General features: G+C 34.2%; 4 protein-coding genes across 4 annotated transcripts; all 4 read right to left on the reverse strand.

The window, feature by feature from the left end:
• Positions 1-9,333: 9,333 nt before the first annotated feature.
• LOC113753452 (cysteine-rich receptor-like protein kinase 10) lies at positions 9,334-11,456 on the reverse strand. Its single transcript, XM_027297606.1, has 7 exons — positions 11,306-11,456; positions 11,010-11,144; positions 10,782-10,903; positions 10,473-10,683; positions 10,114-10,351; positions 9,789-9,936; positions 9,334-9,677 (listed from the first exon to the last, which is right to left on the reverse strand). Exons 1-7 carry the CDS (start codon positions 11,328-11,330, stop codon positions 9,342-9,344), a joined length of 1,215 nt encoding a protein of 404 aa, XP_027153407.1. The 5' UTR covers positions 11,331-11,456; the 3' UTR covers positions 9,334-9,341.
• Positions 11,415-12,400, reverse strand: LOC113751947 (putative cysteine-rich receptor-like protein kinase 9). The gene is made up of 2 exons (XM_027296092.1): positions 11,578-12,400; positions 11,415-11,476 (listed from the first exon to the last, which is right to left on the reverse strand). Exons 1-2 carry the CDS (start codon positions 12,398-12,400, stop codon positions 11,415-11,417), a joined length of 885 nt encoding a protein of 294 aa, XP_027151893.1.
• Positions 12,401-27,683: 15,283 nt separating this feature from the next.
• LOC113751213 (probable dolichyl-diphosphooligosaccharide--protein glycosyltransferase subunit 3B) lies at positions 27,684-28,622 on the reverse strand. Its single transcript, XM_027295140.1, has one exon. It carries the CDS (start codon positions 28,620-28,622, stop codon positions 27,684-27,686), a length of 939 nt encoding a protein of 312 aa, XP_027150941.1.
• Positions 28,623-51,083: 22,461 nt separating this feature from the next.
• LOC113751949 (cysteine-rich repeat secretory protein 58-like) lies at positions 51,084-51,795 on the reverse strand. The gene is made up of 2 exons (XM_027296093.1): positions 51,689-51,795; positions 51,084-51,585 (listed from the first exon to the last, which is right to left on the reverse strand). The coding sequence occupies exons 1-2, from the start codon at positions 51,793-51,795 to the stop codon at positions 51,084-51,086; spliced, it is 609 nt and encodes a 202-aa protein (XP_027151894.1).
• Between the last annotated feature and the right edge of the window lie 10,919 nt (positions 51,796-62,714).

Below are 62,714 nucleotides of genomic sequence, written 5' to 3' on the forward strand. Positions count from 1 at the left end.
AACTTCAATCCTTTGTTTTCGTGATGTACCTAAAAAAAATACACAATAAGCAACTCAAGGTACAAGAAAATATATATGAGGAAAAGAAGAAAAAAGAGAATCAAGGAATCTGCATTTTTTTTTTCCAAAAACGCGACTCATTAAAACGCGCCACCAAGCCGCGTTTTGTGAAGTCGCGTTTCTTCACATATCTTGCAGGATCGAAAACGCGGCTATGCTTAAAAACGCGACTTGGAGTCGCGTATTTGAAGTCGCGTTTTAATTTTTTAATCAGGCTGGAAAACGCGACTTTGTAGAAAACGCGACTTCCTGTCGCGTTTTGAGGCGCGTTTTCTTCAGTATAGGCGCAGAATCGAAAACGCGATTATGGAAAACGCGATTCTAAGGCGCGTTTTCAGCCCAAATGCGTTTTCTTCTGCGAAATTTTTGCAGAAAGCCAACTTTGAAAAATTACCATTTGTACCCCAATCACTCAAAATGCATCATAGATCATTTGTTTGCTAAAATTCTCAATGCATGCACATGTAAAATGATCAAAATATGCATTTTAACCCCTTCTAACAAATCAAAAACAACAATTACTCAAATTGAGGGGTTGAGTTCCTTGATCAAATTTCGCCTTTTTCACCTCATTTGGCCACTTTTGCTTCCATTTCCAATACCTACAAATGAAAAATAACAAAATAACTCAAACATATACTTTAAACATAAAATCACCCCAAAATAACATAAACTTAAACAAACATTGGGTTGCCTCCCAATAAGCGCTTCTTTATAGTCAATAGCTTGACTAGTTCACCTCATTTTTCAAGGAGGCTTAGTTAACGAATAATCCACCATTTTTGGTCGTGGTGGATCATTAAATGGTGGCTTTATCGCAAAAGTCACATGATCTAATGATGTGAGAAATGGAATTGACTTACCTATCCCAAGTGTTTCATAAATATTACCTTGAATATGCACCACTTGAGAATTCACCAAAGAAAATGTCATGAGAGTATCTTGGACAGCAATACCTTTAAAACATATACTTTCACTGCACTCCTCAAGAGGGGTGAAAAATGAGTCATTAAAACTCACCTCTTGAGGCTCAAAGTTAGTTTCAAAGGTATTATCATGTGAAATGGATATTTGCTCATTGAAATATAATTGAGATTCATCATTTTCATCCAAATGCAATCCATTTTCACATACAACATTTCCACCATTCATGCTAGGATCATTTTGCAAATTATTAGAAGAAATAACTTCACACAATACACTCAATTGCTCATTTATTCTGCGAAAGTGAGAAGTTAATTCATCTATTCTTTTTTCAATCCTATCAAAACGGTCGGAAGTCACATTAGCTAATTTTTCTATAGCTAACTCCCAAGATGGTTTTGATTCATATTGGACACATTCAGGTTGGTAATCATAAAAATATGAAGAATTACTATAAGTAAATTGATTATCCCAACCATAAGCAGGAGAATTGCTCCAATTAGTACTATATTGATCAAAACAAGGATTGTAATGCTCTAATTCATAATAATAATCCACATTTTGTACTTGCATACAAGTATTAGTAGCATGATAACCTTCACACAAGTCACAAATCACATGATAAGAATTAAAAGCATTAACATTCCTCCCTTGCTCAATTGCATGCATAATTGTGTCCATTTGAACTTGTAACTTAATTACATCAAATTTTGCCTTTAAGCACCTTAAACCATCTTCAAAAGACATACCTTCAGTAATTTCTTGGTTACCTCTGTTGAAGGAGTTTTGCACTTGGTAACCATCCATTGCCAATCTTTCACTTCTCAAGCATTGTCCTCCAAATTCACCTACCCTCCTCATTATCTAAAATTACTTTTAAACAATCTCAAAAGTAAGATTAGTTAAGAAGGATAGATTCCAAGACACAAACTAAAACAGAAAAAAAAAAATAATAATAAAAGTTGACTAAAAAAAAATGACATAAAACACATAAGATACAGCAAAAACAACAAAAATAAGAAAAATTGTCTAAATTAATAAAGTTGCTATTCACACCGATATTGCCAAATCTTACCCCGGCAACGGCGCAAAAACCTTGAACGGGTATCTTTACATAACGTGCAAGCTAAAAAATACCGAATTACACGTTCACTGCAGTATACAGATAAATGAGTAGTTTAGGGTATATATCGGGTCGATCCCACAGGAAGACGTGAACAATTACCGGTATTACTAAAGGCTTCTCTATTATTTAAGAACTATCAATGAATAAATAAGAAATTTAACACCTAACTGGCACTTATAAAGAAATAACAAATAAAGCTCTCTTAGTTTGTGGTATCCCTAACTACTCATGCAAGTGTTTATTTGGATCATTGAGTCTACATCTAGGCTAATTAATGGTGTAAATTCCTAATGCATTTGAATCCTAACCTTTCGTAGTGAATCAATTATACTTATAACTAATCCATACCCTATTCTCATGGTTACTGAAATTAGCTACAAGTTCATTTCTTAGTGAAATTAATGAAATGAATCACTAAAACCACATAAGGTGCACCTTACTCACTCGTGAGTGTACTCCTATGTTTAGCACTTCTTGAACTAATGTTAAATCTCTCAATTTTCATTGCAGAAATAACACCTTAGAGTATCCATTAATGGTACCAGAATTAATCATGATTTAAAAGAGCTAAAGTGCTAAAATACTTTTGCTCAATCTAGCAGTTAATAGCAAATGATAAACACTAACAATCATAGAAAGTTCAACCAAACCCAAGGCATAAACTTTAGAGACACATAATAGACATAAATTCCAGAACTTGCATATTAACTATAGTTAAGAATCCAATACAAAAGACAAAGAGTTGGAGAAGAGATAACCCATGTCACTTGAGCTTCAACTTCTCTTTCTTCATCTCCATTTTCATCCTAATCTAGTCATTATACAAGAATGGATGAACTACACTTACTACACTATCCTACACTAAGGAAATGGAAGAACTATATTTCTGCACTCTTCAAGCTTCTCCCGTATATTTCCCCCTTCTCAGACCACCCAAAATGTCTCTGCATATAAACTGCTTAAGAGCTCCATTTTTCCAAGTCAAATTCCACATTTTGATTCCCAAATCTCAACTTTGTTAGGATAGTCAATAACAAATGTTTTTGACTTGAAAATAAGCCACCTTGTCTGCCCTTTTGTCTTCTGAAGCATGTGCACCGAATTTTCTTGCAACTTATAGCTGGAAAGTGGTATGAACACAAGAGAATTGACTGAGCAAATTGCAGAATTTCGGCCAGAAAACGCGCCTTTACAAAACGCGTCTACAACTCGCATTTTGTGCACTCGCGTTTTCACTTTGTCCTTACTTCAACTGCCATTTTCTCCATGATGCAGGCCGAACTGGCTTTTGTGCAAAACACCAAAGGTGTAGATCTTTGAGTTAGCTTTCCAATGCTTCAAGAATCATCCAAATCGGAGCTTTGTAGACTGAGATATGATCAAAATACTAAACACTGGTCGGAACTCTGTTTTCCACTTTGGACAGCTGAGTTGAATTTCGGTATTTCAACTTTTGGACTATGAAACGGATGAATTGGACTTTGATGTCTTCATACCAAATGTAGATATATCTCTTAGCTTCAAAATGGTACCAAGATCACCTTGATCCGATCATTGTAGCTCCTGATATAGTCAAAATACGAAAATATGTCTGAGTTGTCAAAGCTGACTTTTTTTTATTTTTGTCCTCAAATTGCATTTCTTCCTTTTACACTTCATATTTTATTTTCCTCACTTTAATCCATCTTCAATCATCCAAATATCTTCTCAATGCACTTCATTTGATGATTGAATCATTAAACCTACAAAATATGAAGTTTTTCCCATAAAAATCAATAGAAATGCAATGTTAGCCACTTTAACATAAAATGTAGATTTTTACCAAAACCTTAGTTATTTTAGTTATTAAACTAAATAATCAAACCAAAATTAACTAATAAAACACACTAAAAAATACGTAAAATATATTCTTGTCACATACCACTTACCGGGCCCGAACGCCAAACAGGAACAAGAAAGGTAATACTAAGTATACCGGAATCAAGAATCTCAATACCCTCCCCCAGGAACAGGCACCCATGGATTGGCAATTATCTCGACCAAGCCCTCGCTGGCTCGATTTAATTAACTCCCCATGAGGTTGAGCTCAGGTTTAACAGGAAGGTCATTGGATACTCTTCCAAACGACATCATAACAAGTGCAAGTAACAAGTTCAAGTACATAACAAGTACAAGTAATCGATTCCAGTTTGTTCAGTACAGGCAAGAGAACGAGTGTGATAAATTACACCCTCGTCTCATACAAGATAAACAGTCAGGAAAGACATTCAACTAGCAATTTGCAAGTACAGGAAACCAGTTTAGCAATAATTCAGGGGAGTGGTACACTCACCTGATCAAACAAGGATAATTTCAAAAGTTTCCTTCCCAAGTGTGGCTTTACTCGCCGGCACCTCCTAGAACAATCAAGGCAAACACTTAAGACTGGACTCCAAAACCTAATAAGTGGAATACGCAAGTAAAACTCGATTACAAGTCAGGTGCCTATCCAAATGAACCATTAATGTAAAGCGAAGAGGTGACTTTGGAGTGAAAAGATAACGATTAGTCCTAAAGGCATGAACAACCTCAAAACCCTACCTACAATGACTGACCAACTCCAAATTTGAAGTAGAAAATGAAAGTAAGATCGATACTAGGAAAACAGGATTTTCCAGTTTCGCACAACCCTATATGAAAAATCATATCTCAAGTTTTGTAAGTCCAAAATTAGTAAAAGTTATACCGTTGGAAAATACATTCAAAGGGCTATAACTTTCCAGAGAACACCCTCATAAGATTCAGAACGCAAGTCAGTCAAATTCAAGCCTCAAGTTGCTGCTTTATCCAGTGAAAGACAGAACAGGTACAATATTTCAGTCAACTTTGAAAAATCACCATAAATGGTACAGACATAAACAGGGTCTGAAATTTACATGGTTTATAGCCCTATGAATCTAGTTTAAAACTCAACAAACGGAATTCAATTCCGACATTCCTACATCATGATATAGCAAATTTCCCAAGCCTGTGCAGAAGCTGCGCGAAAATTTTGACAGCATTTCCCTTGTCTTTCTTTACTTTCCAACCGAACCTCAACACCCACAAACCACAAGCTATCAAACACCTTTAATTAGCGCCACAATAAGGCTCGAATATGAGTCATAAACCGAATCCACATATTACTAGAGTAAAATCGTATGGAACATATAAGTGCAAAATCAAACTAGGACATATGCGGAAACGAAGTTTGGGTTGGAAAACAAAAGGCAGGTTTGCTGTTGCTTAGCGGAATTAACGCAACTGAAGCTATCCTTGTCGGATTGAGGTGTAATTTACACCGTTTCGAAGATAAGGAAAAGGGATACAATGTTAAAGAAGGCCACTCAGTCCAGTTCTTACCCTAACTAGATCAAATTCACCAAAACAACCCCAGATTTTTCAATTCGCAGCTTACTGTGAAATTCAACGAGCAGTCCTGATTCATTCAATCATATCTCAGCACACACAACTCCAAATCAGGTAATCCCAAATCCATTTAAAAGCTAAGATACAAGGCTATAATTCTTAAGAAGACAAAAACAACCAATTCGGTGATATTCCTAGTCAAGCTAACCAATTACCAAAGCTGATTATCAGTTTCGGACAGAAACAGGGCAGCAGGGGTATTTCAATCTTTTCACAGGCTACGTTCTTCCAATTGGGCTGAAATTTTTTAGGAAACTATAAAATATCATTCTCTACAACTTTCATGTTTTAACCTCAAGCTAATTCGGCCTCTAAACTACTCAAATAAATTCGGACAGAACAGGCCTGTTTGAAACCCTAACCTGGAATTTTTGCTTCAAACCAGAAATTTTCCACTAATCATCACAATTATCATACCAAAGCTTCATTCCAACCCATACTAGACCATCATACATGGCCAAACAACATTAAACATATAAAAACAGAAAAATTAAGCATAAAATCAAAAATTCATCAAACACCACCAAAAGTCATGAAAACCTCCACAAAATCACCTAACTAACCTTCACAAGTCATGAATTCATCATTATCAAAGCCAAAGATGGAATTTCTTGACTACTCACCTTGAAATCTCAAGAAAGGAAGCAACTTTACACCACTATCTTTCAAACCACTTCACCTATTACTTCACTACCACCTAGCTAAGGGTTTTTATGGAGTGATTTGAGGTTTTATCGGTTAAATTGTGAGATTGAGCAAGATTGAGTAGAAGAAATTTGATAGCTTTTCTTTCTTTTGCTCTCCAAGAAGCTTGGCCAAGAGAGGAAACAAATAAGAGGATTTTTGGCCAATTTTTGGTATTTATTTGGTAAAGGTGGTAAGATGGTCTTATGGTCAACTTCCAAGTCCAATAGCAAAGTGACATTTGTCCCTCTCTTTAATGCTAGGTTATCCTTTTGTCTCTCCACTCTCATCCATTTAACAACCTCTAATTATCTCTTAGCACCTAGTAAATTAATTTCAGTATCCCAAACTTAACCTAATTGGCCGAATTTTACCGAACTTTTCGCACTAGCGGGTCCCACGTCCGGTATACACTCTTAATTTTTCAAAACCTAACCGATACTAGAAAAATAATCTAAAACCTATATTTACTCATAAAACGAGTTAGAAAATTTCCTAATAAAGAAATTACAGAAAAACGTGCGACTAAATAAAATAAAACCCTAGAAAATACGAAAATTTACGGGTTCTCACAACGTGGCTTATTATATTTTATCAAACGTGTGCAATCAAGTTTTATCCACCATCGTATCCATTGATATGTGCATGACTTTCAACAAATGAATACATAATAAATATTAAATCAATATTGTTAACAGTGTTGTACAAAAACAATTTTCTTTTTTTTTGCACTAAAAATTTGATGTTATGATTCCATATGCCCAAGCACTTCTATGGGACATCCTGTTGAATTAATTTTTTGCATCAAGTATGTCACTAGTTAGAAGTTTTTCTTCTCATTTTGTAGTAATAGTTCTGTTTCATCTTTTCAACTGCAATTTTTGGACTCTTGTGTTTTACATCAAATCAGTTTAGTGGTAGTTTAGACCAAGTTCTTTATTATACCTTTTTGTCATTTCTTAGTTTCATAAAAAGGCCACTTATAGGTGATACTTACCTATCAAATGATTTATAGGCACTCAAACGGATTCTATCAATTATGGCATTTACATTTTTATAGTAACCATATTTGTCATTTTGCACAAATAACTTGAAAGCAAAGTATCATACAATATCTTATTTATCACAATAATTGTTTATGTCTTTCTAAAAGTTTATGCATCAACACATTATAGCTAACAAATAAAGACAAATGATTATAAAAGAAATGAAAATATTAGAGATCATTTGAAGAAAAAACAGTAATAAGGAAAAAAAAATGAACACACAATTAGTCAACATGGCTTCATAGAAAAGGTAACTTCTAAAATAATTGTTTCTATTTATTTTTTTGTTAATTCTTTGCCTAGAGTATATATAACATAGAAGTATGATAAGTTTGAGTGCAACAAAACACGTGCAATGTACGTGCACTTTCCTAGTATATATATATATATATTGCTAGCTCCTATGATTCGAATTTGTTACATTTAAATAGGTTTGCGGTTGAATCATATCATTTTGAAATATATTCTTTCAATGCAAGGGACAAAGCAAAAAAAGGAAATATTCTTTGTCTAAAATAAAAAAATATTGCAATTTTCCAAGGCTCATTTCTATTGGTTCTACTTTATTTATCCCTCATATCGAAATAATGAATTGAGTCCGTATAAGCATTTTGGATGCTGCTATTAAAATAGCCCTTATATATATATAATGCAAGTCACTGTAGCAAAGCATTCCGAATCTAAACGTTATAAACCAAAAGCATAATGAAGTAAGTAGTATGTTTTGAGAATAAAAGCCTAATTTCTGATGACCACAAGCATGTATTTTTCTTAAATCAGGATAAGACAGAAAGCCTTGCCCAATCATTTGAAGATCAATCTATCCCGCTGTCATACAATTATTATACTTGTTTGTGCTATTCTTTTCTTATCATATATCCCATCGTCAAACCATCTATATTTTCTTTTCCAATTGAAATTATCATTACACTCTGGCGGCTTTGCAGTTGACCAAAGTCTCTAAATTCTCCAAAGCAACTGCGACCGGAGACAACATAGTCTGGATGGCTGGTCATATCAAAACCTCTCCTATCAATGAGCGTAAGCAGAGAAAAGCAATCGGCTCTTGCCCATGGTAAAAAATTAGCTCACGGCTTAGCATCAATTTAGTAATAATCAATAAGGAGACAAATGCAACAATAATGCTGTCTTCCAATCTTTCAATACCATTTTGTCTCTATGTTTTCAGAATCGAACCGGGTATCGACTCGGTCAAGCTTAGGGGTCAGGGGACAATGGGTTCAACCGGCCTCGATAGGGGTTGGACTGGATGACGTCATAAATAAAAATTATTTAAAAATTAAAATATTATATGTAAAATACCTAATAACATATAAATATAAATAAATGTATATTCATATATATTTGATGTTTTAAATATATTTAACAAGAAAATAGAAAGAAATTAGAACAATCAAGTAACAATTTATATTATTTAATGAGCATTAACAAGTTTAGAATTAAAATTATGGACTTAATTGAAAAATAATACCAAACTTTAAGAAAATATTGATAAAGTATGAAATATTTGAGGTATATTAATAATTTTTAAAATCTAGGGATCAAAACATAATATTGAAAAAGTTTGAGCTTTTTTTTTTAAAAATGCTGTTTGAGCCGAACAAATCCAATTTTTTTCTGGTCAAACCCGATTTTTGACCGAATTTGACCGAATTTTTACTTACTCGATTTTTAAGCATGACTCGGATCGAACACTTGGCCGGTTCCCTGTTCGATCGATCGGATTGCAATTAGAGATCAAGTGCTCTAGACAATGCTGTGTTTTAAAATCCTGCCCGAGTTTTAAAACACAGCATTGTCTAGAGCACTTGATCTCTAATTGCAAGTAAATGCTCAAAGTACCGAAAGTGAAGAATGCCACAAACCTATTAGACCTCTTAGATACAAAATTCATGACCTTTATGTACTAGAATTCAGATAAAAACCTGCCGAGTACAAAACTATAAATTAAAAAATGAACTTACAAAATCTTGATAAATTTTGCCAATGCAACTAGTTGACATGATTAGAAATGTCTATAATTCTGCTGTTGTTTATCTGGGATATAATTCAGTGATTGAAACTTCGTTGATAGACGGGTTTAATGGAGACTTGGTGTCGGTAGATGTATCAGATACTGGTAAATCGTTAGGTGAGCTTTGTGTTCTACTACGACCAAAATATGCGGATGGATTAGGTGCAGGCAACGTTATAGAATTACTATTGAGCATGAGAACTGTTGAAGCCATGGTTGGCCTTTGTTCAATTTCGTCTTGAACGCATAGCAAGCCAACATGGATGCTTTGAATAACTTCATTTCTTGAATATGTATCTCCGATTGTTGGATCTACCAATGCTAATGGTGTTCCATCCCTCCATTGTCTCCAAGCCTGCAACACATATTGCAAGTGATGACAGTGGAATAAATTGTCTCATTCAAATGTATACAACAGCTCTCCAATGAGAATTCCAAGAAAATGAGATGTTTATTTTGTACTTACATAGCTTAGAAGGTCATCTCCTCCATGAGCTTGGTTGAACTGACTGTTCTTCTTGCCACTTAGAATTTCTAAAATTAGAACACCAAAACTGAACACGTCTGATTTTACAGAGAACAAGCCGTGCAAGTATTCAGGAGCCATGTAACCACTACAAATTAGAACCATTTGTAATACACTTCAGGATTCAGCAATTTGAAAATTTAAAACTGATGATGACAAAATGTAGAGAATGTAATTAAATATTAGAGTTTTAAAGATAGTGGGATAATTGTGTTATTACAATCATATAACCAAGTAGATAACAAGATGTGGGTATAGAACTTACTATGTTCCTGCGATTTTACTTGTATTTCCTTCAGATTGATCAACTCCAAAGAGCCTTGCCATGCCAAAATCAGCTATCCTTGGATTCATATTTCTGTCTAATAATACGTTACTGGCTTTAAGATCACGATGTATAATCCTAAGTCGAGAATCTTCATGAAGATAAAGAAGTCCTTTTGCTATTCCTCCTATGATCTTGTATCGTCTTGACCAGTCCAACAATGGTTGCTTTTCTGGGTCTATACAATCATCAAACATGGCACGTCTTTGTTAGTTTCTTTAACTACAAAAGTTTAATTTCCAAAAAAGACTCGACAATCAATTCCAAAATAAATCAAGGGTGTTTGACTGGAACCTAACCAAAGAGAAAGTAGTCAAGACTTTTGTTGGTCACAAATTCATAGATGAGTATTCTTTCTTCTCCTTCCAAGCAGAAACCAAGTAGTCGGACCAAGTTTCTGTGTTGAAGCCTAGCAACCAGGGCAATTTCGTTTTTAAATTCTTCTGTGCCTTGAGCTGAGCTTCTTGATAGCCTTTTCACAGCTATCTCTTGTCCATTATGAAGTGTACCCTGATTGCAAATTAACAAAGTATAAGCAAAATTTTGATTTACAACGATCATATTCATAAATTTTCAGCATACTTGAAAATGGCTTAAACTTAACGCGCCTTGTATACAGGTCCAAATCCACCTTCTCCAATTCTGTTTCCAACGGCAAAGTTGTTCGTGGCGGCTTGAATATCACTGAGGTTATATTGTAATGATTCTGCGGTTGAGATTTCACTTGCACCTGCAGCAAAAATGGTACAATTGCTTAGTGAAAATTAAATGAATCGACCCTTTAAGAATGGTAAATGTGTTTACTGCAACTGCACTTCTTAGTCCTTATAATTTACCGCTTGTTTCCATAATGGCAAAATATGGCTTCCTGGGTCTCCTTGCTATGCTAAAGCCCACGACCAATAGCACAATGGCAAGAGATATTGGGACAACAATTGCAACAATTGTTTGTGTTGAGATTCCGCCCCCCTCTGAATAAATCAATAAAAGCTCTTTAGCTCAAAAATCTGTTTTTAAAGTAAAGTAGGCAAGGATTTGAAAAGTGAAATGTTCAGATCCATTTATTCTTTTAAAATCTTTAACAAATAAGACAGTTTAAATTCCCATACTGGATTCTGTCAAAATAACTGACCAATGGAGATTTTTGTGGTTTTCATAGTTATATATAGAGAAAAAGATTCGGGATTTCTTCTTCCGCTGCTTCATTAAGCGAGCAATTGGCTGCAAAAAAGTAATGAATTCTATACAATCCACGTGAGAACTTGATGAATATAGCTGTTGACTACCAGGTGTGGCTCAATAGCTACAAGTGTGAAAGACTTGAATTACTAACTAATCCTAAAACAAAATTACAATTAAGAGTTCAGATAAATTCATATCATTTTGTTAAGAACTGGAACTTACCTTCACTACTAGTAGAATTGGAAGGAGGAAGTGGAGGAGGAGGAGTAGGAGGATGACTCAATGCAGGCTCGGGTGCTGGGCTTATAGAATTGTAAAACTTGTAAAGTTCATACCTAATATTGCAGCTAAAAAGCGCAACTCTACAGCCCTGACGGTTATTACAGTATGTGGGTATTTGAGAAATGGCGCTTCTAAGGCAATTCTCGCAGTCAAGACTGGAAAGATCTGGAGTACACTGTCCAAGGGCGTATAATCTCCTCTGAAATGGGGAATAATCCTCTTCTTTGATAGCAAATTTCTTCCCTGACCGAACATTTGCAGCCTGACTTGCTATGTCATTCATCATATGACTTAAGACCTGGTTGAACTTGTCTGGATCAGTGGCATTCTGTGCATTCACCCTATAGAAGATGATCCCCTGATCGGTCCAGGGGAACATGGACTCATTTGAATAACGCAACAAGCACTCGTCGTATAACATAAAAACCGTCGTTTGATTCCAGCATGTCTTTAGAGTATCCTCACGGGCGTTTGCTACACATCGTCCACAACCATCGGGATTCACATCACCTCGACAATTAAATAGGCCGTAGACCATGTTAGAGGGTTCATGGCCAGCAGTGAAATTGTAGAAGCCATTCCTGCTTGCCAAAGAAGCATTTGAGGATAGAGTGGAAAGGAGGAAATTCAAGTTGTCTGTATACCTTCTGCCAGCAGTGGTGTTAGGATTTACGCACCAATAATCGGCATAAATCAGTCCCGTGTTGAAGCTAATCAAACAAATTAGCGGGAAACACGAGAACAATACGCTTCTGTAGATCATTTTGATCAGAATCAAGCAGATGACCAAAAGTAAACAGTAGAAAATTTTTGTATTCAGGCCTGCTTGATCATTGAGGTAGAAGTGTGAAATGCACTATATATGCAGAAGGTTATACACTTTCATATGCGAATACAGGAATCAGGAAAATAACAACAGTCTTTGTCGTTGATATTGACGGGAGTGAAAAAGTGAGGACGACGCCACAATTCCATGCTTTTATCTTTTATTGCACGATTTTCTGCAGATTAAAACGGGACACTGGGATGGAGGTCAAGTCAACTGCCGTGTCCCTTCAAGCAAGCCAGTACTTGTGTCATATGGCAGTTTACGCCAATGTTTTAAAAACCGGACCATTAATTGAACCGGTGAAGTGAAAGGGTCGAGATTCAACCGGTCGGATTGGTTCAACTCCGGTTTAATGAATTTTTAAAAAAATAATTTATATAAATATATATGTACAAAATAAGACATGTAATGGACTAATTTAATACTTTATATGATGAAAAGTTTACTATTTTTTAATAACTTGGATTTTTAAAAATAAATTTTTTAAATTATAGGTTAAAACAAATAAATTTCATCTCAATTTCAATTATATCTAAATCCAACCCAAAAATATCACAATATTTTGAAATTATATAAAATTCACGTCTATGAGAATTTAGATATTGTGAACTTAAATTTTAATTTACGTTTTGGGATTTAGAGATTGCAATTTAAAAAAGGAAGTTTGGAGTTCGAAGGAAGTCAAGAAAATCGAAAATAGAAATGTAAACTTGATAAGAAACAAAAAATGAGATAAAAGTGAGTGGTTGTGGCATTAAATAATTTGGGTTAAAAAAATAATTCTTTTTTAACTTTTTTCAATTTAATGGACAAAAACAAAATTAAAAGATGGAAGAAAACATCAATAAATTAAAAATAAAGAGGTTTGATTAAAAAGGGAGTGACAAAAGAAAAGAGGATAGAGAGTTGAAAATTAAAAAGAAATAGCCATGAGAAAATGAGATTTTGTAAGAAAAATGGAAAAAAGAAATATGAGTGTTTGCTTTATATAAATAAGTTATCAAAAAAACTAATACGATGTGATGGTGCAACGGTTAATACATTGGTCTTCTATTACAAAGGTCTTGAGTTTGAATCTTGATAGCTACATTTTGCAAAAAAAAAAGAGGAAGGTTGAAAACCGGTTCAACAGCGATTTTTACGGTTCGACCGGTTCTTGACCGATTTTCTGAAAAAGTCAACTATGGCATTGAACCGAACCGGTGCCATGGCCGGTTTGCGGTTCAACCGATCGAACCGGTCGGTCCGGTTCGGTTTTCAAAACATTGGTTTACACGCACCATCATAAATATATTTTTTATTTTTAATTATTTTTTTATGTTACGCATATTACATCATAAAAAATACTATAATAATTATTTTAAATAAACTCCTATCCAAACACACTGTTTTTCTTTTTTTCTTTTTTAAGAATAATCCTCATATGGAGGTGCATTGATGAAGATAAAATTTGAACCTTGACTTTCCACTCCACAATTAGTATGATGACCAACTCCTCTCCTCCAGAGAGGGAGTTGATTTTGAGGACCCATTAATCAATATGCCATTTTGCTTCCTCCTCTGTGTGTGTCGACGTGGATGCAGGAGGACCTCTTGATGAGACCATGAAACAAGTGTTCGGGGATTGTCCCTCTGTCCCGAATCTGTTAGGTAATGTCAATTGTTTGGGTTTGGATCGGAATTAAAAATTTCGAATCCAGATCTATTATAATATACCAATTTCATACCCAACCCATATACTCGATGGATTTTGTGCTTAGGGTTCAACGGATCCCGAATCAAGTTCAAATATACCCGAAAAAATAAAGCCCAACAAAAATGATGTATTTAGAAATATTATTGTATTTAGAAATAAGGCCCCAACAAGATTAGGGTTTCTTAATTTGGTAAAAGAATTATTATTGTATTTAAAAATATTTATGTTTTATAATTATTAATGCATTGTTCGGTCCGGGTCAGATACTAATTAAAATCATAAACGGGTCGAATCTAGATAACGAAATTATTTCTCAATTCATACTAGGAAAAAACTATTGAGTTGGAACCGAGTTCATGTCCAAACCTGGTCCATTGACAGTCCTAATCAAGAAAGTAACGGAAAGTCTTTGATACGGGCGAGAGTGAAAAAGTGAGGATGGGCAAAAATTCCATGCTTTGTCATTACTGATCAAGGACCTATTGTTGGAGAGTGGTCAGTACATTAATTAGTGGGTAGTGTAAGGAACGTTTGAACTAAGTTTTATCAGTTGAATTGAAACTTTTTTTTTGCACGATATTTAGATTAAAACGGGATACTGTCACACCAAGTCAATCACTCAATTGTCGTGTCTTTTAAGCCGGCACAAGTCTTCCTTAGAGAAATTTCCAAAACTACCTAACTTCAGGGGAAAGATCTACCTCTAGAAATTCTAGCATTGAAGTGGTCGCGCGGTTTAATTTTTAGGTTTGCCCACAAATGTGTAATTATTCAAATTGGTATATTAAATATAAAAAATTACGTAAAGTTGCACCAAAATCTTTGTGATTATTTTTTATAATTTTATTAAGCAATGAAGAGAAGCCATAATTTTAACTTAGTTGCTAAATGACAAAGAGTCATGTTTTGTTTTGCTGACTAACTGGACAGCAATGGTAATGTCATTGGTTTGAAAATGATATATCACCATATAATGTTGTCTTACATTTTTTATGTACACCAAAAATGCATTGCTCATGAACAACTTCAACAGGAATTTATGAACAACACTAAAATATGTTGGGCCAGAAACCTATATAATTGTAAAATATAGGAATGGCTGCAGAATAGAAGAGATATAGGACTCAAAACAATAAGGATTGAACAATTATATTTGCTTTCTTGTCTATGATAAGATAAACAAGCCATTATCTCATACTTAGAATCTTCTTAACACAACATATGCCATTTAATTTTTGCACCTGCAACTCTTAGCATCACAGAAAATAAACATAAAATCTTATAGACTGAAAAAAGAGAGGGAAGAGCACCCAAAAAAAAAAAAGCTAACTGAGATTAATTAAATAACAAAAAGTTAATTGACATGAAGAGTCTCTAAGTGCAATAGCATGGTAGTTTCATTTTTTTATTATTTCCAATCCAACCAAATCAAACTAACTTTCACTAAATATGATAATTGAAGCCAATCCCCTTGGAACAAAATCAACAAAAATTTAATGAAAGAACCATACTCTAGCAAAAGAAAAAGGACAAGCAAGATTTATGTAAAGACATGAGCAAAAGGACATCAATTATACCTGTTTTATTTTGTGACAAAATGGTGTCTTCAAAGTTCAACTATTGTTTTATCAAATGGAAAAAAAAAAAAAGTAAAGTTCACTACATGGACAAAATATACATCCAGTCTAACATGAAAACTTGAAGAAGAAATGTCATTGAAGTTGGCAATATCAAACTACATGCCCTAATAAACAACCAAAAAGTTGTGAATTTGCTTGATTGAGGTTCTTTAAGCATCATCATCATCACAAAGATAAGCATAAAAAATAGTTTCATTACCAGTTGTAAAAAAAGGAAAAAAGAAATATGAGTGTTTGTTTTATATAAATAAGTTATCAAAAAAAACAATAAGATGTGATGGTGCAACGGTTACTACATTGGTTTTCTATTACAAAGGTCTTGAGTTCGAATCTTGATAGCTGAAAAAAAAAAAAAAAAAAAAGTAAGGTTGAAAACCGGTTCAATAGCAGTTTTTATGGTTCAACCAGTTCTTAACCGGTTTTCTGACAAAGTCAACTATGGCATTGAACCGAACCGGTGCCATGGCCGGTTTGCGGTTCAACCGATCGAACCGGTCGGTCCGGTTCGGTTTTCAAAACATTGGTTTACACGCACCATCATAAATATATTTTTTATTTTTAATTATTTTTTTATGTTACGCATATTACATCATAAAAAATACTATAATAATTATTTTAAATAAACTCCTATCCAAACACACTGTTTTTCTTTTTTTCTTTTTTAAGAATAATCCTCATATGGAGGTGCATTGATGAAGATAAAATTTGAACCTTGACTTTCCACTCCACAATTAGTATGATGACCAACTCCTCTCCTCCAGAGAGGGAGTTGATTTTGAGGACCCATTAATCAATATGCCATTTTGCTTCCTCCTCTGTGTGTGTCGACGTGGATGCAGGAGGACCTCTTGATGAGACCATGAAACAAGTGTTCGGGGATTGTCCCTCTGTCCCGAATCTGTTAGGTAATGTCAATTGTTTGGGTTTGGATCGGAATTAAAAATTTCGAATCCAGATCTATTATAATATACCAATTTCATACCCAACCCATATACTCGATGGATTTTGTGCTTAGGGTTCAACGGATCCCGAATCAAGTTCAAATATACCCGAAAAAATAAAGCCCAACAAAAATGATGTATTTAGAAATATTATTGTATTTAGAAATAAGGCCCCAACAAGATTAGGGTTTCTTAATTTGGTAAAAGAATTATTATTGTATTTAAAAATATTTATGTTTTATAATTATTAATGCATTGTTCGGTCCGGGTCAGATACTAATTAAAATCATAAACGGGTCGAATCTAGATAACGAAATTATTTCTCAATTCATACTAGGAAAAAACTATTGAGTTGGAACCGAGTTCATGTCCAAACCTGGTCCATTGACAGTCCTAATCAAGAAAGTAACGGAAAGTCTTTGATACGGGCGAGAGTGAAAAAGTGAGGATGGGCAAAAATTCCATGCTTTGTCATTACTGATCAAGGACCTATTGTTGGAGAGTGGTCAGTACATTAATTAGTGGGTAGTGTAAGGAACGTTTGAACTAAGTTTTATCAGTTGAATTGAAACTTTTTTTTTGCACGATATTTAGATTAAAACGGGATACTGTCACACCAAGTCAATCACTCAATTGTCGTGTCTTTTAAGCCGGCACAAGTCTTCCTTAGAGAAATTTCCAAAACTACCTAACTTCAGGGGAAAGATCTACCTCTAGAAATTCTAGCATTGAAGTGGTCGCGCGGTTTAATTTTTAGGTTTGCCCACAAATGTGTAATTATTCAAATTGGTATATTAAATATAAAAAATTACGTAAAGTTGCACCAAAATCTTTGTGATTATTTTTTATAATTTTATTAAGCAATGAAGAGAAGCCATAATTTTAACTTAGTTGCTAAATGACAAAGAGTCATGTTTTGTTTTGCTGACTAACTGGACAGCAATGGTAATGTCATTGGTTTGAAAATGATATATCACCATATAATGTTGTCTTACATTTTTTATGTACACCAAAAATGCATTGCTCATGAACAACTTCAACAGGAATTTATGAACAACACTAAAATATGTTGGGCCAGAAACCTATATAATTGTAAAATATAGGAATGGCTGCAGAATAGAAGAGATATAGGACTCAAAACAATAAGGATTGAACAATTATATTTGCTTTCTTGTCTATGATAAGATAAACAAGCCATTATCTCATACTTAGAATCTTCTTAACACAACATATGCCATTTAATTTTTGCACCTGCAACTCTTAGCATCACAGAAAATAAACATAAAATCTTATAGACTGAAAAAAGAGAGGGAAGAGCACCCAAAAAAAAAAAAGCTAACTGAGATTAATTAAATAACAAAAAGTTAATTGACATGAAGAGTCTCTAAGTGCAATAGCATGGTAGTTTCATTTTTTTATTATTTCCAATCCAACCAAATCAAACTAACTTTCACTAAATATGATAATTGAAGCCAATCCCCTTGGAACAAAATCAACAAAAATTTAATGAAAGAACCATACTCTAGCAAAAGAAAAAGGACAAGCAAGATTTATGTAAAGACATGAGCAAAAGGACATCAATTATACCTGTTTTATTTTGTGACAAAATGGTGTCTTCAAAGTTCAACTATTGTTTTATCAAATGGAAAAAAAAAAAAAGTAAAGTTCACTACATGGACAAAATATACATCCAGTCTAACATGAAAACTTGAAGAAGAAATGTCATTGAAGTTGGCAATATCAAACTACATGCCCTAATAAACAACCAAAAAGTTGTGAATTTGCTTGATTGAGGTTCTTTAAGCATCATCATCATCACAAAGATAAGCATAAAAAATAATGGTCCAACAACGATACCAGTCCCCCGGCAAAAATTTCGGTTCACTGAACACAGGAGTTATTACCAACCGAAATAAATTTCAACAAATGGCAAACTACAAATGGCCTAAGAAAACTAATTAGTTTATTTTCCTTGCCAATATTGAGTGATAAACAAAAGAAAAGCAAATCTTGCACCCCATCAATAAGATTGAAAAATAACCAAAAACTAAAAAACAAAAACAAGGCTAACATCTCTAGACAAAAGGAATGAGCAAAACTACAAGTTGAACAGCAAATGTACAACGAATAATATGGCCGAGTTGAATTCTGAAAAGAAGAAATTGGCTTAGGTCCTGGCAGTGTATGATTCCCAAAAGAAAAACTTGAAATAGTAAAAATAGAATAAGTAAAGCAAGAAAATAAAAGAAAATAAATTTGGATTTAAAGGAATAGGATGCCATCAAAAATTTTCATCTTCACTTATCTAAAGACTAATAACAGGGTAAAAAGAGTAGCAAGTTACAGTAATTGTAGGGAAAGAAGTTTGTTCACACAAAAAAAAGGCATTAAAACATACCGTCAAGGCTTAATGAAGAAAGTAACCTAAAACTACAAGTTGAACATCAAATGTACAACGAATAATATGGCCGAGTTGGATTCTGCAAAGAAGAAATTGAACTTGAGGTCCTGGCAGTGTATGATTCCCAAAAGTAAAACTCGAAATAGGAAAAATAGAATAAGTAAAGCAAGAAAGTAAACGAAAATAAATTTGGATCTAAAGGAAATAGGATGCCGTCACAAATTTTCATGACTAATAACAGGGTAAAGAGAGCAGAAAGTTACAGTAGCAGCAGGGAGAGAAATTTATTCACACAAAAACAAAGGGCATTAAAACATACCTTCAAGGCTTAATGAAGAAAAGTAACCTCTTTTATTTTTTCTTCCTTCATCTAACAAAGACTTAGAATAAACAACACTAGCAAGAGCAAATTTATTAGGAAAAAAAGGAAGACAAAACCTTGGATATGCACTAAACAAATTAACATTTTTTTTCAGAAAAAAGCCCCTCAATAAAAGTCACCTTGAGAAAACAATTTCCACAATCCTTTTCTACTATGGTGGAAATCTTAATATCTCAACCTGTAACAAACATTTGGAATTTAGTAGCAAATAAAGATAGTTATAATTCTTATGTCACACCATGAAATCTAGCATAGCATATGTGAGATCGCAAAAGGAAGTAAAACAATAGGAATTAAGGACTAAACACCTGAATGTTTTTTCAAAATTTTCACATCCAGATCACACTCAATGTAATTAGTCATCTCTACAAAAGGAAATTGAACCTAAGTAAAAGCCTTTAACACTTACTAATTCATTCAAGCCAAGTGTGTTTCTCATTTAGATTTTAACTTCCTAAGCATATCCTGCATGATAGTACCATGTGCTTTGAATGAAAGTCTTATGTGCTTTATTCAGTAATGGACAAATTCAAAAGGAACATGTTGGGCTTCTAGTGGGTCCAAAGAAAGAAATTGAGGTAATTAGGTATGAGCGTCTTGATTACTAACTCATCCTACTACTCAGATAGCATTTTGAATATCCTATGTTCTTTTTTGACGAATCTATTTACTGGAAAATGTTTTCCTTATTAATGTTTAGGGTAAAATGTCTCAATGACTCTCAAACTATTTCAAAATTTAACTTTTGATCCTCTAACTATTAATTGATAAGTTTTAACCATCCAATTAATTAAAACATAAAATTTTGGCTCTAATGTCAATTTGAACCGTTATGTTTAACAAAATAGCAGGACATGCGTAACAGTGACACTTAAACTATTATAAAGTACAACTTTTGACCCTCCAACTATTAATTGATAAATTTTACTCTTCCAATTGATTAAAATATATAATTCAAACCCTTCCGTCAATTTGAATCGTTATGTCTAACAGAAACATCGCCACGTGCGTGTAGGCCTGTCAATCGGGCTTGGACCAAACCCGTCAAATTTTTTTTAGGTACGGGTAGGGATATAGTTCTGTTACCTAGACTCGGACTCGAACTCATTTACTCTAACAAAAAAACAGGTCGAATACATAATATAGCATACCAAACCAAACCCATCTAAATAGATTAATAATTAAAAAATATATGCTTATCAAAACAATAATAATTCTATAGTTCTATTCCCAAATTTTCCAAACTCTAATACCCCAATTTAACCGCACATCTCTCTCACTCTGTCTTCTCTTTTGATCTGCCAGTCCGCCATCCGGTTTCCAGGCTTCCAAGAGGAGCAAAATGAAATCCCTCACACTCTCTCTTTCTCGTCGGCCCGCCATTTCTGAGCTTCCACCAAATTGTCTGCCATTTTCATTGATTATCAAAGACTCCAAACTTCAGATTGTCCGCCATTTTCGTTGATTGTCGAAGCTACAACAGCGACTAGTGAGGCCCGCCGCCGAGACACTCTTTCTATCTCACACGGTTGCAGCTCCAAAGAAGCATATTTTCTGGTGACAGTCCCTCTCTCTCACGAGTATTTTTTTTAATAAATTTGTCAATACCCAAAAGTTTCTGAAAATCATGGTGAAAGCCTCCATTCATGGTGAAACTACTATTCTATCTTTCTCTCGCTATCTATCTTGCCCTTGGGAGAGAGTCCTTGTTTATCCGATTTCAGTTCTTTCCTTTTCATTGTTTAACAAGTGCGCCTCAAATTTATCCCACAGTAGGGAGAGGGTTCTTGTTGAGTCGAACACCCAATTTTAGTTGTCAGTCGCCACGCTACCTCTTAAGTTGATTCGAATTCACTTCTTCATATTTATCCATATTATCAACAACCCTTATCCCCATCTTGTAAAAAAAAAAAAATGGCTGCAGCTTTTCATTTTCCCTACAGTTTTTACGCCGAAAGGCATGAGTTTTTTTTTTGGGTGACTTGGTAAAGAAACTCAACATCTTGTGGTTGATATTTGTGTATGCTAGCTTCTTGAGTCCACCAGCTTGAAATCTAACATGCTTGCCCAGGAAAATTTTTTTTTTTTCCTATTTGAAATCTAACATGCTTGCCCACCTATTTTCTTTCACAACTTCGCCAAACCTATACAAGCCAGACCTGTTTTCTTTCCAGTTTGAAATATATGTAATTTGTGATTCGCTTTGAATGACTTTGTAATTTGCTGCAAAACATGCTTCATTTTTAATTCTTGGCAAAATAGGTTTCATTTTTAAGTTGCTACGAAACAGGCTTTGACGGATCTCTTTTTCTAGGTAGACCCGATCTAGATCTGAGACCCATTGGTGCCGGTTCCGAGAGATAGAGTAGAAGACCCATCGAATAGATGGGCCGGATCCGGAACGGGAATACTATGATGGGTTTGGGTCCGAAATGATGAATTCAACCCAAACTCTACCCATTGATAGGCCTACGTGCGTAGTAAGGGCATAATCGAGAGGTGTTTTTGTCTTCACAGGATATGTGTTAGGGTAAAATTATTTTACCCCATTTGACTCATAAACTAATTTACCAAATCTCAAATTAGTGAAATTGACCAAAATCAATTGAAACCCTAAAACCCAAAATCTTGAATAGAGAAATTCCAACAAGGATAGGCAACTTGAATTAATTGAGTTGTCTTCATTTGGAATTTAACTCATTTTTTGGTGTTGCTCCAAATTCATTGGGTCCATGTACTTCTCTTAATGAGATAAATCTGGCATACAATTCATTTTTTGGGAATATACCAACAAGTCTTGGTTCACTTCCAAGTTTGAACTTTCTAAATCTCTCAAATAATCAATTCTCTGATGAGATTCCTCCAAACTTTACGTCACTATATCTAAATCCTCTTAATTTGTCAAAAACTCCATTGGGCACATCCCAAATTCTTTATCAATAGATGTTCATGTTAGATATAATAACTCAAGTTAATGGAAAGGGTAGAATTATATGTTTTAATTAGTTGAATGGGTAGAAATCATCAGTTAATAATTGGAGAGTCCAAAGTTAAACTTTGTAATAGTTTGACGGCCACTAGCATCTCATGAATTCTTTACCTCTGTTAAACATAATGACTCAAGTTGATAGAAATGCTAGAATTATATAATTTAATTAGTTAGAGAGTTAAAACTTATCAATTAATAGTTAGAGGGCTAAAAGTTGAATATTCTCATAGTTTGAGGGTCATTGGGGCATTTTGCCCTAACTTTTAAATGGCTGTTATTTTATTTCTTTTAGTGCTTTCATGTTTCTCGAATGGAAATTTGGTTTTTTAATGGGATTGTGTCTGTTTTATTTAAGAATAGATTGGTCAAGTTAGCATACAACATAGTGATGATTGCTTGTTTAGAAATCTTGATGATCATGCACGTGTCAACTAAAAATTGTTTTTTTAAATGGTTTGCTGTTAGTCCTATAGTTTCATATATTGCTTTTTTCTTGTTAAATTAGAACAATGATTCGGTTAAGCAATTTAAGAAGTTGTTTTGCTATAATTTTTATGGACTTTGTTGATATTTTTGGATAGGTTGCAGAAAATGATACCTGACTGTAAATCAGCAATTTTACCCCTTTTTGTGCGTTTTTGTGAAAAACTAAAGTTGAAAATGGATTCTACATGAAAAATTGAGTAGAGAAATATATTTTAGTGATTGAAAAAATCACCTGGTGACGGTTTGACGATGACGTCACTGTCAGCAGACGGCATCTGCCATGGGCGCCGATGGCTGGAGTTTTAGCTGGCCAAAGGTGATGAAGAAGAAGGAGAAAAATAAAAGAAAAGAAAGGAAAAATAAATGGCTTGTGTTTTATTTTTGTTGAGTTTGGTGTTGGGTTTTGTAGATAAAATTCGAAACATTTGTTATTTCTAGCCGACTTGGGTTTTTAGTTAAGCGAATTTATTTTACATGGGACAAATTGCACTTTTCTCTTGGGCCAAAGTACTGTGACCCAATCATTTAAAATGGCCCAAAATTCAATTTTCTTTGTATTTCCTTAAATCGGAAATCCAATTTTGCATTTCAGCCCCTAGGCTTTTGTGTAATTCTTCTGTGGCTCAAAAACTTTAGGTTTCTTTGATTTAGATCCTTATTTTAATTTCATTTTGGCCTATAAATTTTTTATTTAGTGTTGAGCCCTAATTGTTTCTAAAACTATATTTTGACCTAAAAACTTTCTAATTTTTTGCAATTTCATCCCTAGCAGTTTTTTTTTTATTTTTTTATTCTAATTGTTTCATTTTGTTAATCGCTAATTATGCTTTTCTTAAATGCATTTAACTTGCAATCTTGGGTGTTTTTATGTTTAGTTGCATCTTTGGCATGATAAGGTGAATTTAGTACATTTTTATGTTATCTTTTAAGGTGTTTCCAATTAAATAGGTGCCTTGATTTTTTTTGTTAATTCTTGAACATAAATAGGTTAATCTTCCCTTATTTAGTCACTACATCAAAAGGGAGGCACCCATATTAAATTCTAATCATGTGCTCTTACATGCTTTTATGTGTTTATATGTTTTTACGTGTTTTCTTTTATTTATTTATTTTAAGTTTCTATTCATTTTTTAATTTAAATTTTATAACTATATGGAGAATATTTGAATACTCAAGATGTAATGGATAGGTTATGTTTTTCTTTTCGTAAAAAATTATAGTTAGATAGACAACTATAATAGATATGTTAGATAGGTTTATTTTCTTATATCTCCCCATTTTAGCTTTGTAATTAGGTTCCCCAATGTAATAAATAGGATTGTGGTGTGTTTATGTGAATTATATGCTTCGTGCTTTTACTTGCTTTCCTTAGGATTTTATATCTAGACATTATGCTTATATGCTATGTGCTCGTATGTGTTTATTTGTTTTAATTATGCATTATTATCATGAATAATGAATGCATGATGTCACCACACTAGTCTAACACTAGTTGTGATTCACTATAAAAAAAAGATTTCTAGTGACAATAATTTTTGTCAGGAAAAGGTACGTGTTTTGTCAAGAAAAGTTTTCGTGACACCAATGTCGTCAGAGAATATTGGTCACCTATACGCTGTTGGCAAAAGGTTTTCCTGACAACTATTGAAATTTTTGTCAGGAAAAATTTCATTTTCCATGACGCATCATCAGGAAAGGTAATAGTGATGATTTGGTCGTCAAGGAAAGACCTCATATTCTTGACGAGCCTTTGTCGGGAAAGACCCTGAACTTTGTCACTAAATTTTCAATTGTCAATAATAGTCATGCATTGAAACTTGTCGGGAAACTTTAATGACAATACAATGTCATTTTTCTTGACGACAGCTGCATCACTTTTAAGCCCAGCAATTTTAGTCCCAACAAAGTGACCATATCATCTATTTAGACACTCCATCCAATTAAAATATAAAAGTATGCAAACAAAATATCAACCAAAACTTCACAAATTATCATTAGTAGGCAACCATAACATGTCAAACCACAAAAGTTAACCACGTCAAACATTTACATATCATCCTATTCCACGATTTGAAACCAATATAAATATTGCTATTTATCCCTAGATAACTGCCATATACCTAACATATGATAACTGCCATACACCTAACAAATGGCAATCAAGAGTTCCAGCTCAGTGAGTACATGTAAAAGCTACAAATAGTTACTAGTGAATGAGCATACTAGCGGTTCTTGATAGTTCAAGATGAGGACTAACAAAACACTAAGCTTTACGAACAATCAACCACCTTTCTCGTTTATATTCAACTTCATCTCTTTGATGCATGATCAGCAACTTCATCGTTTATATTCCGGATCGTGCAGCATCCATTATGGAATTGTTGAAAAGCCGAAGAGCTTCCGAGACATGGTTCTCATTTGCAAGATAGGACCTGAAAGTATAGAGCAAACCCCACATTAGATGCAAAAGTATTAACAATAATAACAAGGCAAAAACCCCATTAAAAGCAACTATTTTCAAAAACAGAAAAAATTCTGCCAAGGTAGCTAAAACTTGGGCCAAGAATCTCTGCAGAGAATCCTTCGAGAGATGCACCTGATCTCTAACTGGCTAGTGCCACAAAAAAGAAAAGTTCCAGAATACTTGGACATGTTGCAACTAAAGGAGAAGTTCCTTATTACACATTGGACCAGCACAAAGGCATGTTGGATCTAAAACCTTTTAAACTACAGAGACTCTTGTTGTGTGTGCACATGCAGATTGCAACCTAATGTTTCATTTGAAAAACCATCAATGACAAAACAAAGTAGACAGTAAGAATACTTCACATATTACTGAGAATTGGTGCATGGGACATGCAAACAGCTTTCAAAAGTAATTGCTTCTGATTGCACACACAATAAGAAACACAGAATTGCCTCTTACACATAATCCCCTCTCATCCTCCATGAGGAACTTTCAACAATTTGTTGGTGGAAATACTGTACAGGCAAATACGGTCCCTCAACATATTTGATGTCCCAGAATTTGTATGATGAGTTGTGTCCACAAAATAAGCATTGACACTTTGATTTATGCATTCATCAAGAAAAGAAACCATTACAGATAGGATATTCGTTTCCTTGAACTTACAGCCTCATTCTTGCAAGTGCTTCACTCAACATCACTACAGCTTCCAGCTGCCTCACAGTGATAGGATTTGTTTGCCAATCACATTTCAATGAATGTTCTCTCAGCAGCCCTTTCAGTGAGAGTACCTGAGTCTAATTTTACTATGCTCTCTTATTTTTCTTATTCATACTTTATCAGAAAATGACTCATGTCTCAATATTATGAAAGAACAACTTTACTCGTAGAGTGACACAAGGAACTTGTTACACTGACTTAAACTGATAGAGTATTTCTATGTGCTCAGTTTCAAACTAAACAACGGAACCCGTGTCTTGAACTACATTGCCTGAGTTTCTAGAATCAGAAAAATGTCTTCTATAGTATTTGTTTTCACAAGTTGGATCCAAGCTACTACCACCACTATAGAAGTTCCAATCTCACCATAACAAGGCAATCGAAGTACCTGTCGAATTTTAACATAGTTCTCCTGCAATATAGAAGCTGCAGACTCTGATAGTCATGGGTGGCAATGAGTCTGACAGTAGTGTATGTACCTGCATGCACCATTTCATATACTTCAGCAATCAAACTATATAACCATGACGTTAGTCTTTCAAACATAAATTTGTAAGCATAACCAAGTGACCACCTCTTTCAAACTATATAACTGCCATTTAGATAACTGCCATTTCACTTGCTGCAAAGTCCAAAGGGCATGACTCATAACTTCATATACAGGAATAAATGACCAGAAACAAATTTAGAGGAAATAAAAAGAGGAAACCAAAACCAGTTACATGTCAAACAATATCAGTATATTAGCCATAGATATACGCATGGGAATCAGGAGAAAACTTAAATTCCAGGAAAGCAAGCAAAACAGATTTTACAAAGTACTTATTCTTACTCGAACTAGAAAACTAGCACAAAGATCACCGTTGTGTAAGTTGATTGAGAATTACTTATATCACAAATAATATAGTAGTATCCTCCTGCACTAAGCTCTAGCACTCAAGCATCATCTTCTCTAGTCTAATTACTGAGCACGTAGCATAGCCTTTTAAAATGTTATGGAATTGTGAATCAAATTCTCCCAACTCCTGAAGAAACACCCACTACCAATTGCAAATGCCAACTTATAGCTCAAGTTCATAATTTGGCATGTGATTTGCAATTTGGCCGCAGGTTTACCATTCAAAATTGCACCTTTCCTCATTTAGTCGGAAACTTATCTCAAAGCCATATCTACATGTGAAAGAAGATCTAGAACAGATACCATAGAAAACGAGAAAACAAGTGATTGCTATGCTTATTACAAGCATTTCACCAAGACAACACCAAAAAGATACATAAATCACTGCCAATTACATGAATCAATTTTTTTAGCAACAGTTGCAAATACAGGATATGAGCACAAAAGCAAAACAAAAGGTACATTGTTAATTTACAACAAAAATAAAACATCAATTTTCCTTATCTGAAACACTAACAAAAACCAACACGGTAGAACAAACTAAAATCAAGAAACTAGAAATGCGACAAGAATGGAAACAAAAATCATCTGAATAGCCTAGAAGGAAATAAACATCACCAACCTCTGAGCATTCCTATTCTTCACATAGACAAGAACATGAGTAACAAAAGCCAGCAACAATCCCACCACAGTGTACAAGAACCCAACCGCGAACCCTTTAGCTCCCAACTGCATCCCAGACCCCTGATAAAAGAAAACCAACTTCCCAGGGTCATTCCTATCAACCAAAAACATGGGCATTTTCCTAATTATGTTATGCATTGAACCGGAGACACTGTAAAAGTAGACGAAAATCTCTCCGATCATCCAAATACTCTTATTGTGCAAAAGGGTGTTCCCATAAATCACTTTTTTCACCAAGAATGGAGCCGAAATCAGAATAACAGCAATGAGAAACATCAATTGCTTCTTAGAAATCAAAGAAGGGCGACCAATTGGCCCAATGCTCAGCTTCGTTTTGGCCTCGACAAATTCAGCCATGGATTCGGCGAGCCTCGAGAAATCTGACGCATTTATCCGGACGGAGTCTTTCTTGACATCGGTGGCTTCAGCGCGGATAAGTTTGATGTGGGGCAGAGAATTTACTCCGAAAAGGGCGAAAAAGGACTGGGATTCTTGAAATTCGATGTCGAAGAAGAAGAGTTTTGAGTTAGAAGCTGGAAGGTTGTTGGCTAAAAAGGATTTAGAGACGAGGGAGAACTCGGATTTGAGAGAAGGGAGGGAGAGTTCGGGTTTGGAGTGGAGTTGTTGGGCGTCGAAGAAGACGAGGAAAGTACAGGGACGATGAGTTGGAATGGATAGAATCCGTTTGAGGAGGGAATCAATGAGATGGATAACGCCGCCATTGGGGGACTGGGATTGGAGGGATTCGAGCTGCGAGAGCAAATCCGAACTAGGGTCTTGAGAATTGGTGGAGATCGGGAGGAGGGTGATGAGGAAGAGGACGACGAAGATTGGGGCTTTTGTGAAGGCCATTTTGCGACCTGCTATAAGTTAATGTCCTTCTAATTCTTTTTTGGTCGAAAAGGAAAAAAACTGGTAGGAAAAAATGGTGGGAGAACGAAAACTTTTCCTGACAAATTGACGTGGGCAAAAGTAGAAAAATATGTTTAAAGTAGGAGTGCCTTTTGAAGGATATTTGCCTGATGAATTGTCATAAAAGGTATGATTTTTCTGACAAATAAGTTGGTTGTCATGAAAAATTTGTCACGAAAGAAATAATTTTTTGTAGTGATTTTTCTCTCTATTTTTTTACTACTCAATACTAGCGGAGGCTTGTAAAAATGGACTAATGCAATACTAGATCTGTAGGTCCCGTCATGCGATAGATCCATGTATTGTGTGCTCTCATTCCATTTCATGCATATTTTTCTATTTTTAGGATCTTTTTCATTTGCATGTTATTTTTCCCTATTTTATTCCCTTACCCTATATGTGTTTCATCTATTACATTTAGAATTACATCTCACTTAGGAATTAGGAAATTAGAGAACCCATTTGCTTGTTTAGACTAGAAGAGTTACCCTTTGAACACGAAAAATGGGTGAGTATGATTTTTTAGCTTTAACACGTTATTACCTCTTTATAAGAAGAAAAATTGTGTCACGAGTTTTCGTCTACCATACCCATTATGTCGCATTGCCCTTTTTCGGTTCATGTATACTTACATATATATTATAAATTTTATTTTTTAGTCTCATTTTTACATGCTCGTGACTCTTTCAAGAGATTATTCTTGGATCTCGCAATTAATACAATTGGTACAAATTAGATTTTGAATGGACATTTTGCCTCTTCCAATGTCTCCCTTTAGATTTAGATTTGCATCCATATAGAAAATCCAAATGTGATAAACTTAAGAGTTAGATTAGGAAATTTTGCCTAAATCTTGCAACTAATCTAAGTTAGGTTGAAAGGGTGCCTTAAGTTTGAGTTGAACCGATTGAACCTTTGCCTTCCTTCCTTTTTAACTGTGACTCCCGAGCCTTTTTTTCTCATTTTCAAAGATCTAGAGTCATCTAAAAAGGGGATTTTACTTTTCTAAAATTTTTTTGATGATTTGATGCACCCAAATTTAACACCAAGTGATGACTCCTTTTTCTTTAAAACCCTTTTTTTAGACTATCTTTTGGACCGAAACTATCACATTTTCAAAAGTCTCATTTTAGGTCATTTTCTTCATTTTAAAAATAAAAAACACGTTTTTTTCATTGAACATCCTTTTATTCCGAAAAATGAGGTGCGACATCACATAAAAACTTACAAGTAATATTAAAATTAAGACATACTAACACATTTAGTTGTTCCAATTAAGGTTCATAACTTAAACTTGGAGAAATAACATTCTTGATAACAATATTTAAAATAAATAGCTAAATGATTTTTCTTTTGTTGAGGAAATTGCCTTAATGTTCAAGTGAGATCAACTAGAGTCATAACATCTCAATATCATTATCAAAAAATTACTTTTTTTTGAATAGTGAGGGAAAATGAAACAACCATTGGCTATACCAAATAAATTAAAAATAAGTTGACAGGCGTCGAGCTTGTACAATAATAAATATCTACTCAAATAAAATACAAATTTTTTATATAGCGGTGAGTAGGATCGAATTCACAGGAACTAGGGATAATTCGTTTCTTCTAAAGTACATAGTAAGGGGGATTTTTTTTATAAAATTAGGAACAATTAAATAACTCAGATTAAAAACTAAATGACAATTTATTAAAATTGAAGTAATAACAACCAACTCTAGCTAAGAAATAACTTCGGAGATGATTCACTCAATTGATCATTGATGCAATAATAATTTCATTTATTCATTGATAAACAAGTTATAATTGCGAAACACACGATGACAATCAACTTCTCCTTTCTATATCGGTGATCAATGTATGACCATTAATCACTACCCTAATTAAGAAATAACCCTAGGTATGACCTTAGAGTTCAATTTTTCAATTGTTTTAAGAATTAGAGAAACCCTATTCTAATCAAATGACACGTTACAAGGGTTATTTTAAGTTAGCCCATATGTCCTCCTGACACAAATCCAATCATGCCAATTACCACTAATTTAAAGCAATTAAACAATTAAGGATTTGACTGTTCTAACTGGTTTTAGGTTATTATATTGAATTAAATATCGGGTGTCCATGATATTCAAATAAAATAATAACCATAAGAAATTAAATTAGAGAACATAGGAATACTAGTAAAATAAAGGAAATAAATATAATCAATTCGATCTCACAATTTTAGATGAACCAAATCCTCCATTGTTTCTTGACTAGAATGACACTTTTAGTTCACTTCCAAGGAAAGAGTCACATGCAAAATAATTGGATCAATTGCTGAGACCATTCACTATAAAAAACAAATGAAATAAAATTATCAAAGGAAAAAGGAGAGCAAGACGTTTCTGTTGTTTCTTGATAAGAAGAAAAGGACAACGTACTACTGGTCTCTTAGCTGCAGAAAGGAATAATAAAAGAAACGACAAATGCTTCTCTGTTTTTTTTTTTTTGGATAACCCAAAACATGCCCCGACTCGAACCCTTTGGACCCAAGCCGGCATACCAAATCGGAGGAAAACGTTGCAGCCCCACACAACATTTTTTTCGGGTAAGTCACAGGGTGATTTTCGAGTGAGTCATAAGGTGTTCTAGAGAGTTTCGATCCTAGAATCTTTTGTGTTCCAAAGAACCACTGCTATCATTGGATCAACCCCTTGGGGGTACTTCTCTATTTTCTTTCCTACTACTAGTCAACTACTACTACTTAGCGAAATCAAATTGTAACTGTAGACAATGGAATTTTAATTAATCCGTAAAATTACCATTGGTCTATAAGTTATTTTTATGACTCATTTTTATCTAATTGGAAATTGCCATATGTCATGTACACTTGAAAAATTGGTTATTAAATGGCCAATTATATTTCACCACGTGTCAAGTCGAGGTGTTCCAATCAATTGAAATTGCTGGGATGTCTCCACCAACCAAATCATATCATATCACATGTCTATATGACTTGACAAAATTTTGGATAGATATCTAAATATTTATTTCTTATCAAACAGAGAATATTTAGAGTTGTTTAATCCACATAAATTTCTTATATACTGCAATAGTTTGTTCAATCAAATGACACCACGTCACGTGTCCCTACAAGTTTGGCAATCAAAGAATTACTTATTGCCTTATTGGTATTATCTTTTTATTAGTAAATACAAAATGAAGAGGTAATATTTAAGTTGACACAGTTCTAATATGACTGCATGTCTTGTCAGATAGGTAGAGTAGTATACATGTTTTCAACATCTACCTCAAACTACAGCTATGAATAGGGGTTTTTCTACCAAATTAAGGGACATCAAAAAAGGCACCTCATACGCTCAAGTGTTGAAGCTCCAAGCTACAAAAAGTCTGGATCGTCAAACTCTTCAAATCTTCCGTATATCAAGACTTGAGTTTTCAAATATTTTCTAAGTTCTTCAAATCTTACATATCAAGATTTGAAAGAATTAGTGGTGGATCCAAGAACAAACTACGAAGCCCTTGATTTAGCGTTTGAAGGGATGAATCGAAGGAAACTCTCTACAAACTCGAGAAAATTCCGGAGACTGTACTCACATAATTTCCTAAATTTATATATTGCATATTTGTTATTTTGCAGACTTGAAATTTTATCGCATACAGTAACAAATCAAATCTTATCCGAAAAAATGAAACGTCTTAGTAGACAAAATAGACTAGCATCATGGTAGAAATAAAATACTATCCAACGTCCGACTCTTGCAACTTCAACTCACAGTTGGAAATCACGTGCCAATGCTAATTAGCATAAGAGTCCAGTGAAAATGCCGTCTTTAATCCCTTTTTGCTCCAAATCCTTACAACCAACACCAATTATCAAATATAAGTAGAATCCTTCAATTTATACAATATTTGATAAAATAAAAGAGGAAAACAATCATAAAATTAATGACAAAAATGAAACCTATCATAAGTGTTTAGCTGTATCAAAGTTGGAATTATCTTTTTTTCCCGATAAATAGTTGGTTTGCATAAATAAAAATACATATTACGAAAAAGATGATACAACATATCTGAATTACAATATGGTAATATTTCTTTAATCAGTGATTTTACTAGAAAAAAATTCAAATTTTTTATCCGCTCAATTTAGGAAAGAAACCATGAAACCTACAAATTTGGTCACCAAAATTTTGGCTTCCACTAGAACCAATGTTGGGTTTAATAATCGAGGGCCTGTTTGGAACGTAGGTTTTTTAGCAAGTTTGTTTGCTACTAGTTTTTTAACAACTTTTGCTACAGGAACTCCAAAAAACTCTACAAAAATTTTTGGACTTTGTCTGAAACTTTTAATGAAACTGCGTCGTTTTGGCCAAAAAAACTCAAAAACTCAAAAAAAACTTTGCCCGTTCTTCCTCAGCTCAACGCACAGAAGGCAGGCTTCCTGTTGCTAAACCGCAGGTGAACAAGCTAATTCTTCTCGCTGGTAGGCTGATAAACCCAAAGACAAGCTGCTCACGAGGTTTTCTACACTCCTCTACTGGTGTAGCAGTCTCGCTGGTGTCCTCCGAAGGAGTAGCATTTTCATTTTCATCGTCAACACTTGCTGAAGTCCGGCAAGAGCCTACGGTGGCTGATAGTAGTGTCGTCCACCACGGTGAGCTCTGCAACAGCTGCCCTTGTCCGGCCGCTACAAAAGCCCTCTACTTTCAAGTGCATAACTACCAGAACTGAACTCTGAGATTAGCTCGGATGCTTGATTTTTTCTTTTTTTTGAAGCGGCAGCTTGCTAAAATGACTGAGCAGTCGCTTTTCCTAGTACATTCCTTTCCATTTGGGTATTTTTTTTTTAATTGGTCGGATTGTTGCTAATTTTTATAGCCTTTGCGGTACATTTGTAATCTTTCTGATCTGAGTATGCCGGATAGGATGTTGTGGTCAACTACTTGTGAATAATTTCTGTCTCAGGCGCAGAAGCTGCAAAATCTTCTTAGTCCTTGGATGCATAGCATTGATACCTCGAATGCGAACAATGAAAAGCAACTTGGCTTCCGGGTTGAAAAAAATGTAATCCTAATTTTGATATAGTAATATAGACCACAATTTTTGGATACAGGAAAAAAAAATGTAGGGAGGGAATTCTTTTAAGTTATAAAAAAAAATTTGTAAAAAAATTGCTACACTAAAGAGTATTTGTAAAAAAATTTTAAAAAAATTGCTACAGAAATGTTTTTAAAAAACTTATACAGTAAGTTTTTTCTACTACTTCTACAGTGATCTACAGTAAAGTTTTAGACAAATTTCCAAAAAACTCAAGTTCCAAACGGGGCCTCGAGTTTTTCCCCTCGAAAGATACACTTTTAAAAAGAAAAAAGTCACAGAGATACCTACAAGCAGTCCCATCTCTCTCACTGTTTCTTTCTTATCCCTATCACTTTGAATCTATGGTGTCCTTCACCAATAAGTTTAGAATTTTTTACTAATATTGTTGAATATTTCTACTAGTAATTGGAATAGGAGTTTCCTTCAGATCATGCTGATTAATTTTTTCCAAATCTGAATAGTACTGGAATTTAGAGTTTTTTCTTCTACCCACTTCAATCAAAAGACAAAGATTGATACATCATGTAAGTTTTCTTCTTGTGCCCTATCATTTATTTTAATAATCTATTTTTGTGAAACCCAGGGTTTTTGGCTCAATTTTTATTTCTGCCAATTAACTAAATGGATATTTACCATGAGTAAAAGTAAAAATAATTATAGGATAGGTTAAAGGATTAATTGAGGGATAGAAATGAGATAAGATAGAGTAAAAGTTCATAACCGTTAAAACTCTTATCTAACCCATCTACTAGTGGGTGGTTATTAGGGTTTGGCACACTTATAAAAAAAAAAAATATCATTCCTCTCTTTCATTGTCTGCATCCTCTTAGGGTGAGAACCGTTAGAGAGTAGAGAACGAGAAGAAGGCGTCGTTGTCAATCAGTCAGGCAACTAGACATTTAAATCTGTAAGTCCCTGATTCACATGAAAACTCCTCGTTTAAATTCTATTAGTCGCATTAATTATTCTAAAGATTTTACAGATATGTATTATGTTATATATATATATAGGTATATATGCTTGTATGAGAAATTTATAAAGGTTGGTATTTGGATTGACGGGAATAGTGTGTAAATCTTAGCTATGGGTTAGAATAAATTTTAAATCTTCTTGTTGTTGAAAACAAAAAAACAAAAGGAAGAGAGGGCACCATTGCTGAAGCTTTGACTTCAGCAACACAAAAAAAAAAAAAAAAGAGCCAAAGTTCACTAGTTGGCGACCTTGGCCAAGAAGGAAGGTTTGCCATTTAAGAAAACATGTAGTCGCCAGTAATTTGCTAGCGACATGGTCCCAATAGGAAAGGTTGGCCGAAAAGCCAACCAAAGGAAAGGGAAAGAAAAAAAAAGCAAAGAAGGTCATCAGACCCTCATCTTTCACTAGCCAAAAAGGTCGGCCAAAGAAGAAGAAGGAAAAAAAAGGGAGGATTATGAATAATAATAACAATAAGAAATCGTAATAATAATAATAGAATTTGAAAAAAAAAATGGCAAGTATATTTGGGCCAAAATATAGTATGGGTTTAATGAATGTCCAATAGTTAAATTTTAGGTATAAACAATCCAACTTTTATGGACTAATATAGGAACTAAATATCAAGACCCAACCTAAAACAAGTGTGGATTTAGTCATTCAGGCTTTGTTTAATTGGGTCTACGATATTTAAGTGAAAATCTAAGATATTTTAAGCTATCACTATTTGGTTAAGTTATACAATATAAGATACGTTTTAGATTTCTTTTAAATGTTTAAAATAATAAAAATAATAGCAACAATATATATATAGACAAAGTAAATTGAAGATATAAATGAAAATAAACTGAAAATATAGATACAAGTGCAATATAGATATGGATGAAATAAATTAAGGATATGAACGAAAAGTAAAAAAATATAAACACAAGTAGAATAAACTAAGGCAATGATTATAATAATAAGTCTATATATATATATGTACATGTATACATAAATAATAATAACACCTACACACGCACACAAGTGGAAATAAAGTGAAAGATAATAGCAACTAATCAACAAATATATATAAGTGGTAATAAAATAAAGTAGCGACTACGAGGACGATAATAATAATAATGAACAATTATAAATATGTATAGTAAGATAACAGTCAAGATAATAAATATGATTATGAATAATTATTTTCTTTTAAATCAGGAAACTTTACAAAGAAAGAGAACTTTCCAAATTACGAAACTTTCTAAAAATAGAAACTTTTCAATTTAGGAAACTTTTTAAAAATAGAAATCGTTCAAGTTAGGAAAAGGCTGCTAGGGTTCATATTATGGTTTAGACAAGAATCTTCGACTCGTTTAGAGTTTGTATATTTATGCATCCATAGGAAATATCAACTAATTAAGAAACCTGTGCATTTGATAGGTACGATACAAGTTTAAAAGACCTAAGGTAGCCCTACTCAAGTTGCCAGACAAAGGTAGGTGGTACTTACCCTTCTGAGATTTCAAAGGTGCAAAATGAAATTTTTGTTGTCAATCCTATTTCGTTGTGTTGACTCAAAATGTATTTGATTAAATGCTTTACTTGGATATTGATGAAAGTTATATTTTTACTATACAAAAATGGACCATGTGACTTATTTGAAATGTTTTGAAATTTTATTATATACCAAACGATCTGAATCTTTTATGAAATCAAAGATTATATATATGACATGTCAAATGAATTTTTGACAAGTAAAGCACAAAACAGTCATGGAATAGACGATAGGGGCTATAATCCTGTCTAGTTATCATGGTAGCCTGGTATAAAGTCCGGCTATTTGACAAGGTCATAGTAGCCTGGTATAGAGTCCGGCCGATTGACAAAGTCAAGGTAGCCTGGTATAAAGTATAAAGTCCGGCCAATTGACAAGATCATGGTAACCTAGTATAAAGTCCGGCTGATTGACTCATGTATGAAATGAGGCCAATCGATAGTCGCGAAATCTATTAGTCGCCCACCTAGAAGGGGTTTAATCTCTAAGTTGAGTACTCAGTAGCCAGTCATTACATGCACTTGTTATGAGCTGATATGGAATGATTTATGAACTGATTTGAAATGAGACTAATGAACTGATATGAATTGATTTATGAATGGATATGAAGAGACTTGTGAATTGAGACGAAATGATTTATGACTTTATGATTTTTCATGTATATTTATCAATACGATGCTTTTAAATTACTTGCCACTCATTATCACTGATTGTTTTATAAACGACGTTACTTTCAAAATTATGGATGTGATGGATACGCAAATGATTTGATTTGTATCTATATATGTATCTATAAAGTTATGAGTACATGGTCCAACAGACGGGTAGATATTACCTACTGAGCTTTTTGTCGCTCAACCCACTTTTTATCATTCTTGCAGATTCTTAAGAGTATAAGTTGATTACGTAGAAGACCCTGAGGAAGACTTTTATTAGTTTTAAACGAATAGAAGTTGGCAGGCTAGCTACTTCTAGTTGTTAGTTTATTTATATTCGTTTTCTGTTGTTTCAATCCGAGAATAATTGTACAAACTTATTGGATGTTCGTAGACTACCTTTGATAGACATTTGTACTGCACTTTATTTAATTATATTATTCATATTTTTGAAGTTTAGACTAGTTAAATGTTGCCCTGTATTCTTGAGCAGGATTTGAGAATATGGCAGATGCCACGTGACGAGCACGTGCGGGCTCGGGGCGTGACAATTTTTGTATTCCTTTGACTTTGTGTAAGATCTACGGAATTACTTTTGAACAAAGAATAAGGTTTGGCTTTAGGGACTAGAAGTATACACTTGTTGAACTCTAGACCTAAGTTTTGCGACATACATGCTGTCTACTTTCTCAAATTTCTGGGATTTACTTATAGATAATTTGGAATGGGTCTTGAACGATTAAAAAGACCTATAACAGAGCTTTAAAATGGTATATGGTTGGTCCAAATCCAAATTGAATTGATTAAGAAAATAAAATTTTTCAGAAATGTGCCGGAAATTGACCAGTTTCCATTGTTTTGGCCATATCTCACTATGTATTTATGGTGTTTGATTAAAATGGTTGGTCATTTAGCCCATTCGGATCTAGAATGAGTGTGTTATGAACATTTGAAGTTGGCCCTTTATACTGTGGCAAGACCAAAGTACTTTGAAAATCGAAATGAGGAATTTTATTTGTTTGTTCCAAGGTTCAGGTAATTTTGTGAAGTTTCCTATCTCACTTTTATGACTTTTCATTTTCATTCATCGTTTTCCTTTCATCTATTTTCTGAGACGATGCATAGAATCAGAGTTGATGAAAATATTGTGGCTTTTCTTTGCGAAGATGGTTAAATTATTACTTGAGTCTGGTTTTTTTATGGCTGTAAACTCTTTTACAGTGTGAAAGTTATGACTTATTTGTGATAGTTTCATATTTGACATTTAGTGTCGATGGTGTAATTGTGTAATTTGTGCATTGTATTAGTCGCAAGTTTATTTGATAAACGGTGTGATCCAACAGTCAAGTATTTAAAAAAAAAAAAGTTCCATTTTTACTTTTTGGCTTGATGTACTAGCAATGGCAAAGAGTGATCCAAGCCTTTGTTCAGCCATTAAGTTGAACAACTAGTTATCTTAGTCTTAGTTATACCTGGCAATTGGACGGGTTGGGCGGGTTATATTGGGTTTTCATTTAAATGGGTTATACCCAATCCGCCCAACTTAAATTTGGGTTAATTTTGGATTGGGTCATATTGGGTCATCACAAAACCATGACCCAAATATGATCCAATATATTAATTTAATAGATTTTGATACATAAACTCTCTCAAATACATTTTCACATACAACAAAAAAATTTCACACACATAAACACATTTTTATATAGATAGACATATTTTCACACACTAAAACACTCACGATACAAACACACACTCACTTCTTAAATTCATTTGAAATACATTAGTGTGTTTGGATAGTAAATTATTTGAGATAATTTTGTGAAAAGAATACTGTAACATTTTTTTTATGTGATGTATGTGACATAGAAATGTGATTGAAAAATGTGTAGATGATATAAGTAAATCAGTGTGTGTGAATAAGGTGTAAATAATATGCATTTCAAACACACTATTTTTACGCATACAAACACACTAAAATACATCCTAATATACTTTTACAAACACACGCACATACTAACTGTTTAAACTCTAAAAAGGTTAGTGAAATTGTTAGAAATCTCATCTCAGGAGAGGTTTCTGGAATTACGCCATATAAAAACGATGGCAAATTGGACCAAAAGCAGCAGCATAGCCTGCTTCCATACATTGACCGCTTCCAAACTTTGAAAATTTGTTTCTTTTTTTCCCTTTTTTTATAAGAATATACGGGACCAAATCCCCCGCAATGACAGTAGTACTTCGTAAAAATAGGAAACGAGTAGACATTAATTAATTATTTGGCTACGAAATACTAGATTAGCAACTAACAAACAAATAATGAGAAACTAGATTTAAATTCTACAGGTCGACAACTTCCTAATGACCTTCATTGAGCAAAAAAAATTAATTTGTTTATTTGTTTTTTAACTTAAATTGGGTAATGGGTGCCCAATACAAATACCCAAACCGTCCAAAATATATGTGGGCTTTTATTACCCAACCCAAATTTGACCCAACACCCAATTTACCCAACCCAATCTCTCAAATTAGTGGGTGGGTGTAGGTTATTGGGTTTTGGGCATAATTGCCAGCTCTAGTCTTAGTTGAAAGGTCTCCCATGAAATAGTTATAATTTTATGATTTTTTTTTATTAGCATCTCTTGTATTTCTAGCTTGAACGCTTCGGTATTTCAGCATGACGGTGGAATCAGAATATGCTTTAGTTAGGAGATCATCAAAAGGCAAAGGTTAAATTGAATACTCTATTTAATCCTATAATTATAAGTGTAAATTGTTTTTACATGAGTTCTCATTTCTACTTCATTTTTTCCTAAGGCTATCCACAACTAGCTCATATTTGAGCATTAAGTCGCTGCTTAAAACAGAGCTTCCAGTATAGACGAGAAACAGAACAAACAAATTTACGAGATTGGTACGGATCACTCAGGTAGAATCAGGGCATGCATTTTATACCATTGGAAAATTGGAAATGTCTAGTTTCTAATGCCGTTGACGGCACTCGATTTTGACATCGGAGTAAAAATTTATGATCGAAACAAAAACACTGCCAGAGTAATACGGGACTCATTTCCAGCTTTGACAAATTTTCGAAAACTCAACATTTAATCATCCAAATCACATAATTTTTTGTGAAAACCTTCCACACAAGCCACACAACATGTATAAATCATAAACAAGTCAATTGAACCACAAAAAAATGCACTAAGGGTCACGGCAATAACAAGGGCAGATTTGTCACTTTTGCTCAACTCTCTCCTTTTGAGTTTTCCTTCACAACCCAACGTATTTCCACTAGATTAAGCACTAATTCAACATAAATAGCATCATATATCATCAAATCAGTCCACCAAGCCATTGTGGGATTTCATAGAGCCTACACACTAAATTTCCAACATAAATAAAGCTACCCACATGAATATATGAGCTTATAAGTGCAATATAACTTCAATAAGTCAAGATTTGAAAGGTTGATCATCACTTACTTTCTTAGATGATCAAGGCAGAAATTTTGGTCCTTTTAGCTCAAGAAAGACCATGAGGGCAAGCCCCTTTTTCCTAAATTGAGGTGATCTCCAAGTGGTTAGTAAAGTGTATGTGAATTTTGAGGTGATTTGGTGAAGATTTGAAGCAAGGATTGATGAAGGAAAATGAAGAACTTTGGTTGTTTTTTCTCCTTGGATGGCCGGCTGTCTTAGAGCAAGAGAGAGAGGTTTTGGCTGCAAATGAAGCTTCCAAGAGAAGCTAAAATGTGTGGCTCTAAATTGGTTCAAAAGTCAACTCTTTTTCCCGCACGTACGCGTGCGTTTCGTGCTCGATTCCTCTCGAGTTTGTTTCACTTGTGCACTAAACCTCTAATGCACTTTCTTAAACATTATAATTATCCACTCTTAATAGTCTAGAATAAATTTCTCAAATCTTTAATTAACCGCTCCGAGTCGATATACGTGAACTTTCGATTTTCACGCGTTACGGCGAAACTTCCGAGAAATTCTTATAACGATAGTATAACTAACTAATACTTGAGTACTTAGGCATAAAAATACCTATTTTAAGACTAATGTATGAGTCTTCAAATCTCCAAGATTATTGTACTCTTGATTCAAATATAGCCTCGACAAACGTGTCTTCGCTATTTCTTATCGAATGAGCCTCCGAAAAATAAATTTTTCTAACAAAACATTTTTAAAACATAAAGGAGACATTATTCCATATAAATGGATTTAAAATAATTGAAATAAATTATTCGAAGAAAACGGGTGGATAAATAATTAATTAAGCCAATAAAATAAGTAAAAATTCGGGTCCTCACACTTCCAAGCATGGTTCACAATTGGGGAGTTTATTTCCACAATAACCTCATTCTTTAAAACTATTCCCAAACTAAGGCACTTTCAAAATATATTCCCTTCTTAACCTACTTGTTGCCATTTGGACTTTGAGTATGGAAAGTATTCACATTTCCATCTTATATTAAGAGGTACAATCCACATGAGTCACTGTTCCACATCAGTCACGATACACAAATAGGAAAATTTCTAACACCCACAGAGGGGAAACTTGGGAAACCGGCAGAATCCTTCAATAAAATTGAACCATCCTCACTATTTCTTCTATATTTTGGCCACTTTCAATGAATGACGAATATAAAGGGATTAGGGACACAAGCAATTAATGCAATTTGAATTACTTGCGACATATGGCAGAGGAAAGATCAAATGTGCACACAAAAAGTAGAAAACGTGTGTGTGTGCGTGTTTTTTTCCCTCCTTCAGCCTTATGTACGGAAAAATGAACTAGGCAGTTGCTTCCCGTGTGTGATGCGGGGTGCCCATATGCAATCAAGATTGTTTCTACAATGTTATATTTCAATTTGATAGACAACATAAAAAATCCGCGGAAAACTGTGTTAACGTTAAGGCTGCAAATGAGCCGAGTCGACTCGAACTTTGGTCTAATCGAGCCGAGTCTCAACTAAATTTCATTGAGCTCGAGCTCGACGAGCTGACAATTTCAAGCTCGAGCTCGAGCTCGACTTGATTCGAGCCGAGCTCGAGCTCGAAAAAAATAAAAAATAATTATTTTATATTTAAAAAATAAATAAAATAATATTTTTTTCTTAATAAATAATAAAATATTAAGGATATATATGTAATTTTACTATTAAAATTTAAAAAAAATAAAAAATATATGTACTTAAAATAAAATTAAAATAAAAAATATATATATACTTAAAATAAAAAAATAAAAAATATATATATATACTCGAGCTCGCGAGCTAACAAGCTTAATATTTTGAGCTCGAGTTCGACTCGAGCCAGCTTGAACTCGACTCTGCTCGCGAGCGGCTCGATTCGTTTGCAGCCCTAGTTAAAGTTTTCTGACGATTAGTATTATTATGTGTACTAATATTTAGATTTTCTCACTAGGTATCTAGGGTTTTTTTTTCTGGTGGATTTGTTTGTTCTGTAAACACGCATATGTTTTAATTAGTGCCTTGCTGCCAATTTTATGCTATTGATGTGTATCTTTTTTTATTTCTTTAGCTTATGTATAGTTTTTAGAATGAACTATAGTTTTGGTGCCCAATGTTTGGCTTGTGTGCCAAATTGGTCCCTAATATTTTAGTCAAAGCAAATCTAGTCCCCAAGGTTTGTGATTTTAGGTAAATTTAGAATAACTAACAGAAATGGAACAATAACTAATAGTCAATATCAAATTGCCATTAGTCAACAACTTTAACTTTGCATTTTCGGTCTCCAATATTTTGATTTTGAATCATTATATTTTTCTAATTTTTAAATAGCGACATTAAGAGTTTCAACATAAATTGAAATGGTAATAAAAATGAAACACATTAAATGGATAATAAGAATTGTAATTAAATTTCTTTTTTCTTTTTATTTCATTTATTCATGATAATAATATATCATATATTTCTTTTCTTTTGCATAGTCAGTCTCAAATTTGATATAGGGTATGTATATTATTGTTTCCCACTATTAAATAAAACACTTTATATTGACACAAAATGATCATAGCCCAGATAACACCTCTTTGTTAAATAAGTTATAATTGTATGATAGCAAACCACTAATAAATAAAAACATAAAGTAGTGGAAGAAAAGAAGAACTCTAGTCATATAATCTAAATTTATTGTAGTTATTACTACAAAAATTGTTGTATGTGTTGTGCACGTAAGTTTCAAATTCTTGTAATATGCCATTATACTTATAAAAATTAGTAAAAGTAAGTATCAATGTAAAGTAATTTTAGGAATTTTTAAGAAATCCATCTTTTATTTTTTGTTATCTTATTAAACATTAACGTTCCAATATTATAGTTTTAAAGTATTTAAACTATCTTTAAACAACCTCAATATTTATTCAGGTTGTTTGTGGTACCTAAATTTAGGGTTTTAATAATAATTGATTAGTGCAGGGTTACATAATTAAAGAAATAAAATAATCTTTCAATTATTTATGTGGGAGAGAAGTAATAAACAACTCACAATATTATTATATTTCAAAATAGTGGAAAAAAAACCATACTACAATACAACCTTATAGAGTTTTCTAAACTCTCTTAAGAAAATATTCTAAACTAATGTTGTTTTCATAACCTGCTATACTTGTTGGGTAAGAAACCACTTACATTAACAATTACCATATAAAACATGTACTTCTCCATTGATTCAGGTCCAACATCATCTCAAGCAACAATCTCCATTGAAAATTCAGTTGCGGAATATACGATATACAACTCTAATTTGCTGCCTATCATCAGTTTCATCTTCATGAGTGACAGTGGATGCACATTTTGCAAACAATTTCTTCTCGATTAAAGCATTCAATCATACTAACACATTCATCACCAAAGTCATCATAAGTGTTCAAGAATATAAAATCATAGGTTGCTTTCTTGCCAAAATTATCATCACCAAATAATTCAAAATAGTCACTATCATAGTCATCCAAAAATTTCATACCATGAATTAAGTTTCTTCTAGAAAAAAATTTCCAATTTCAATGAAATCCATATCAACCAAATCAAATATTTTTTTTATCACCTTGAAGAGAGTCCGAGTCAATAAAATTTTCAACGACAATTTTTTTCTTCACATATCAAATCAGAATTTTCTTCCTCCTTCATCAAATCAACAAATTCTTTGTTTTTCACCGATTTATCACTTCTAATTTCTTTAGATAAGGCATGCAAATAAAAATTTTCAACTTCATAAAAAATTTCAAAAATATCTCATTTGTCAACAAACAAATCTTCTTTCAAATTGACTTCACATGTCAAACCAAGTTTTGGCTTATGATTAGACCGATAATCAAGTTCCATCAAAATATAGCAGAGATCTAATCAAAACCACTAAGGTGATTCAGAATCACAAAAGACACTCATATAATATTCTTCAACAATGGATTTCTTCATAATCTTGAAAAAAAAAAACTATGCCTTCTTTTTCTTTTTTTCTTTTGACAAACCATAGAAAAATTTTATTTCAAAAATATCACACAAACCATGCACACCTTTTGAAATATTTCTTCATTACCTTCTCCCATTCTAATATTTTGTCACACACACCAGTATGTGTAAAATTTTAAACTTTCCACCATTGACAAATTCTCCTCCTCATGGCAATTCAAAATAATTTAAGTACCTGAATTAAATTCTCTCCTTTCTGTCAAGTTTTCCTGACCTCCCTAACTGATTAACCAATCAAATCCCTCAATCGGATGACCTACAGCAATCAACAAATCTAACAGAATTCTTCTCTAATTTTTGCCATGATGGTCACAACAATCTGATAATTTCGAACCAATTTTATGGTCAAATTCTTCACCAACAACTCACTTCAGGACCAACCTCGTGGCCTAATTTAATCAACTAAATATTTTTTTGGCAAACCTTGTGTCCTAAATAATGGTGGTAACCTCCTATGTTAATAATGGTGGTAACGAGAATTTGATTAAATTTGAAGAATTTGATTGAAAAAGCATGGAGGAGGTTGCTCGTTGTTAGGGGATAAGGCCAGAAGATTAGATTAGTAATAAAATTTGAAGTTGAATCATTGTAGGAATATTTTTTGAAAAAATGGTTATTTAGGCAAAAGACTCCTTGATTTATCTAACAACTACATAAAATCCTAACACTACCTTTACCAATAAGCACCATATGGACAGCTTGAGCGAGATGGCATTCTTTCATTAGTTTATTTTTGGTTTGTTTAAGGGTGGACATTTGGGGGGCAAATATACAATATTTAACTGGGGGCAGTTAGGGTACGGGCATGCAATATGCAATTGACAGTTTTGTTTGCTTTTTCCTTTTCCCATTGTTTCAATATTTAATAATGGTATTTTATAAAAAGCAAATTTCGTCAATGGATCCTGAAAATTGTCTAGCACAATTTGATTTACAACACTGTCATAGAAAATAATAGATCTGTAATTTAACGGAAACAATAGATCTGAAAAATTTCAATAGATCTAAAAATATAAGAAAATTTTAAATTATATTCTAATAAGATAAATCACTCAAACTCTCTTCTGTATACATTGCAATCGCCAACCAAATCTATTAATTAATAATTTTAAACTCTAATAATAATGATGATGATGATACGATCTGTTGAGATAGCCCCTTTCATTTTACATATATCACAAATATATTTTTTAACTATTTTTTTATTATTTCAATCACTTTTATATTTTACATACATTACATCACATCACAAAAAAAATATAATAATATTATATTGAATAATATTTTCAAATAATCTTCATCCATACCCTCTTATGGTGGGAAGCTAGCTTCCCACGGAAACTATGTGGGCCATCACATGACAAAATGCCACCTGCCCACAGCTTTAGTCGCAATGAGTACATGGCACAAATATTTGGGGGCCAGAATTGGGACTAAGCCCACCATTGCTTGGCAGCAAACAGCCACCCGTAAAACCTACAGTTCAGAGAGTAGACCAACCCACTTGAAAAGATAGAAATGCCCAACTCAAACAACAAAATCCCCAACAGCATAGGGGACCAAACACCCTTTTATGTGTTAACTCTATTACTTTTAAGATGGTAGAATTAGGGGTGAGCACGGGTCGGATCTACTATTTGGCTAATCCGACCCGCATTTTACAGGTGAGTCATTTTCTAACTCTTACCCACCCCCATATCAGCAGGTATCTGTTGAGATAATGTTCAGTCAACGGATACTTGCTCTGTTCCACTTATTATTTAATTTTTTCAAAAAATGATTTATCCTAATATAATTTTATATTTTACACATTTATCTAAAATTTAATAAAGATTTTTTTCTCAAAAAAAGTTTACCACCAACTTGGTGATTTGATTTGTTTCTGTTTTAACTAGTACTTGGGAAAAGAGAAATTTGTCCTAGGCTAACTCTGATATTGTGTGCCTGTACTGGTACTCTTCTCCCAACAAGTGGTATCAGAGCAATCAAGTTAGGCTACTCATTTGTACTGGTTAAAAATGGATAATTCGGATAGTGGTTGCATGATAAAATTGAATGCCACTAATTATTCAATTTGAAAGCCCAAAATGGAAGACTACTTGTATTATAGAGATTTGTTTGAACCTATTCTAGGGGATAAAGACAGACCAAGTGATATGAGTGATGAAAAATGGGCTGTTATGCACAGGAAAACTGTTGCTAATATTAGAAAATGGATTGGTCAAACTATTTTTCAACATTTTGCTAATGACACTAGAGCTGATGTATTATGGAAAAAGCTTGAGAGTATGTATGAAAAGAAAACCGGTTTGAACAAAGCTAGTTGTCTGAAGCAGATTACTTGGATGAGATATAAAGATGGGGAAGATATGACTGAACACCTAAGTAATTTTCAGGGATTGATAAACTAGGCAACTACGTTAAATTTGAAATTAGATAATGAAGTGCAGGCTTTATTATTATTTAGTTCACTACTGGATAGTTGGGAAGCTATGGTGGTCTCCGTTAGCAATTCAGCTCCAAATGGTGTGTTGACCATGGCTATTGCAAAAGAAGCCGTGATGAATGAAGAGTTCAGGAGGAAGGAACAAGAAATTGCCTATGAGTCCCAGGCTCTGGTGACAGAAAAGAAAGAAAGAAGAGGGAGAAGCAAAAGTAGAGGACCCCATAACATGAAAGACAAATCCAGAGGCAGGTCTGAGTCGCGAAAAAATGTTGCATGCTATTATTGTAAAAAGAATGGACATTATATGAAGGAGTGCAAAATTCTAAAACGGGAACAAGCTGAGAAAAAGGGTAAGGCGAAGGAAAAAGTGATGAAAAGACTACAGCAGTTGCGGCAGCTCATGATGATATGTTTGTGTTCTGTGATGATGGTCAGGTAAATATTATTCATTATGATAGTGATTGGGTAGTTGATTCGGGTGCATCCTACCATGTTACTACTCACAGGCATTTCTTCTCAACCTACACCGAAGGAGATTTTGGATATGTTAGGATGGGAAATGAGGTCTTATACAAAGTTATTGGCCTGGGAGACATATATTTGATACAGATACCGGGAGCCAGCTGATATTAAAAAATGCTCGACATGTCCCTGATATTCTCCTTAATCTTATCTCTACAGGAAAATTTGACAATGAGGGTTACCATAGCTTGCAAGGTGGAGGCAAATGGAAACTCAGCAAAGGAAATCTCATTGTTGCTAGAGGAAAGAAACAGAGTACCCTCTACTTGATTCAAGCCAAGTTGGGGAAGGGAGAAATCAATGCAGTTCGTGATTCATCAATTGATCTGTGGCATAGGCGACTTGGGCACATGGGTGAAAAAAGGATTCAGACACTTGTTCGCAAACAGCTCCTATCTGAAGTTAGAGGTAATGCACTAAAACCTTGTGTTGACTGCATTATGGGAAACAATACAAAGTTGCATTCAAAAATTTTCTTTCATCTAGAAAATTGAATCCGTTAGAATTGGTGCACACTGATGTTTGCTATATGAAAGATAAGTCTCTTGGTGGTGCTATTTATTTTGTAACTTTTATTGATGACTTTGCTAGAAAGGTTTGGTATTTTGTTTTGAAATCTAAATATCAGATTTTGGATGTGTTTAAAGATTTTCGCAGCAAAGTTGAAAGAGAGACTGGCAAGCAGTTAAAGTATATTTGTGCTGATAATGGTGGTGAGTACAGAGGACCATTTGAAATCTATTACAAGTACCATGGAATCAAATTGGAGAAAATTGTACCAAAAACTCCTCAAGAGAATGGAGTAGCAGAGAGGATGAACAGATCCATCACTGAGCGGGTCAGATGTATGCTCTCTAATGCTAAACAGGCAAAACCCTTTTGGGGGTGAGGCAATGAGGACTGCAGTTGATTTAATAAATCTTTCTCCATCAGTTCCTCAAGATGGTGATATCCCAGAGAGGGTATGGATGGGAAAAGATGTATCCTTTAAGCATTTGAGAGTTTTTGGTTGCCGGGCATTTGTTCATATTCCCAAGGATGAGAGGTCAAAACTTGATGTAAAATCAAAATAATATATTTTATTGGGTTATGAACATGAAGATTTTGGTTATAGGTTATATGATCCTATCGAGAAGAAGGTGATCAGGAGTAGAGATGTTGTCTTCTTTGAAGATCAAACCATTGAAGACTTTGATAAAGGTGATAATTCAAAATTCTCAGATGACATTCCTGCTAGTTCAAATTCAGATCCAGATCCAATTCCAGTATCTGTTGATTTTAATCAAGGGAGAGTTGAGATAGAGCAGAGAGAGGATGTTAATGATGGTGATAATCCTACTACTAATGAACCTGAGCATGAAACACCACCTACTCCGCCACCGCTACCACAAGATGAGATTAGGAAATCTACCAGACAGAGGAGACCTTCTAGCAGATATAATTCTCATGAATATTTGGTGTTAACAGATGGACGAGAGCCAGAGTCCTACAGTGAGTCTTTAAAGCATGAGAACAAAGAAGATTAGTTGCAAGCCATGTAAGAAGAAATAGTGTCACTGCATGAGAATCATACTTATCACTTAGTGAAACTACCTAAGGGTAAGAGAGTTCTGAAGAATAAATGGGTCTACAGGTTAAAGGCTCAGGAGCACAGCTCACAACCAAAGTACAAAGTATGATTGGTTGTGAAGGGATTTAGTCAAAAGAAGGATGTAAATTTTGAAGAAATTTTCTCTCCTGTGATAAAAATGTCATTAATTCGAGTTGTTCTTAGTATTGCAGCCAATTTGAATTTAGAGATCGAACAATTTGATGTGAAGACAGTTTTCCTGCGTGGTGACATGGAAGAGGAGATCTATGTGGAGCAATCGAAGAGGTTCAAAGAAAGTGGTAAAAAAAATCTTGTATGCCGTGTCAAGAAGAGTTTGTATGGATTGAAACAAGCACTGAGACAGTGGTATAAGAAGTTTGACTCCTTCATGACAGACCATGAGTACCACAGGACTACATCTGATCACTGTGTTTATGTGAAAAAATTTTCAGATGGTGATTTTGCTATTCTCTTGCTATATGTTGATGACATGTTGATTGTTGGCCGTGATACTATAAAAATTGACAGGTTGAAAAAGAAATTAAGTAAATCCTTTGCAATGAAGGATTTAGGTCCGACTAGACAGATACTGGGGATGAAAATCTCACGTGACAGGCAAAATGGGAAGCTCTGGTTGTCTCAAGAAAAATATATTGAGAAAGTGCTCAACAGGTTTAATATGAGCAATGCTAAGGAAGACTCAACTATACTTGCAGGTCATTTTAAATTGAATATCAAACAGTGTCCTACAAGTGAGAAAGATAAAAAAGACATGAAAAAGGTTCCTTATGCTTCAGCTATTGGTAGTTTGATGTATGCTATGGTTTGCACCAGGCCAGATATTGCTCATGCAGTTGGAATAGTCAGTCGGCATCTCTCTAATCCTGGTAAAGAGCATTGGAATGCTGTCAAATGGATTCTCAGGTATCTCAAGGGAACTTCTAGATTATGTCTACATTTTGGCAATGGTAAAACTATACTAGATGGATAAACTGATGCAGATATGGTAGGTGATCTTGATAATAGGAAGTCCACATCTGGGTACTTGATGATCTTTGCAGGAGGAGCAGTGTCATGGCAAAGTAAGTTACAGAAGTGTATCGTCCTTTCTAGTATGGAGGCGGAGTACATTGCAATCACTGAAGCATGCAAGGAAACTTTTTGATTGCAGAAATTCCTTCAGTAGTTGGGTATGAAACAAGAGAAGTATAGTCTTTATTGTGACAGTCAGAGTGCTATTCATTTGTATAAGAACTCTACATTTCACTCTCGATCCAAACATATTGATGTGAGATATCATTGGATTCAGGAAGTATTGGATTCCAAGTTATTGACACTTGAGAAGGTGCATACAAATGATAATAGTGCTGACATATTTACCAAGGCATTGCCTAAGGAAAAACTTTTATTTTGCAGGCAAGAAGTAGGGTTGGTGGAACGCCTCAAATAAACTGGAGAGGGAGATTGTTGGGTGTGGGCCAGCCCATTTGTGGGCCAACCCATTTGTGCAAGTGAACAACACTTGAGGGCTTCTCAAGTTTAACTACAAGCGGCAGCCGCATGAGGTAATTTCAATTCTTCGGTCCTCGTGCGAGAGAGAAAAAGGACAGCCGCCATCTTTTGTTGGTTGAGAGAAAAATGAAGAGAGAGAAAGAGCTAGAGAGAGAGAAACTTCAAGGTCTTAATTGGAGGGTGATTTGAAACTCGATTGAGACGAAATTTTACACACGCGATCCTCTTGTCAAGCTCTACTCATTTACCGGTCCAAATTTTAGATTTCCTCTTCATTTGGTAACACCTTTTCAAATTCACTTCTTTGACAGTTGTAGTTTTTAGAGGTAATTTTGTAGCAATTTCACTTGGTTGGTGGTGGTGATATTATTGTCGTCCGAATATTTCGGATAGACTTGTGTATTCTCATTATTCTGATAGTGGAGACTTTGACTGGACTAGGTCCCGTAGTTTTTTTTCAATTGGATTTTTCACGTAAAAATCTTGGTATCCTATGCCTTCTATTTTTATTGCTTTTATTATTACTACTGGCATTATAACTTGGTGATTTGATTTGTTCTTGTTTTAACTGGTACTTGGGGAAAGAGAAATTTGTCCTGGGCTAAGTCTGATATTGTGTGCCTGTACTGGTACCCCTTTCCCAACACAAACAAGGCCATCATTTGCAGCCCGACTTGCTATCTCTTTCATCATATCTCTTAAGACCTGGTTGAACTTGTTTGGATTAGTGGCATTATGTGAATTCCAAGCAAAGAAGGAGATACCCCAATCGGCTCCTGAGAACATGGACTCATTCGAATAACGCAACAAGCATTCGTCATGTGAAATAAAAGCAGTCTTTCGATTCAAGAATGTCTCTAGAATCTCCCCACGGGCATTTGCTACACATTGTCCACAAACATCGGGATTCACATCACCTTGACAAAGAAACAGTCCATAGACCATGTTAGAGTGGTCATGGCTAGCAGTGAAGTTGTAGAAGCCATTCCTGCTGGTCAAGGAAGCATTTGAGGATAAAGTGGAGAGGAGGAAATTCAGGTTCTCTGTATACGTACTGCCAGTAGAGCTGTTAGGATTATATGTAGTATTTACGCACCACTTAAAGGCATAAATCTGTCTTGCGTTGAAGCTAATCAAACAAATTAGCAGGAAACACGAGAATAATATACTTCTGGAGATCATCTTGATCAGAATCAGGCAGATCAAAAGTAGACAGTGGTACATTTTTGCAATCAGGCATGCTTGACACTTGAGATGGAAGTATGAAATGCACCATGCCAGAGAACTAGTCACATAGGAAGACTTCTGAAAGTTCCATGGACGTGTTACATACTTTCATTGATTTGTGAAAAGGGGAATCACGAAAGTAACGAAAAGTCTTTGGTCTTTGATATTGAACTAGGAGGCATAAACTGCACCACACACGGTGGCAACTAAATAGTGCATGCCTAGTTAAACGTAAATTATGCAGGCACTCCTCCTCTATTCATGTTTCTATGTATGCACATCTTTATCTATAGTGCGTGTGTCTATACATATCTGTTAATATATAATATAATGGTGTTTCTTCCTTTTTTTTGTAATGCATAATATACTCTTACTTAGATAATAATTAATTTAATCTAGCAAACTCCTAATTCATGTCACTTCATGATCCTATGATTCCTATCTCAATATCACATAGGAGAAGTGCTGAATTGAATTACCTTCTTTTTTATTTTTCTTAAAGCTCTATTAGTTCCTCCGATGAAGTAAATTAGAACCCTAAATCTCTAGCCACAGCTCTTTGTCAAGAAAAATCAGGTACCACAATTTACTCCCATAAAATATGTAATTAAGCATAGGACAAAACTCATCAAGATGATATACTTTCCATGTGAAGAGATTGACGATATTTTGAACCTTATATGTAACCTGTTTGAGGTCAAAGTCATTCAGCCATTAGATATATAAGTCCGACAAAAACCAACAATCAGCAACTGATCCATGGCTGACAAGATGTAGAAAACAGGAGGGCCAATCTACAAAACCAGCAGCATATACCAACAAACCAAGGGTGATGTGTGTTTACAGAATAAAAAATTGAAGCCTCAAGTTTATTAATTGTTATTGCATGAGTATAGGTGTTTTGTTTTAAATTTCTCAAGTGAAGCTATTTATTTCTTTTCTTGTGAACATAGTTAATTTGTTTTGATACATGACTGTACCTTCATATTATAATTATTTCATTCTTATTAAAAAAAAAGAATTGTTCTTCAACTTTGATGGTTCATTGTTGTCCTAAAATATGCTATTTGTTTTTGAGCAGTAAATTTCCATCCTGAATTCGAAATTTCATTCAACTTGGATTCATTTAGAATCAAGGATTAAAAGCTGTGATTGTCTTAAAAAGTTTGAATTATATGGGTTATCTTTTGGATCAAGTATTGTGGAAAAGTAGTGAATCTTAAATCCTACTTAAGAGAAAGTCCTTAATTGTGAGAACCCGAAAATTTTCTTATTTTCGTCATATATTACTGGTTTATTTAAATAGTTATTCACTCATTTTCTCCGAATTATTTAATTCGACTACTTAAAATCCATTTATATGGAAAAACACCTCTCTTATGTTTTTAAAGCGTTTGTTAGAAAATTTACTTTTCGAAAACTCATTTAGTTCGGAACAACGAGTATACGTTTTTCGAGACTATATTTGAATCGAGAGTATATTAATTTTGGAGAAGTAAGAATGATCAATAGTAGATTAAGAAAAGTTAACTTGAGATTTGAGGAGTTAAAACTCGACTCATGTGAGGACTCGCAAAAATTTATTATTTTAAATTTCATTTCGAGATTATTTAAATATTTAATTGCCCATTTACTCCGAATATTAATTTCTAGACCATTTAGACCTAATTACATGAGTTTATAACTTCGTTATAATTTTAAAGTGACTCGTTTCAAAATTTAATTTTTGGAAACTCGTGAAGTGAAAATAGCGAATACGCGATTGGAGTTAATAATTAATTCGAGAATACACTAAGTTTGGAAAATTAGAGACTTGCACGATGGACTTAAAATAGGTAATTTTATGTTTAAGTACTTAAGTGATAGTTATTAGTACTATCGTTATAAGAAATTCTTGGAAGTTTCGCTTTATCGCGCTTAATTTGGAGATACGCGTTTTCACACGCGCGATTTAATTGAGAGACTTTAGACCATTATTTTGGGACAATTAAGAGTGAATAATATTTATATGGATATAAGTGCATTAGAGGTTTAGTGCACTAGTGAAATAAACTCGAGAGGAATCGAGCACAAAACGCGCGCGTACGTGCACTATTCCTAGTTGACTTTTGAAACAAACTTTGGCCAAATCTTAAAGCTTCTCACGGAAGCTTATTATCAGCAATTGCTCTTCTTTTTCTGCTCTCATCAGCCGAACAACACAAGGAGAAAAGAGACCTCCAAGCTTCAACTTTCTTCTTCAAATTCCTCACTCAAACTTCCTCCGTTTCACTTCAAAATTTGACCGCACCTAGCTTAACTCTTGGAGATTACATCTAGCTAAGAAAAGGAGGAACTTTTCACGGTTTTTTTTTTGCCAAGGAGAGGACCGAAAATTTCTGTTGTACACATCAAAGCAAATAGGTAACGATCAAACCTCGAAAACTTAATTTATGGAAGTTCTAGTGCACCTTTAAACTCTTACTTGCATATGGGTAGTTTGTTTTGATGGAAAATTTGGTTGTGTGGGCTCTATGAACTCCCACCTTGGATATATGGACTGATTTGTGGTGTTTTGATGGTAATAATGTTTATTTAGTGTTTAAACTAGTGGATTAATGTTGGGTTATTGATGGAAACTCAAATGAGGTGCAATGGGAAAAAGTGACCATTTTGCCCCTGGTTTGTTCGACCACTTTCGTGGAAGATTTTGAGGTTCTAATGGCTCGTTTATGTTGTTTACATGTTATACTGATTGTGTAAAAAGTTTCATGGAAAAATAATATGATTTGGTTGGTTAAATGAAGTGATTTCCAAAGTTTAGAAAACTGGAAAATGATTCCCGTCACTACCAGACAGTCATCTTGTTTCGGCTATAATTCATTGCTCCGATGTCGGAATCGAGTGCCGTTTACGGCACTGGAAACTAGACATTCCCAGATTTCATTTGGTATAAAATTCACGTTCTGGTTCCACTCAAGTGAGCCAAACCATTCATTTGAAAATTGCTGTCCTGTTTCATTTGTCACTGGGAGGCAGATTATGAACTGCGATTTGATGCTCAAGAATGAGCTGGTTATGGACAGATTTTGAGAATGGTTTCTTCTGAGAAAATATATCCTTATGAGTCTATTTTCTAAACCCACCAACCACACATAATTCCGAGTTGAATTGAGTAATTTATGATCAAAATTCAAAACTGACTTTGTGAACGAAAACAGTGTTTGGACAGATTTGAAACTAACTATGGTTTGGGACTTGTTATCCGAAGTCTCTTAGTGTAAATCATCTATCAAATGTACCTTGAATATATTTTGGACATTTCCTACTGGAATGAACCATGTGTGAGATGTTCTTTGACCAAATGTTTGGAAACGGCAAAACGGAAGTTCAAAGGCAGCTTAGCCTTAGAATTTCTTGTAATTTCAACGGTTTTGTTAACCCACTTTCTGTGCTTTTTCTCCATGAAATTTGGTAGAGGAACAACCCTTATATGGTAGTATTATACTACTAATTTTGGTGTTGTTCTGAGGCCGTTTCATTGCTCAACTAAACTTCCAAAGTTCGTGACTTGATTTTGGAAAACCCTTGTTTAACAAGGAAATTTGGGTAACTTTGAGCTACCATATCTTGGTGCTCGAAATTTCAATTCTCATTCCGTTTTTTTATGTTTTAAACCTGGATTACAACTCTAAAAGAGTTCCAAATTTCAGAGGCTAGCTCGAATTGTATGAATTTTACCGAATTTTCAAACTTTGTCGAAAATCAACCCAAATCTGTCTTGACTTTCTAAAACAGCGACTTTGGGCTAAATTTCGAATATTTTCCAATTAGAATCATGGAGAAGTGTCTTCTAAGAACTTTTAGTACTTTGGAAGTAGTTTCCAATGGCACCAAGTTTTCCAATTTTGGACTTGTAAAGAATGAGATACGATTTTTCAAAGTATGGGTGACAAATCTGAAATTTCCAAACTTAAAGGAAATTGAGGGTTGCGAACTCTCTATTTTCCTTCGATATTGTTAAGCCGTTTTACACTTGATTTCAACGATGAAAATTAGATTTCGCTTGTATTTTAAAACCCCGTTTTGAGCCTTGATTTACGAGTAATTAAGGCTCATTTTCGTGAAATTTTCTTAGATTATACAAGTGTGCAATCTTCCTCGATAATTAGGGGTTTTAAGCGATAGTGTGTAATAGACAATTACCATTTGCTCAGGTGCTCAAGGAGACCTTCAAGAGGATCTCGAGGGGGAACACCTAAAGGCTCGTTTATGCACTTACTCCCTTATTTCAATTGGTGAGTGTCAAGTGCATGAACTTGATGTTAAGTGGTTATCTGTTTTTTTTATCCATTATGAAAATTTGAAATTTTGAGACGAGGGTGTACTTTACCGCACTCGTGCTCTTTCAAATGAAATTATATTCGAATTTTGCTATGTAAATTCATATCCGACTTGTACATGGTAATGTGGATGTGATTCGTATTTGTTTTGATTCGTATATGTGATCCGTATTTGTGATTCCTATTTGGAATCGTCGATTTGAGCGTTGCTCGTCGACTTATATTCGTATTCGTATTTGTATTCGTATTCGGGGGACGCCGAAACTTGTTGGTTAACTTTGCAAATCGAGCCAGCATGGGCTTGGTCGATAAGCTTAGCCAACCATGAGATATTCGTAGAGCATGATCTATTGGAGAGATCTTGCTCGGCATTACTCGTGCAGTATTGCCATGATATACTCGAATATTATCAAAAACTATGATGAGCGGGCCCGGTAAGGGGGTGTAACGGTGACGGGATTCGAAGAAAAGTGGTGTATCTACGGATTTGATACTTATGTGGTTGACAGAGTGTCAACGTAAAATGTGATCAAGACTTCGACTCGACTATGTGGAATTTAGCTCCTGAGAGCTACAGTATCCTTGAATTGTTTCTGTTTATTTTTTCTATTCGAAATGTGAATTATTCAAACTTTATAGCTTTACTTACTATGTAATTTGTGGCTACTTGGATTATGTGTTTACATGTGTGTTTCTTGGCCTCACTGAGTATTGGCTCATCCCATTAGTTTATTTTCCTTAACAGGTTGGATTGGAAGATTTTGGAAAAGCCGACTAGATTATACTTTTGATTGGAATCTGGGCTGTAAATGTGTAGTCGACTTTTAATGGTTGTATTTTGGGACTTGATGTATCTTTTGTGAACATGATGTAAGATTTGAATATTTAGTTAAGGAAGCGGCTTTTCTTTATTTCGACTTGTAGTATTTGGTATGTATCGTTAAGTTCGATTTGAATTGTCTTGAGTCCTGGCGAGAGTTGGGCAGGCGTCCCGCGGATACCCTTGGGTTCGCCCTTGGGAGAAGTGGGGGCGTCACAGTTGGTATCAGAGTTTAGGTTTCAGATCTTTGTAGTGTATCCTAGGCTTGAAGTTTAGGATGCCGGACTGTGGGACTGGTTTGAAAGTTAAGTGACCATTTATAGGGATAAAAATCAGAGCAATTTCACGTGGTCTCTGGGAGGAGTGAACTTGGGCCAAGTGGTGATATGGTCCCAATTATGTGAATATGTATAAAGGATTAAGTGCTCTTCTTGTGCGTAAGTTGTGAACTACGAAAGTGGTAAGCGTAAAACCTTTATCATGCTACTTGAGGTAGATAGAGATGTACGCCAGGTAGGAATCTTAAACTATATTGATTTGCACTTGGGAGCGTACGGCCTGAGTTGTAAATTCTCTTAGTTTTGGATTCTTGTACTTGAGTGCTAAATACTTTTCCTGAGGGAATACTTGTGACTTAGGAAGGGATATAATCTCGTGTATTACGATGTGAATAGAAATCATGAGTGGTTTTGAGATAAGTTCTGATGGCAAAGGTCAGAGCACGGAGGATTTTTGTATTGGACTTGAGATCTCCATTTGTGGGGAATAAGAACGGGTTAATGTTTTGTGAGAGCAAGTGTAAGAGGTCAACGGATAGAGAATATTTTAATCAAATGTGGGACGATATTGACCAGAGAGAAGTGGAATGTAGTTGAGCTTGGAATGAGATACTTTTGCATTTCTTTTGGTTCGACTCAATACCCTAGCCGGTATAAGAATTTCATATTGAATTTAGTAAGGAAATCTCGTATTCGTTGGAAGTTTTAGGCTAACGACTTAAAAAGTGGCTTAGGTTTTGGATGGAATTTGGAATTTATAATTATTCAAATAATGTGGTTTGGTATCATGGATCCTTCTGGTTTTCCCCTAACTAGGCTTATGATTTTCTCCTTTTGTTCCTGTCTATGATAGTAGGGGCGGTCATACCGTGAGGTCTTTTGTAATTTGCTTGCATGTACTTTTGTTTTTGTGGCGCTTAATTGTCCATGACCTATCTTTGACATACTTGGCTTGTTTGTGATCTCTCAACTTGTACTATGACTTTTGATATATTTAAAGAATCATGCTTTAAATTTTAAATGTATTTGTAACTTGTATATGCATCTTGAACCTGCGTAAGAATCAAAAATCGAGCAAAGCTTAGGCTCGGATCTTTCCTTAAGAATAAGAGTGAATATTTGCTGTGAATTGGAGAGTAAAAATGACAAAGCTTTATGTACCATTAGAGTTAGCTTTTGGATTAGAAGTGAAGGGTGATAAAGGAGTTGGATCGAAGTTTATGCATATATGAACTTGCATGTTTATTTATCTTTCTTAAAAGTGTTTTCGAAAATATACGTCTACTCAAATGCAGCTCTTAATTTAAAACTTTGAGAGAATTTTTGAAATATCCTCACTGTATATGTTATTTTATTATAGATGTGTTTTAGTATCCACGCATTGAGTTGCATGATTAATTTTCTTAAACGTATTTGAAGAATTCTTAAACGTATTGATGATTGTGGTAAAAATATTATTTGAAATTTCTGATTAAGAAAATTTAGTTTCGGGCCATAAAGAAAAGTTTGTATCTTTAACTGTAGTTTTGAAGTTCTGAATTGCATTTTGCCACATACATATCCAAAATACATTAAAACCCTCGATTTTATCTCGCATGCTATGATTGACTCGATTTGGACAAATTAAGTCCGAAAATTTTGGTAAGTTTAGTCTTCTACTGACAATATATCAATCTATTCGAGTTTTGAACTACAAGATTGAATCTTTTAAACTGGAGTTTTAATTGACAGTGGAACCATTTATTCTTGTGTAAACCCCAATTTCATGAATGGTATAAGTAAAGTGTGATCACTTGTCCTACAACTTGGAAGCAAAATGCCTATTGGGAAATTAAAGTTCATTGCTAATTGGATGAATAGAAATTGTGAGATATGGGTTGGAAAGTGTAAGTTGTTGATCGATTTGATAAGTATAACTCTTAAGGAATATGATATTCTTCTAAATGTGAATTTCGAGGACGAAATTCTTTTAAGGAGGGGAGGTTGTGAGGACCCGAAAATTTTGTTATTTTTGTCATATATTATTGGTTTATTTAAATAGTTATTCACTCATTTTCTCCGAATTATTTAATTTAACTACTTAAAATCCATTTATATGGAAAAACACCTCTCTTATGTTTTTAAAGCGTTTTGTTAGAAAATTTACTTTTCGAAAACTCGTTTAGTTCGGAACAACGAGTATACGTTTTTCGAGACTATATTTGAATCGAGAGTATATTAATTTTGGAGAAGTAAGAATGGTCAATAGTAGATTAAGAAAAGTTAACTGAGATTTGAGGAGTTAAAACTCGACTCATGTGAGGACTCGCAAAATTTATTATTTTAAATTCCATTTCGATCTTATTTAAATATTTAATTGCCCAGTTATTCCGAATATTATTTTCTAGTCAATTTAGACCTAATTACATGAGTTTATAGCTTCGTTATAATTTTAAAGTGACTCGTTTCAAAATTTAATTTTGGAAACTCGTTAAGTGAAAATAGCGAATACGCGATTGTAGTCAATAATTGATTCGAGAATCTACTAAGTTTGGAAAATTAGAGACTTGCAGGATGGACTTAAAATAGGTAATTTTATGTTTAAGTACTTAAGTGATAGTTATTAGTACTATCGTTATAAGAAATTCTTGGAAGTTTCGTTTTATCGCGCTTAATTTGGAGATACGCATTTTCACATGCGCGATTTAATTGAGAGACTTTAGACTCTCATTTTGGGACAATTAAGAGTGGACAATATTTATATGAATATGAGTGCACTAGTGAAATAAACTCGAGAGGAATCGAGCACGAAGTGCGCGTGTACGCGCTCTATCCTTAGTTGACTTTTGGAGCATTTTAGGCCACACATTATTAAACTTCTCATGGGTGCATCACACTAGATCATAACCCTTCAATTCATGATCTAAAGTGGCGTACAACACTCTCATTTTCCTCTCCAAGACAGCCAGCCACCATCCCAAAGAAGAACAACTCAAGTTCTTCAATTTTCTTCACTTAAACTTGCTCCAAATCATCACCATTTCACTTCAAATTTCAACCACACTTAGCTCAACACTTGAAGATTACATCTAGCTAAGAAAAGGAGCTGCTGTCTGTGGTTTTTCTTGAGCCAAGGAGAGCCGAAATTTCTGTCTTGAACATCAAAGCGAGTGAGTGACGATCAACCCTTCAATTCTTGTTTTATGGGAGTAGTAGTGCACATTTAAACTCATGATGCATATGGGTAGCTTGTTTATGATGAAAAATTATTGTGTGGGCTCTATGAACTCCCACTTTGATTGGATGGACTGATTTGATGATTGATGATGAAATTAATGATGGTTTAGTGCTTAAATTAGTGGATTAATGTTGTATTGTGGGTAGAAAATCAAAGGAGGTGTTTGGAGCAAAAGTGACCGTTTTACGCCTGCCTTGTTCGACCACTTTTGTGCAAAATTTTGAGGTTCTAATGGTTTTTTTATGTTTTTTACATGTTATATTAGTTGTGTAAAAAGTTTCATTGAAAAAGAACTTGATTTGGTCACCCAAATGTTGGATTTACGAAAGCTTAGAAATCTGGAAATTTATCCCGTATTCACCCAGGCAGTGTATTTGTTTCGGCTATATCTTTTTACTCCGATGTCGGAATCGAGTGCCGTTTGCGGCACTGGAAACTAGACATTCCCAGCTTTCATTTGGTATAAAATTTACATTCTGGTTCCACTCGAGTGAGTCAAACCATTCGTTTAAAAATTGCTGTCCTATTTCATTTGTCACTGGGAGGCAGATTGTGAACTGTGATTTGATGCTCACGTATGAGTTGGTTATGGACAGATTTTCAAAATGATTTCTTCCGAGAAAATATATCCTTATGAGTCTATTTTCTAACGCCACCAACCACGCTCAATTCGGAGTTGAATTGAGTGATTTATGGTCAAAATTCAAATCTGACTTTGTGAACGAAAACAGTGTTTTGGACAGATTTGAAACTAACTACGGTTTGGGACTTGTTATCCAAAGCTTCTTATTGTAAATCATCTATCGAATGTACCTTGAACATTTTTGGACATTTTCTACTGGAATGAACCATGTTGGAGATGTTCCTTGACCAAATGTTTGGAAACGGCAAAACGGAGGTTCAAAGGCAGCTTAGCCTTAGAATTTCTTGTGATTTCAACGGTTTTGTTAACCCACTTTCTGTGCTTATTTTTACATGAAATTTGGTAGAGGAACAACTCTTATATGGTAGTATTATACTGCTAATTTTGGTGTTATTCCGAGGCCGTTTCATTGCTCAACTAAATTTCCAAAGTTCGTGACTTGATTTTGGAAAACTCTTGTTTAACAAGGAAATTTGGGTAAATTTGAGCTACCATATCTTGGTGCTTGAAATTTCAACTCTCATTCGGCTTGTTTTGTTTTAAACCTGGATTACAACTCCAATAGAGTTCCAAATTTCAGAGGCTAGCTTGAATTGTATGAATTTTGCCAAATTTTCAAACTTTGTCGAAAATCAACCCAAATCTGTCTTGACTTTCTAAAACAGAAACTTTGGGCTAAATTTCGAATATTTTCCAATTAGAATCATGGAAAAGTGTCTTCTAAGAACTTTTAGTACTTTGGAAGTAGTTTCCAATGGCACCAAGTTTTCCAATTTTGGATTTGTAGAGAATGAGATATGATTTTTCAAAATATGGGTGACAAATCTGAAATTTCCGAACTTAAAGGAAATTGAGGGTTGCGAACTCTCTATTTTCCTTCGATATTGCTAAACCGTTTTACACTTGATTTCAAAGATGAAAATCAGATTTCGCTTGTGTTTTAAAACCCCGTTTTGAGCCTCGATTTACTAGTAATTAAGGCTCATTTTCGTGAAATTTTCTTAGATTATACAAATGTGCAATCTTCCTCGATAATTAGGGGTTTTAAGCGATAGTGTGTTATAGACAATTACTATTTGCTCAGGTGCTCAAGGAGACCTTCAAGAGGATCTCGAGGGGAACACCTAAAGGCTCGTTTACGCACTGACTCTCTTATTTCGATTGGTGAGTGTCAAGTGCATGAACTTGATGTTAAGTGGTTATCTGTTTCTTATCCGTTATGAAAATTTGAAATTTTGAGACGAGAGTGTACGTTACCGCACTCGTGCTCTTTCAAATGAAATTATATTCGAATTTTGCTATGTGAATTCATATCCGACTTGTACATGGTAATGTGGATGTGATTTGTATTTGTTTTGATTCGTATATGTGATCCGTATTTGTGATTTCTATATGGAATCGTCGATTTGAGCATTGCTCGTCGACTTATATTCGTATTTGTATTTGTATTCATATTCGTATTCGTATTCGGGGGACGTCCAAACTCGTTGGTTAACTTTGCGAATCGAGCCAGCATGGGCTTGGTCGATAAGCTTAGCCAACCATGAGATATTCGTAGAGCATGATCTATTGGAGAGATCTTGCTCGGCATTACTCGTGCAGTATTGCCACGATATACTCGAGTATTATCAAAAAATTTGATGAGCGGGCCCGGTAAGGAGGTGTAACGGTGACGGGATTCGAAGAAA

The sequence above is a fragment of the Coffea eugenioides genome, chromosome 11, assembly GCF_003713205.1.
Source record: "Coffea eugenioides isolate CCC68of chromosome 11, Ceug_1.0, whole genome shotgun sequence".
Classification (NCBI taxonomy): domain Eukaryota; kingdom Viridiplantae; phylum Streptophyta; class Magnoliopsida; order Gentianales; family Rubiaceae; genus Coffea; species Coffea eugenioides.

Excerpts from the sequence above, each read along its gene's own strand:
- LOC113751947 (XM_027296092.1), bottom strand. The coding sequence starts at position 12,400 with ATGATCTACAGAAGCGTATTGTTCTCGTGTTTCCCGCTAATTTGTTTG. Across the intron at positions 11,477-11,577 it reads CAATTCTACTAGTAGTGAAG|CTATTGAGCCACACCTGGTA; the intron begins GTAAGTTCCAGT and ends TCACACTTGTAG.
- LOC113751949 (XM_027296093.1), bottom strand. The coding sequence starts at position 51,795 with ATGGTGCATTTCATACTTCCATCTCAAGTGTCAAGCATGCCTGATTGC. Across the intron at positions 51,586-51,688 it reads GATCAAGATGATCTCCAGAA|CTCTACTGGCAGTACGTATA; the intron begins GTATATTATTCT and ends TAATCCTAACAG.
- LOC113753452 (XM_027297606.1), bottom strand. The coding sequence starts at position 11,330 with ATGAAAACCACAAAAATCTCCATTG. Across the intron at positions 11,145-11,305 it reads AACCACAAAAATCTCCATTG|AGGGGGGCGGAATCTCAACA; the intron begins GTCAGTTATTTT and ends TGATTTATTCAG. Across the intron at positions 10,684-10,781 it reads GATTTGGACCTGTATACAAG|GGTACACTTCATAATGGACA; the intron begins GCGCGTTAAGTT and ends ATTTGCAATCAG.
- LOC113751213 (XM_027295140.1), bottom strand. The coding sequence starts at position 28,622 with ATGGCCTTCACAAAAGCCCCAATCTTCGTCGTCCTCTTCCTCATCACC.